General features: G+C 37.2%; 9 protein-coding genes, 1 long non-coding RNA gene and 1 pseudogene across 29 annotated transcripts; 5 read left to right on the forward strand and 6 right to left on the reverse strand.

The window, feature by feature from the left end:
- Nucleotides 1-835: 835 nt before the first annotated feature.
- LOC103957662 (RNA helicase aquarius) lies at nucleotides 836-10,459 on the reverse strand. The gene is made up of 14 exons (XM_009369856.3): nucleotides 9,908-10,459; nucleotides 9,531-9,620; nucleotides 8,322-8,384; nucleotides 7,599-7,685; nucleotides 7,345-7,497; nucleotides 7,089-7,240; nucleotides 6,640-6,874; nucleotides 6,407-6,517; nucleotides 5,028-6,086; nucleotides 4,661-4,912; nucleotides 4,108-4,293; nucleotides 2,859-4,013; nucleotides 2,078-2,416; nucleotides 836-1,592 (listed from the first exon to the last, which is right to left on the reverse strand). Exons 1-14 carry the CDS (start codon nucleotides 10,307-10,309, stop codon nucleotides 1,305-1,307), a joined length of 4,572 nt encoding a protein of 1,523 aa, XP_009368131.2. The 5' UTR covers nucleotides 10,310-10,459; the 3' UTR covers nucleotides 836-1,304.
- A 1,350-nt stretch (nucleotides 10,460-11,809) lies between these two features.
- On the forward strand, nucleotides 11,810-13,893 carry LOC125478258. Its single transcript, XR_007259109.1, has 4 exons — nucleotides 11,810-12,282; nucleotides 13,014-13,077; nucleotides 13,398-13,445; nucleotides 13,707-13,893. It is a non-coding gene; the product is annotated as an uncharacterized LOC125478258 (long non-coding RNA).
- A 3,723-nt stretch (nucleotides 13,894-17,616) lies between these two features.
- On the forward strand, nucleotides 17,617-19,469 carry LOC125478256 (xanthoxin dehydrogenase-like). The gene is made up of 2 exons (XM_048586302.1): nucleotides 17,617-17,773; nucleotides 18,514-19,469. The coding sequence occupies exons 1-2, from the start codon at nucleotides 17,736-17,738 to the stop codon at nucleotides 19,310-19,312; spliced, it is 837 nt and encodes a 278-aa protein (XP_048442259.1). The 5' UTR covers nucleotides 17,617-17,735; the 3' UTR covers nucleotides 19,313-19,469.
- Nucleotides 19,470-22,192: 2,723 nt separating this feature from the next.
- On the forward strand, nucleotides 22,193-24,604 carry LOC125478257 (annotated as a pseudogene).
- A 2,178-nt stretch (nucleotides 24,605-26,782) lies between these two features.
- LOC103957656 (xanthoxin dehydrogenase) lies at nucleotides 26,783-28,780 on the forward strand. The gene is made up of 2 exons (XM_048586303.1): nucleotides 26,783-26,906; nucleotides 27,682-28,780. The coding sequence occupies exons 1-2, from the start codon at nucleotides 26,869-26,871 to the stop codon at nucleotides 28,475-28,477; spliced, it is 834 nt and encodes a 277-aa protein (XP_048442260.1). The 5' UTR covers nucleotides 26,783-26,868; the 3' UTR covers nucleotides 28,478-28,780.
- Nucleotides 28,781-29,136: 356 nt separating this feature from the next.
- LOC103957655 (transcription termination factor MTERF15, mitochondrial-like) lies at nucleotides 29,137-30,932 on the reverse strand. Its single transcript, XM_009369848.3, has one exon. It carries the CDS (start codon nucleotides 30,766-30,768, stop codon nucleotides 29,569-29,571), a length of 1,200 nt encoding a protein of 399 aa, XP_009368123.2. The 5' UTR covers nucleotides 30,769-30,932; the 3' UTR covers nucleotides 29,137-29,568.
- Nucleotides 30,933-31,571: 639 nt separating this feature from the next.
- On the reverse strand, nucleotides 31,572-34,969 carry LOC103957653 (transcription termination factor MTERF15, mitochondrial-like). 16 transcript variants are annotated; one of them, XR_007259107.1, is made up of 5 exons: nucleotides 34,091-34,969; nucleotides 33,761-34,059; nucleotides 33,558-33,674; nucleotides 32,488-32,511; nucleotides 31,572-32,313 (listed from the first exon to the last, which is right to left on the reverse strand). XR_007259107.1 is itself a non-coding variant. In XM_048586298.1 (4 exons), the coding sequence occupies exons 1-2, from the start codon at nucleotides 34,793-34,795 to the stop codon at nucleotides 33,577-33,579; spliced, it is 1,188 nt and encodes a 395-aa protein (XP_048442255.1). In that variant the 5' UTR covers nucleotides 34,796-34,965; the 3' UTR covers nucleotides 31,572-32,106; nucleotides 32,488-32,511; nucleotides 33,558-33,576. The 16 variants fall into 16 exon arrangements, 5 of the variants coding, with proteins under 5 accessions (XP_048442255.1, XP_048442257.1, XP_048442256.1 ...); XR_007259106.1 differs by having other exon boundaries at nucleotides 31,572-32,373; XR_007259105.1 differs by having other exon boundaries at nucleotides 31,572-32,106; nucleotides 34,091-34,968.
- A 481-nt stretch (nucleotides 34,970-35,450) lies between these two features.
- On the reverse strand, nucleotides 35,451-39,166 carry LOC103957652. 3 transcript variants are annotated; one of them, XM_009369839.3, is made up of 5 exons: nucleotides 38,882-39,166; nucleotides 38,076-38,142; nucleotides 37,031-37,286; nucleotides 36,846-36,953; nucleotides 35,451-36,366 (listed from the first exon to the last, which is right to left on the reverse strand). In XM_009369839.3, exons 3-5 carry the CDS (start codon nucleotides 37,203-37,205, stop codon nucleotides 35,624-35,626), a joined length of 1,026 nt encoding a protein of 341 aa, XP_009368114.1. In that variant the 5' UTR covers nucleotides 37,206-37,286; nucleotides 38,076-38,142; nucleotides 38,882-39,166; the 3' UTR covers nucleotides 35,451-35,623. The 3 variants fall into 3 exon arrangements, with proteins under 3 accessions (XP_009368114.1, XP_009368117.1, XP_009368110.1); XM_009369842.3 differs by having other exon boundaries at nucleotides 37,037-37,290; XM_009369835.3 differs by having other exon boundaries at nucleotides 37,031-37,290.
- Nucleotides 39,167-40,607: 1,441 nt separating this feature from the next.
- LOC103957651 (origin of replication complex subunit 3) lies at nucleotides 40,608-48,057 on the reverse strand. Of its 3 annotated transcripts, none has more exons than XM_048586297.1 (17): nucleotides 47,311-47,329; nucleotides 47,113-47,211; nucleotides 46,685-47,018; nucleotides 46,426-46,595; nucleotides 46,206-46,336; nucleotides 45,804-46,077; nucleotides 45,640-45,717; nucleotides 45,094-45,149; nucleotides 44,901-44,988; nucleotides 44,400-44,620; nucleotides 43,934-44,003; nucleotides 43,200-43,282; nucleotides 43,056-43,109; nucleotides 42,390-42,465; nucleotides 42,007-42,134; nucleotides 41,244-41,420; nucleotides 40,608-40,782 (listed from the first exon to the last, which is right to left on the reverse strand). In XM_048586297.1, exons 2-17 carry the CDS (start codon nucleotides 47,185-47,187, stop codon nucleotides 40,677-40,679), a joined length of 2,121 nt encoding a protein of 706 aa, XP_048442254.1. In that variant the 5' UTR covers nucleotides 47,188-47,211; nucleotides 47,311-47,329; the 3' UTR covers nucleotides 40,608-40,676. The 3 variants fall into 3 exon arrangements, with proteins under 3 accessions (XP_048442254.1, XP_009368109.2, XP_018505476.2); XM_009369834.3 differs by lacking the exon at nucleotides 47,311-47,329 and adding an exon at nucleotides 47,922-48,057 and having other exon boundaries at nucleotides 40,609-40,782; XM_018649960.2 differs by adding an exon at nucleotides 47,922-48,057 and having other exon boundaries at nucleotides 40,609-40,782; nucleotides 47,113-47,326.
- A 6,340-nt stretch (nucleotides 48,058-54,397) lies between these two features.
- Nucleotides 54,398-57,610, forward strand: LOC103957650 (calmodulin binding protein PICBP-like). The gene is made up of 2 exons (XM_048586522.1): nucleotides 54,398-57,204; nucleotides 57,306-57,610. The coding sequence occupies exon 1, from the start codon at nucleotides 54,398-54,400 to the stop codon at nucleotides 57,188-57,190; it is 2,793 nt and encodes a 930-aa protein (XP_048442479.1). The 3' UTR covers nucleotides 57,191-57,204; nucleotides 57,306-57,610.
- A 242-nt stretch (nucleotides 57,611-57,852) lies between these two features.
- On the reverse strand, nucleotides 57,853-60,732 carry LOC103957646. The gene is made up of 5 exons (XM_009369829.3): nucleotides 60,562-60,732; nucleotides 59,453-59,558; nucleotides 58,715-58,833; nucleotides 58,481-58,602; nucleotides 57,853-58,341 (listed from the first exon to the last, which is right to left on the reverse strand). The coding sequence occupies exons 2-5, from the start codon at nucleotides 59,556-59,558 to the stop codon at nucleotides 58,038-58,040; spliced, it is 651 nt and encodes a 216-aa protein (XP_009368104.2). The 5' UTR covers nucleotides 60,562-60,732; the 3' UTR covers nucleotides 57,853-58,037.
- Nucleotides 60,733-60,948: the final 216 nt, after the last annotated feature.

The following is a 60,948-nucleotide window of genomic DNA, read 5'->3' on the forward strand; positions in this document are numbered from 1 at the left end:
GTGCTAAAGGGTTTGGAAGCATTGCCAAAAGATTGGTCTCATAAAGAAGAAGAAGACGCTTTAGACCGAGGACATAGTGTAATCACGTTGTCACCATCTAACAAAGTTCTTCATGAGGTGGATGATGAGACTACTGCAGCTGGTTTATGGCTTAAGTTGGAGAGTATATATATGACCAAATTCCTAACCAAACGTTTGTTTTTGAAGCAATGTTTGTACACTCTCCTCTACATATGAAAAACTAAGAGTATATAAGGATTCTTTTGTTATGATTTGTGAAAATTTGCTTGGTATAATCTATGTCTATTACTGTTATGTCAGTTGCCTCTTCGTCAGTTTTTTTGTTTGGGGTATTGGTATGGTTTTGGCTTTTAGTAGAGTTCTTAATGAGGGCAAATTTGTCGAGTTCTAAGAAATTGGGATAGCGAGACACCACACTATTTTGAAGACACCACATGCAATTGCACTTGTGTAAAACTCTGTTGTAGAAGGCAAGTTGCATGCTTTCTAACATTATGAACAGATGATGCCGCGCCTGATATCTAGGAATCTTTCTGTTTACCAAAGCCAAATCACATTTTGTTTTAACACTAAGAAAGATGCACTGTTAATGCCTAAGTACCATGTTAAATATGGTGTTTCTATATTTTCGTCTGTGCTTCGGGTTACGTTCCTGTGTTTGGTTTGTGGTCCAAGTTGTAGCATCATGAATTTCTTGACCATAACGAACATATGGCAATGGCACGACCGGAAATAGCTGCCGGAAAATGCAACGAGTAATCAAGAAACTAAAACGCAACCTGTAATCAAGTAACTAAGCAACTAATGACGTCCATCCCACAACATTACATCTTAATTCATTTGCAAGCTAATATATCGTAAAGATCGTCGAAGATACAGTTGTGTCAATGCTACAGAAGGATTTCACCTACTTTAGAAACAGTCAGCCAAAAACATGTAGAGTTCCTATGGTTTCTGCATACATTTGGGACTCTACAGAAAAACTCTCAAATTAATTTCCAAACCTCAGAATCCACTTCTTCGTCCGACAAGCGCCAACAAACATCCCCACACGGCACAAGTGTGGCCGTTAACGTTTAGAGAGACTAGGCTTCTTTACTACTACTGGCTCACAAGCTAGTCATCACTTGCAGGCTCACTAGCTACCAGAGCAGCATAATCTGAGGTGTATTGGGGCGTTCATGAGTGGCATCCATACAACGAAAGGACTGCACTTGACTCGAGTAGATTAGCAGATTTGAAGATTACACAAAATAAAATCCAAATGGGACCACTGTCGAGCACTACCCTTCCAATTCTGTTTCATCAGAATTGCTTTCGGGTGGCACGCTAGCTTTAGCATCTGTCTCCCCATTTGAATGGTTCTCGAATGATGATTCTGTGTTCTGCCCATTGGCAACGACATCGCCTTTAGTGTCTTCTTCCATATTGCTTCCATGCTGGGCATTATCCTCTGGTGCCTCTTCGGAAGTTTCAGGCATATCTGTATCCATGGGATGGTGCGCATCTGTATCAATCGGAAGGAGTTCACCTACTTGACCTGAATAAGGCATGTACTGATGAAACTTTACCTGAAAAAAAAGAATTAAGAAAATTCCAGTCAATTAGTAAATTTTGAGTCAAATCGCATGGACCTTTCACTCTACTGACCACAAATAAAAAATGGCACGGTCATGGCAAGTCAAATTTGTTGAAATTTAGCAAATACACACAAGTGAAGGCTTAGAAACGTTTAAATAATATATTTTAAAATTTGGAGGGTAGTTAATTTTAAGGGCATCAGATATAGGGAGATGACCCCGATGTTTAAATAATGAATATGTAGGAAAGTGAAGGCTTAGAAACCTTGAGATTGAAATTCATATTAGGAGACCAACTTACAATTTGATTTTAATTGCATGGGATTGAAATTCATAAATACGGATGATACCCTTATGCAGGTCCAAAGGGTACTCCCACTAATCAAGATATTTTTAATATTTACCCGCTCACCATCTGCTCCTCAAATCAAAATATGACGAAAAAGAAAAATTGAATGCACCACAGGAAAGCATACCTCATAAAGCTGCTGGTAGATACCAATCATCTCATCAACACTGCTGACAAGATGAATAGGACCAGTTTCTTCAACGTGACGCTCAGTGTTTGATGTAATCTCATTCAAATTAAGGGCAAGGTGATCAGGTCTCTGAAGTAGACGTTGAAATGTAGGCTGAAGTTCGTAGCATTGTTCAAACAAAGAACGACGGCAAAACACATAAAGACCCAGTCGGGCACGAGACATTGCAACAATCAATCTCCTAACATCACGAAGGTGACCCACAATGCGAGTACGCACAAGAGAGAGCAGTATAAAGTCATTTTGCTGACCTTGAAATTTATCAACTGTTGTAACCTGATAACAGTGCACAATTAAAACATTATTTTACCAATGGGATCACAAAGGTCAACAGAAACAATAGTTTACTAAAGCGATCACACAGCGTAAAATTGCAAAGTTAGCAGAGCTAATGGGTAAGGATGAATGAAACTTATTTCTGACAGAACTGTCAGAAAGCCCAAATGCCTTAACAATACCATATAAGACACTTTACAGGTCCCTGGCCATTTGTTCCGAGGGATCAACGAGAACTAAACTAGCCTACAGAGACACCAACTTGTTGACAGACCTTTAGATTTCACAAATGGACTGTTCAATTCTTATTTCTTTAACATCTACTACGTTTGTATTTCATTAGTGTGCCTGATGTTCAATTTGATACATTCACATTCTAACGCATTTTAAAGGTCAATGAAATCTGCAAATTGCATAGTGAAAGTGTTGATCTTATTCTTACCTTGCTGGGAGGGCCTATGAAGTCATAAGGAGCACAACGTCTGTTGATAACATCGCGGATTAAAAGCTTCTGGCCATTGTAAGTGGTCAATATGGAGATTTTGCTTGCAGGGTACCCAAGTAGACGCATATAAATGTAGACACTGACAATGTATTCTGCTTCCCCCACATTTTGGAAGAAATAAGGTGAAGGTGTAGACTCACCTCTGCCATTGTAATCCGGCACATCCACCAACTGGTATTCATAGGAAAATCCAGAATTTGCTCTATGAAATATGGCACCCTCCTTTACATATGGAAGGTCACCCAGATCTCTGTATCTCCAGTTGTACAGTTTGGCTATACTTGGCCTGGCTCTACCCTGGGCATTAAGTTCAATATAAGGAATGCCCAAACGTACAAACCTAGTAAAGAGACTCTGATCCATGTGGCTGTATTTTTGGAATGCTATATTCTTAACAACAGGAGGCAACTGGTGATGATCACCAATCAGGATACAGCGTTTAAGCCGAGCATAACCATCTTCCTGCCTCTGGAGCAACATTGGTATGAAAGTTTCAATCTCCAAAATTTGAGCACTTTCTTCCATGAGCAAGTTGTCATACTTGAAACCTAACTCAAGGAAATCCTTTCTCTTTAGAGCTGCATGAGTGCATGTCATGGCAACTATCTTTGCCTGCTTGGTCATCAGGTAATTTGCTCGATCAGCAGTAGACTTCAGTAACTCAAATGCCCTACACTCTTCAAGCTCTTGAAACATGGTCTTCAGATGACGAAAGCAACCCTTGGCTGCCCACATATCTTTCTCAAATGACTCACCAGTAAAGACTGGTTTCAGTGTGTTGGAGAAGAAATCCTTGAAGGGAAAACGATCTTTAACGAATGATGTTTTATCTTTATTCTCCTTACAAGCAGCAAGGAATTGCTCCCAATGCGAGTAAACATGAAGCAACCAAAAGTACCCAGCAGTTTCACATGTATAACCTACATCCTCAGGCAACTGGAGTGATCTAGCCAGCCTTTCTACTTCACTTAGCAACTCCAAGCGCCGCACAAGCATGGCATTGACACGACCTTGTCGGCTGAAGTCCAGATCAGTTGCTAGCTCTTGCTCTCCTTGCCCAAGTCGAAGAAGATAGCGTGCAGGCACATCCCTCTAAAACAGCAAACAGGGAAATATTAAAAGCTTGTGACAACATAGAAAATAGCTATAGGCAGGAATTAACACCCTAAAAGATAGAAATATGAACCTGCATAATCTTCTCAAAAAGGTCATTTAGAGCCTGGTTTGAATGAGTAATTATCAATGTTCTCTGAGACGGACAATTATGATAAAGAACGTTCAGAATTTGGACAGCGGTATCAGTTTTTCCTGTACCAGGTGGACCCACGACCATTGTTAGTCCTGGCTGAATACCTGAGATGATTGCTCCAACCTACACAACAAGGATGATTAGAAATTATTAATACAGAGACTAAATGGCAAAAACATTGCTTCCCAATTAAAAGTTTGTTACTTTAACTTCACAACTAAAAGATGGGAAAAATATCTAAAAGTAGAACAACCTACAAATTCATATATCATATTACTAGTATGGTGTTACCATGTGATTTGAACAGAATCATTGAAACTGTAAAAAAGCTTAATTACCTATACCTTAATAATGTAGTTTTTATTAATGGTTTCTTATTCATCCAAGGATTTTACATCAAGTTTACAAGTTGGTATATTGCAATAAAAGAAAACAGACTGTACATGATCATAATATATAGCTGCACAAGGTAAAAAAAAGGAATAACTACCTGAGTGGGTGTAAATTTAACAGAGTTCTTCCTTGGCTGATCTTGGGGATACGGACCTGGGTCAGGAGGTGTGTATGCTTCAACAACAATTTTTTCTTTCTCACTATCGGAATTATCCATGGGGACATCATTAGTAGATTTCTTATTCCCTGGAAGAGCATTGGTGTTGCTTCTCATCGTCTTGGGAAGTGTTATTCGAAAAGGAGGCCTTGGATTCAAGTTTTCTGTGCCATCTGGACTAATAAAACAAACCTAAATAGTGAACATGTAAACAAGAAAGTCATTAGTCAGATCACCCTCCAGGAGAACAGACAGACAAACAAAAAATTCCAGAGACATCAGAAATAAAGACAGTATATAGGCAAACCTGATCATCTGGAAAACATTCTTTCAAATGGTCTGCATCAAGGAAAGTATCTTTAAAATCCACAGTTTCCAAAAGATCTGGCATATTAGTCCATTGTGCAGCAGAAGGATTACCATACCCCAGAAAAATGTTGTGCAACCAGTCCGGAACAATACAATATTCATTCATGAGATCTCTAATGGATTCCAAAATTGCTTTAAAGTTATTTTCCTTGGGCTTTCTCCTCATCAATATATTGAATGTCCCATAAACATCTTCTGCGCCTTTTGCAGCAATGTTGCTGACATCCATGTGGTATTGTGCTGTATCTAAAGCAACGGTCACAGTTCTCAGTTCTCCTTTTGGAGGCTTCCATTCATCCCGTTTAATCCTTCCAGTAAAATCGTTCATTAGAATTCCCTCTTCATCACGAATCTCGATGACTTCACAACCCCGTACATACTGAAGACCAAGCCTCTGGGGCACGCTCGCCTTGCCATCCTCTTCTGCACTTAGAGGCTCAAAGGAAGGACGAATAGAAAGTAAAAAAAGGACATCATGCTCTTTAAGAGCATTCCATTCTGATCTCATCTGTCCTCTATAACTAGAAATGCTAAAAGTAATTTCTGCTGTCACAGCAGCTGGCTTGACTTCTCCAATATTTGGCTGTTTTACCTCACTGATCTTAAAATCTTTGATCGGCACTGCCATCCTTGACCAACCACGAAAAGCAGTTTCTCCTTCATTATTAATGTACGCATGAAGATGCGGAACAACTTCCTGAATATCCTCACGAATCTCATATGTTGATTCGAGACGAAAGAGATTGAAATTTCTGAGGAGATAATCATGTAATGTTAAAAATTGTAAGTTCAGTTTTGGAAGGGCCAGACAACCTTCTCCAGAGTAATTGATGCTTGGCACAAGGCTTTCATCCCACATGATGAGCTCATTTGGGTACAGTGGAAGGGCATTTATTTTTTCCTTTTGAGACTGTTGCTTTTCGAAAAAGGAAACCATGACTTCAATAAGGAAATCAACCCTTTCAGACCATGGATCATCCCTTGAAACCAGCTTCAGCTGCAAAACAGAAAAATATATCAGTAAAACAGAAGTTTACAATATCCATAGTGATGAGTTCATAACTCAGCACACACCCGAAAAGAAAAGAGAGAAAATGGAGAACAGTAAATTGGAAAGCTGACATTCCTCAAGCAAGTAATTAGCTAATTCAGAGACAAAGGAAAATACAGATTGCAACATGTATGTCCTCAAAACAGAAAAGGTATGGACAGACAATCTTCACTTGAGTACTCACTAGCAGAAATAAATACCAATCCAGGGAAAAAAATTTCAAACTATGGAATCTTAACTAGCATGCCTATCAATGTCATACATACCTTTGAACAAACCAAATTCTTCAATTCACCAGGAGAAAGAACAGACAATTTCTTTGAGAGATCATTGCGCTTGTCAATCGAACCAATGTTAGCCAATGCAAGCTCTTGCAACTACAAGCAAAAAGGGGAGAAATATTCAGAACGCTAGCACCAATCTATAGAGGAAAACAGAGAAAAGAATGCAGCAACTCCTTTAAACCAAAGTCTCTTTATTTCTCTGATTATATACAGACCTTAGGAACCTTTTTAAATGCAAGTAGCTGGAAAGATTGCACGCGTTCGTAATGAGATTGAAGCACCTCATCATCTGTCAGTTGTGTCCCAACATGATCATTAATCTCAAATCCTTCATAAAACTGCAGCAAGTCGACCAACTGTGCAAAGAGTTTCCCCTTCTCGTGTCTATACAGAGCACTCAAGTGGCATTTGGCAACTACAGCCACATCAGAAACAAGCGGCCTCAAGTACCTACAATCACAACAAGATAGAAACAATGTACAATCACAACAAGATAGAAACAACGTAATAAATAGAGAAGAAAAACTATAGGGCATGAAGGACTGACAGCTCTAACTCTCATGATCCAAACATATAATGGCAATAGGATAAAACTGACTATCTGTTCAAAAATTGAGCATCAAACAGAGAGGGGGAAGGAAATGAACATATTTGCAAAATATACCTCCTTGTTGGTAGTTGGCTTAAGAGGTCAATAAGAAATTCCATAAACCTCTCACAGTACAAAACACAAGCATCATCGACACGCATAGCATCAGCAAGGTGATAATCTTCATTCATACTAGGATCCGGGGCTAAAACCTTGGAATCAAGTATCTAGAACAGGCACGAAAATAAAATTAAAAATTTCATTAATTCCTCAGTATTGACAATCAAAGACCACAAAGCACTACTCAGAATTTATTAGTGTGAAATACAACCTCAAGGAACTCTTCAATGAGGTTTCTCAAGAACTGAACTTCAAGTGTAGTTGAAGGGTCAAATGCATCTCCGCGTTTTGCAGCCTCTTTGGCCTCCCTCTTGATCATCCTTTTCCATTTCCTGATCAAATCAGGATTAAAACAAAGTTCCATCTGCGAATGAAAATGAAAATCAAGCACGATAAAATACAGGTCACATAAAAATTCGGATGATAACAGAAACATATTTTCAAAATAGACAACATATGTGTTACCTGAAAACGACCGTACGACAGACTGTGCCAAGATTGCAAACTTGCTAACCTAAGGACAGTATCGCTCACGATCTCATCTTCCAAACTCTGTCACAAAAAAAATAAATAAATAAATTCAGTATTGTATAATATTAAGTACTTTGCCGCATCACCCAAATCAATTGAGTACTTCACTACAATATTCATATCCTTAAACGAAATAAGTGCATCAAGACTTAATTGTATGTTTTTAACTACATTCAGTGATTAATCTCATTACACATATGACCAATATACAAAACTGATGCTGTGTCAAGATAACTGAACCATGTGTTCGAGCTAAACTTCTACTAAGGTCAAATCATATACTATTAACAACAGATGATGTGCACAAAAGGTATCTTATCTCTTTATGTAAAAAAGATAAGATGTGTCAGCATTGAAGCCAAAACCAGAACTTGAATAAATTTTTATGCTCAGATAAATTTTATGACGAATAATTTGAAAATATAAAACAAGCAGACAAGAACAGCAACCTACAGTTGACAAAAGCAAATTATGAATGTTTCTGGACTTACGAAACAGACTGTCCAGACTAACAAACTAGAGAAAGGATAAATACACTGATGCTTATGGATGTAAAAACTAATAAACCCCTCTATGGGAAGTAGCCCGCCCACAAATCTTTCTAGAACTAGACATATTGGATAAAGTATAAAACCAAACATTAGGATGCTACCATACCTGAAAGGCATTAATCATGAACACTAAATAATTTGTCTTCTCAGCTATGCTTAACTCTCTTCCCTGCAAACATAAAAGCATCAATTTAAGTCTGAAACATAAAACACCTGAAGAAGTCATTCAAATTAAATGTATCTCCTTAGTAACCTTCCCTCCTCTCCTAAAAAAACACACAAAAAATAAAAAATCTAGCATACATACATTATATTTATGGCCATAAAGCAACTTTGTTGACCTTGAGTCAAATATTAGCATCTATCAGTTTCTGAATCCTCGATGACCAGATGGTTCATCATACATCATGCAAATTTGATACTGTTTATACTTTAAGTAAGCTACCAGTGTATATCTCAAAGCAAGCACGAAACGAAACAGCTACGAAGTGGACCACAATTGATTAAAATGCAATGAGCATGGCAACCATGTCCGTAATCATATACAGAACATATGAATTGTGAACCAGCAGGTAAGCTTACCAAAGGTCAACATATAAAAACCAAACAAGGTGTGATTGCTATGCATGAACGCAACAAACTTATGGAGAGAATCACCAGAGTATTCAGTTAGAAAAACAATAGAGATTTTGTAAACTTCTCCATTCCACTTTTCAAAACTCACCAGGTACAAGTTTTGGGACAAAATCATATGAAAAAATAGACAGGAGAACAGAAAGTGGGACACTACTATGAGAACATGCCAGCACAAGCCAAAATCCAAAAGCACTATTGGGTGAGAAGATGGCTTAATTGTTGGAGAGGGTTTGCTTGTGCGCCTCCCTTTGGGGATCAGTGTCATCAGAGATTCAGAGTTTAAGGAGAGCTCAGTTTATGTTATATTTTCAAATGCATGATGTTATTTCTTAATATGTCTTCAAAGCGTTTTGTAGTATTTCTGATGTAGGTAAATGATAGTTTGTTTTGGTTTTTCCTCTCGAGGATATATTGTCCTTGATAATGTTTCATCATCATGAAGAAGGAATCACACAAACCACTCCAACTATATTAATATACCAATACTATAATGCACAAACTATGATTGTTACTTAAGTTTCATAGCACCAAATACACGTCACTAATACTGATTTTCTTGATAATGAAATTAGGATTAAAGTAGAATCCTTTTCACCATTATTCATACATGAGGAAGCAATCCTATTGACCATTATTCATGCATGAGGAAATATGGCAATCAGATAAAACGAGCACAAACCGATTTAAGCCGAAGAACCCTCTCAAGGAATCCTTTGAACACATCTTTCCGGTCATAAAAGCACGCCCAAGCTGCGACATTCTCTCGAAACTGCAATTCCAAAGTTGAGATACACAAGTTCAATCATAATTGTTAGTTGCAATATTACCAAGAAATGCATAACCATTAAAACAGTTTATAAATGCTACATATCAATAATTTCAACGTTCAGGACCAAATTTTGGGGAGCAACTACCAGAAAAATGAAAGAATCGTTCCACTATCTAACCCGAAAAATAACTACTTGGATTAGTTTTCTAGCCAACAGCTTCTTAGCAACCAGCGATACCCTAATCTCAGTACAGAAACATAAAAATTACAATTACAAAACACAGTACCTTCTCATTGACAATGAGAATCATGGACATAACGTGCTCGAAGGTCGCGGTTTCGGGGTCAAAATTTGGCCACAGATAGTTCTCCAAGTACTGACTGACCTCCAGAATCATCACCCTCTGTGACGGGACGGCCCTTCTCTGACCCTCTTCAACTGACAACTCCGTCCGATAAATCACCTTCACTAGCTCCGGTTCGAAGGGCTTCTTGGGCTTCGACGCGTCTAGGGTTTTGGACCAATTATCGGCGGCAATCATCGTGAGCCGGTCCCGCTGAATCTCCGACAGCGTTATCGAGCTAGGAAGCGCCGAACCGGGCTTGGCCTCGACCGGGTACTCGAGCGGGTACTCGGCGACATGGTGGCGCTTGAAATCGTACGGCCCTGTTCCATACACCTTCGTCATTGCCACTCGCTCGCTGATCTAAAACCCAAGTTAGGTTTTTGGGGTTTTAAAAGAGCTGAGGTTTTTGGGAAAATTAGGGCTTAGATATTCGGGTTTTTGAATCTTGGCTCTGTTTGTGTTGGGGAGTGCTAACTTCTCAATGAGTGTTACGAAATACAATTTATATAGCCAAAACTTATCCTTTAATGTGGAAGCCATATTTGTGTGCTCACACTAAAATGCTGAGTTTTCTCGACTCTTAAAATAAAGGTTGGTTTGGTATTGCTTGATTGGAAAAAAAGTTACTTCTGCTGTATTTGTAAAATAAATTAGTATAGTGTTTGATAAATTTTTTTGTAAAAATGCTTTTGATAAAAAAAAAAAAAAAAAAAGCAGATGATAATGTTTAGTAAACTTTTATGTAAAACAGTTATGACTATTTGAAATGACCAAAAAAGTATAATACTAAATGTGTTATGACAAACCATGACGTTATTCGTTGGTAAAAATCCTTGAAGTTCCCATACTCTTTGGTTGTCATCGAAAAACACTAACTTGACTACTGGAAAGTTCCAACACCATGGAAATATAACTAAATCCTTTGAATCCTAAAGAAACTTTTAAGTAAATATTTTTAATCAATACAAGTTAACCGTAATATGGGAGTTTGATTGGAGCTCTTTGGCTTGTTTTACTGGTGATTTCATTTAATTATTCTATTGTTATATGAGTTATCATTGATGTGGGTTTTCTTAATTTTCTTTCCCACCAAAACCGAATCAACTTCGTGGATCCAGTTGCCGTCGATTTTTCCGGTGACAAGTCATAAAATTCAGTTGCTCTGTGTGTGGTATGGGTGGGTATTGCATCAAAGGGAGGTTTATTTCTTCGCTAGATTTTTTTTTTTTTTTAAAGAACTATGACCATAATTAATAGGTTCATATATACCGATTTTAATTTTTACCCAGTGAATCCAGATCCATTCATTAGCTTGCAAAAGTTGCATACTTTGTTGTTGGTGAATGAATCGCCAAAACAAAAGTAGCATACTTTTGTCCAAGAGGGTTTAGGCTTTAAAGTTTATATTGTTTTTTATTTTGGGGTATTTGAGTCTTTTTAAGTGTAATTTTGGCTAAATTTGAAATTATATAGAAAAACTGGTATTTATGAAATTGAGGATTAAATTTTAGCCATTTATGATAAATACTCGTCACAAAATTAAAGATTGTTGAAGGTAAGATCTCTCACTTATAAACTTATAAATAAAAATGAATACTACTAAACTGTAGTAATAACTAGCGAAATTCATATCATTTGATTTATAAAATTTGATTTAAAAATTTAGTCTCTTTAGCATTACTCTACATTTAATATCTCTTAAATGCCAATTTTTTTCCTAAGAGCATCTCTGTGAAACCCCGTCCCAAATTTAGTGTATTTTCATATTAACGGATTTATGAAATTACTAAATTACCCTTGGGTTGACTTGTTTGACCGTCTCATCAAAACGCGTAGTTTTAATTTTATTAAATTATTCTTATTGTACTTATTGCCACAAATGCATAGGCGTGAATGGATTTGAATTCAGAACTATAACGAAGATTTTATGTTCGAAACATCAAACGTTTTCGGATATTTTTGTGTTTCGTCTTTAGTGACCTTGTTTTGTGAGTCACTAAGGGCCATATGTCCCCTCCTTTCTTTTCCATCCGTGACCCCCTCCCCTCTTTTTTCTTTTTCTAATTTTTTTTTTTTTGCAAGGACTCTCTCTCCTTACTTTCTCTTCTTCTCTCTAGCTCTCCCCAAGATCTTTCTCTCACTCTCTCTGCGATCTCACTCTCCTCTCTCTGAACTCACTCTCACCACTACAACAATCCCAAGATTTGGACGTTGAACCTCGAAACCTAGCAAAAAACATGGCACCTTAACCATGACAGCCATGGTGCACCCTCACCCGACGAACTTCGGCAATTTTTGTGAATTTTTCGACGAAGGTAAACTTCTAGAAACTCTTAGGATTTGTTTTAAGGATAGATCGAAGCTTGTTTTAAGTAGTATATGCGTGTTAATCGTAGAAAATAGCTTGGAGTAGCTTTTCCTAGTTTTCCGGCGAGCACCTGCCACTTTCGAGGCATTTTCCTAGCCAAACCAGGATGAGTTAGCCATCATGTAAGTTACCATTCTCTTCATCTTGTTGAGTACTACAACTTTGGTTTTTGAATCACTCAATTTGGTTGAATAATGAAAAAGTTATAGGTGTTTGAATTTGTGCCCAGAAATCGGCCAAACCTTGGCTTGAAAACAGGTCGAACCCGTCCCACCACCTTTGTCCAACCTAATTGGCTAGCCCAACCCATTAAACCTGAGACCCAAACTAGGCCTTTGGGCCATGCAAATCGGGCCTTCGGCCCAATGAACCCCAGGCTCAAACCTTAGGGAACCCAAGCCCAAGCCGCACGTGAGTGACGCGTGGGCATGCGTGTGGGCGTGCGTGAAGGGCCGCTTATGCCGGCGCGTGGAGCATAGGCGCCTTCGCTGAAGGTACTGTGCTCCATCGCCGTCCACAGTGGCGCCAGAGACTTTTTCGGCGACCCATCTCAGCGCGTGGTCGTACTCGAGGTCCCTCATTATGTTTTTCGACGTCCTAATTCCATTTATGACGTCCGTTTTCAGAAACTCAATTGTTATGATAGAGTTTTATTAATTGGACCCTTTATGTGCTTAGGTGCGATTATTAGCAGCGTTTCCGTCCCTCTTATTTCGCACGGCTTTTCAACAAAGGAGTATCTGTGAGTAGACCCCTTCCAAAATGCATGATTTACTATTAGAAATGCATACATGAAAAACATGATTTAATGGTTACGTTTTATGAAACGTTTATGAGTAAATTAGATTTACACTTTATGGTTTTACTAAAAATATTTTGGAATACCATACTTTATTGATTTTTACGTTCTTTGTAGTATATATGATTGATGACTATATACTATGAAGATATTTTAAGATATGATGTTTGAGCTACTAAGCTCCTTAAGATATATGTACTTATGTTGGAAATATTGTATTCAATGTTTTTGTGCTTATCTAGTGGTCATTATTCTGCCTATAGGCGATGATACTTATGTTGGCTTTGACCGGGTGATGTAGTGGCCTACAGGTAAGAAGATATTCATATATTTAGCTTCAGTCGGGTGATGTAGTGGCTTCGGTCGATTATGATACAACTATTTAGCACATTATATACGATATATGTTTTATGAAATAATTTATGGCATGCTAAGGTTTTCAAAAAACCTATTACATATTATACTACTGAGTTTTCATAAACTTTGGGGGTTAATACGTTGATGAATAACTGTTTCAGTATTACTTATATATCAACTTGGTCCACTCATATTTTGTTTTGCGCCCCCTCAAGGCCTAGGAACGAGGCATACTGTCCGAGCTACGAGACATTCTCATACCAGTGACTTTGTGTCCTTCTTTCTGCTTGGACATTCTTGTAATAGCACTTTTTATTACACTTTCCGCTTGTATTTTGAATTAGTAGTATGCTCTGAACATGTCATTCATTATCATTTTTATTTTATTGACAATTGAACTTATTATATTATTTTGGAAAGGTTTGTATTTGAATATTAGATGTAGTTCGCGCGAAATTTATGTGCATGTTTAGGTGTCGGCCAGCACATGGCCATCCCTCTGTCCCCTGGACATCGGGATTGGGGCGTGTCAATCTCCAATAAAGATGTTAAAAAAATGTCAAATGCAAATTTGTAGGCTTATGCAGCAATGTCAAATTTTCTTTTACTCCAACCCATATGTTTTTTTTATTCAATTAATATTTGTTGAACCCGCTCTTCAAAATAAATAAATAAAAACTGAACTTTCATGATTCATGATTAGTGCATTATTATGATCCACACAACAAAACATTTAAATATAATAATTCTACATCAAGTTTTCTCATATCTCAAATTTGGCAGCACACAATAAAATTGTCAATCTACATAGAATGAGCATATCTGTTGGAGTTTGTATATGCATTCAAATTTTATTACGTGGCATTCCACTTAGGAGATGGCAAACTACCTTAGCTTAAAAAATCCAATCAAGTTTGTAAATTTATCTTCACGTCTAAACTTATCAACTAGAGGGACACTTAGCAACAAACTTGTACGAAGGGAAGAACGAAGTTAAGAAAAATAGGTGAATGTTGAAATGGAACTGAACTTAAATATCTCATTGCTACGATTAGTTGTATTTCTATCCAAAGGTTCTAGATCTTATATTCAAATATCTTATGCTAGATATATTTTAGGATTCTTCCGGTTTAATATGAATTCTATATAAATAAATAAAATAAAATAAACTCTCTTACAACTAGTATAATGCTTTCATAGTGCATTCTCTGCTCTCTAGTATTGAATTCTAAAATATTTATACTAACATATCCGTCGAAGAGCTTTAATCAATATCACACTGGTAATTTAAATTAATTACGGTTGCTTCTTCTTGTTTGTAGATGGTCAATTTACACAATTCAACTATAGGAAAACTAAACTTTGAGTTTTAATGATAAGAACAAAATAAATAGTAAAGTGAATAGTACCAAGATTGACTTTTTAGTGTAAAAATGTGGTTTTTCGTTCAAGTCAATAGTACCGTGAACTTTTCGTTAAAACTCCCTTCAACTATTCACGGTGATGCTGAATTTTTATTCCAACACTTGCCTAGGAAAGGGAATTGGATCCCATAGGATTCTCACATTTAATCATTCATCATTAATCGTACGGTCATAAATCATTTGATTTTTTTTTTATTTAAAATTAAACACAAATAGTATCTGACGAAAACTGATCATACGATGTACGATGAATAGTTACATTTGAGAAGAAATAGAAAAGAAATGAGCTGAATGCGTTGTGACTTATAAATAGGAAGATGAGGAGATAACGGGCGCTGGATGTTCATGGTTGCTTTTACAGTATCTATAGAATGAGCACTGTGAACTATCTGCTTCAAAAAGATAGTTGTAAGAATGAAAGTTCAACCTTGATAAGAATACAGATAAGATCAAAAAGGCCAACGACTGGAAGCGAGAGTCCAGCTCAACGGACTATTGAGCAACGTGGTTCCCACATTTAATCATTCATCATGTATCGTACGGTCAAAAATCATTTGATTTTTTTATTTAAAATTAAATACAAATAGTATCTGACGAAAACTGATTATACGATGTACAATGAACAATTACATTTGAGAAGAAATAGAAAAGAAATGAGCCGAATGCACTGTGACTTATAAATAGGAAGATGAGGAGATAACGGGCGCTGGATGTTCATGGTTGGCTTTTACAGTATCTATAGAATGAGCACTGTGAACTATCTGCTTTAAAAAGATAGTTGTAAGAATGAAAGTTAAACCTCAATCGGAATACATATGAGATCAAAAAGGCCAACGAAAGCGGGAGTCCAGCTCAACGGACTATTAAGCAACGTGGTTCCCACATTTAATCATTCATCATGTATCGTACGATCAGAAATCATTTGATTTTTTTTATTTAAAATTAAACACAAATAGTATCTGACGAAAACTGATCATATGATGTATGATAAACAATTAGAATATACAGATCGCTAGAATTTTGACGTATGTACACCCTCAGATAGTTGGCATAATCACTTTCAAATTGATGTATATCTAATATCATTTTTTTTCCATCCCCCAATCACATCGCATCTCATCAAAACCCAAGTGTTGAGGGCTGTGTGGTTTGCCAACACAAGATCATTTGTCTCTTTAACTTTATTACAACGGATGTTTTTGCTCGATGACTTGTATATTCTAATGATAGGACATGTCAAATGAACCCAATTCATTAACTTCGTCATGAAATATAATATCATATGATGTCACCATTTTAAATACATTGAATAATCTCTTCATGTCATGTCGGGGCCATCACAGTTGAAAATATCAGCTACCCTTGCTGCCGATCATATTAATCCCCCGACTGTTTCGGAACAGTCTTCTTCCATCACCTCTCCTCCTCGACCGTCTCTTTCCAACGCTGACTGCACTAGAGCTGATGGCTCCGCTTGCCTAATACAGTTGCCCACTAGTGGTCGATTGTCCTGGTCCACCTTCATCATGCAACCATCTCCACTGGAAGATGATGCACATGCTCTTGTCGTCTTCGCTCTGCCTACTCTAAACCCTAAACTAATTGTTTTTCATTTGAAGAAAGGATGATCATAAACAACCATTGGAGATACCAATCCCAACCGGTTTCAACACTTATAGTTGCTTAAAGTCTTGAATTTATCTTAAGCGCTATAAAAAGATAAGCAAGCGCTATAAAAAGATAAGCACTAATACAAATTCAAGTTTCGCAAGAGATCCTTGAAAAGTGATTATATTATGGATAATGACTTTGATTTTGTCACGACGTTTCATTTTTGTATACATTCTACCACACATCAATATTCTAAACTCTTAATAATACAGTGGATCGATGAGAAAAATTATAACTATACATCATCAAGAACGTGAAATTAGAAATGCACATATATCTAGATCAAAGATCTTGGAAATGAGATTTAAAGTTTGAAAATAATTTTATTCCATGTGAAGTATTGCTCTCAAACAAACCCACGTTGATTTGGGTGAAATTTTTTAAATCGCAATCATATGTCTGTCTACTCTGATGTTGAATTATTTTTAAATAGTTATAGGATGTCTTTAAGGGAGGGACTCTCATTTTTAATAAATAGGAATTAATTGTAAGGCTCATATATCGAATTTTAAAGATTCGAATTATCTATTTTTTAAGTTGAACTTTATAAATCATGCTTACAAAATATTAGCCAAATCGAAAATATTTGAGGCATCAAATTGAGTTCATAAAAATTGACGAACATTTTATTCTAAGAAAAATATTGAAATTTCATCATGATAATTGAATAGAAAATAATTTCGAATTAAATTAATTTTTTGCAAAAATAATTTATAAATTGAGACTTACAAAATAAACAATTTGAATCGTTGAAGTTAAATATGAAAAAGGTTCCACAACTGGACCTGACTTCTTTGCCCTCCCACTTCCTATACACTCAAATTTTTTTCTATTTTATGCGGTCATGATTAAGTCACGTTAATGTTTTATAAAATAATATTAATATAAAATATTGACATAATTTAACTGTAACCGTACAAATAGGAGGAGACGATGGAAGTGTACGAAGAGTGGGAGGGCAGAGTAGCGAGGTCCTCCGCAACTAATCTCAATTTTTTTAATAAAATGGGGATCACCCAAGAAAGGAAATGACAAACTCGACAAAGGTTTAGGAAAGCGTGGTAGGTAGAAAAGCAGAGAGGAGAGAAAGGAATATATTCAAACAAACAAGAGAGAGAAAAAGAGAGAGGTCAGGATTTGTCCATCACCATGACTGAACAAGCGGGTTCACTTCCAAGCTTCCAGAGGTAATAAACTCTTACCTCTCTTTCTCCTATACGTTTCTCACCACCCACTTCTGCGTTTTCTGCTTTGTTGTTCATTGCTTTTTCTGGATGTTAAATCTGCAACTATAAATACAGCTTTGCTTATATTGTTCATGTGAATCTGTGATCTGGGGTTTGAATCCAACGGCGGAAAATCATTTGTGTTAGTTTCCCTTTGTGGTTTTTACAGTTTGCTTCACTCTTGGCATACCTTCAGATTATGTAGTAGTGAATGTGTTTTTTGGTTCGAAAAGCGAAGCATCACGCTTATTCCAGGAAGTATTTAAGTGATTTTTCCAAATTTACTTGCATTTTTATTAAGAATTTGTTTCAAAAATATTTTCATCTAAAGCACTTTCAGTCATTTTAAAAGCACATCCAAACGATTTATACACCTGGATTTTTGCCGTTAGATCTTGGTCATCGGATACCCGATTAAAGATTTAACGACCGAACATTCTGGTGTATATCATATACATGAAAATCCCCTGAAAATGATCAAGGTTTCTTGGTCAACTGAAATCTCGAAATTTTTATTCATCTGAATCTGAAACCGGTTGCTAAATTTTTTGAACGTGGCTTTCTCATATTGTCACAAATTCACAATACTAAAATTTTATCTCAATTTCGTGTGAGAAATAAATAAAATATGTACAATTTTAAGGCCATGTTATGTGGATAGGTTTCCCTAATGGATGCTCAGTTCTTTCCCTTCTCCTCAGGTTAGTAGGGAAAGTGGCACTGGTGACCGGCGGAGCCACTGGCATTGGAGAAAGCATTGTGCGCCTGTTCCACAAACATGGCGCAAAAGTTTGTTTAGTTGATGTGCAGGACAACCTCGGCTTACAAGTGTGCGAATCCCTCAACGGAGATCCAAACATTTGTTATCTCCATTGTGATGTCACGGTAGAGGATGATGTTAGCCGCGCAGTTGATTTCACTGTTGATAAATATGGCAAGCTGGATATCATAGTCAACAACGCTGGGGTGACAGGTTCGCCTTGTCCAGACATCCGCAATGCAGACTTATCTGAGTTTCAGAAAGTGTTTGATATTAACGTGAAGGGAGTGTTCCTCGGAATGAAGCACGCAGCTAGGGCAATGATCCCGCAGAAAAAGGGCAGCATAGTTTCTCTTTCCAGTGTTTCAAGTGTTCAAGGAGGCATTGGACCACATGCATACACAGGGTCCAAGCATGCTGTGTTGGGGCTGACCAAGAACGTTGCAGCTGAGCTTGGGAATCATGGGATACGCGTTAACTGCGTTTCTCCTTATGCAGTTGCGACGAATTTGGCTTTGGCTCACCTGCCTGAGGATGAGAGAACCGAAGATGCCTGGACAGGTTTCCGATCTTTTATATCGAAAAATGCCAACTTGCAAGGAGTGGAACTGACAGTTGATGATGTAGCTAATGCTGTGCTCTTTTTGGCAAGTGACGAATCCAAGTATATAAGTGGGGATAATCTCATGATTGACGGGGGCTTCACTTGTGTGAATCACTCACTGAGAGTCTTTAGATGATGAGAAGAGTTAAATGGATTGGTCCTTATATTTCCGCTAGCATCTTTGGAGCGTTTGTCGTGGAAAATGATTTCCGCACTTCCGATTCCTCCTGATGCACTTATCTGTTTCATAGAAGTCCAATTTCAGATAATGAAATGCCGAATATGTTTCCATCTCTCTTTACAGTTAACTGTCTACCAGGCTTCTTACAAGTACTTTTTCACATTTCCAAGTTGACCATTTCGTGTGCATATTGCTGGATTGTTGCATTCTTTTCCATCATACGTTATATGGAACTTATGCATCTGCCAGGCCATGGAAATGTCAAAGCTTATGAAGAAACCCACCTTCGGAGAAGACTGGCTTCCGGAATCATTTTGAAGCTTTCATTCAAAACAAATCCGAGCAATAAGAAAACACCTTCACCGTAAATATGACTCCAGAGCCTTAACAACAAATAGGGTAAACAGTGTAAACAAGACGGTTTGGATACAAGAATATTGAGCATAACGAGATCCAATCGAGTTTGTAAATTTATCTTCACGTCTAACTTATCGACTACAGGGACACTTAGCAACAAAATTGTACGAAGGGAAGAAAAATAGGTGAATGTTGAAACGGAACTGAACTTAAATATCTCGATTAGTTGTATTTATATCCAAGGATGCTAGATCTTATATTCCAATATCTTATGCTCGATATATTTTCGGATTCTTCTCGTTTAATTTGAATTATATATATATATATATATATATATATATATATAACTCTCTTGGGACTAGTATAATGCTTTCATAATGCACACTCTGCTTTCTAGTCTTGAATTCTAAAATATTTCTACTAACATACTCGTCGAAAAGCTTAAACCAGTATCAGACCGTTACTTTAAATTAATTACGGCTGCTTGTTCTTGTTTGTAGATGGTCAATTCGCTCAATTCAACTATTCATGATGATGCTGAATTTTTGTTCCAACGCTTGCCTAGGAAAGGGAATTGGATCCAATAGGATTCGTACATTTTAATAATTTATCGTGTATTATGCAGTCAGAAATTATTTGATTTTTTTATTTAAAATTAAATACAAATAGTATTTGACAAAAACTATTTACATAATGTACGATGAACAGCTTGAATATAGAAATCCCTAAAATTCCCACAATAGGAATGACCATCCTCATCCCTAGGAAAGGGCCCTAGTTATGACTCCCCTTCCTTCTTTTGACGTATGTACACCCTCAGATTGTTGGCATAATCACTTCAAATTGATGTCTATCTAATATCACTTTTTTCCATCCTCCAATCACATCGCACCTCATCAAAACCCACCGAGTGTTGGGGGCCGTGTGGTTTGCCAACACAAGATTATTTGTCTCTTGAACTTTTATTACAACATATGTTTTTGCTCGATGACTTGTATATTTTGATGATAGGACATGTCGAATGAACCCCATTCATTAACTTCATTATGAAATATAATAGTATATGATCTATCGTCCTTTCATTTTAGATACATTAAATAACCTCTTCTTGACATGTCGGGGCCATCACAGTTGAAAATATCAGCTACCCTTGCTGGCAACCATATTAATCCCCTGACTATTTCAAAACAGTCTTCTTCCATCACCTCTCCTCCTCGACCATCTCTTTCGAACGCTGATTGCATTGGAGTTGATGGCTCCACTTGCCTAATGCAGTTGCCCACTAGTGGTCGATTGTCCTGGTCCACCTTCATCACGCAACCCTCACCACTAGAAGATGATGCACCTGCTCCTGTAGTCTTCATTCCGACTACTCTAAACCCTAAACCCTAAACTAATTGTTTCTTCATTTGAAGAGAGGATGATCATAAACAACCATTGGAGATACCAATCCCAACTAGTTTCAACACGTATAGTTGCTTAAATTCTTGAAATTTGTCTTAAGCGCTATAAAAAAATAAGCACTTAACACAAATTCAGGTTTCGCAAAATATCCTTGAAAAGTGATTATATTGTGGATAAGGGCTTTGATTTTGTCACGTTGTAAACATTCTATCACATTGTAATGTTCTAAACCCTCAATAATACAGTGGATCGATGAGAAAAAATTATAGGAACCCACCATACAACATCAAGAACGTGAAATTAGAAATGCACATATCTCGAAATCAAAAATCTTGGAAATGAGATTTAAAGTTTGAAAATAATTTTATTTCATGCTTCACCTATGAAAAATCGACTTTCATGTGAAGTATCGCTCTCAAACAAACCCATGTGTGATTTGGGTGAAAATTTTTAAATAACAATCATATGTCCTTCTAGTCTGATGTATTTTTAAATAGTTATAGGAGGCTTTTAAGGGAGGGTTCCCATTTTTCATAAGGTAATTTTAACGAAAAACTTATGATACTGTTCACTTTAACGAAAAATCATACTTTTATACTAAAAAGTCAATCATGGTACTATTCACTTTACCCTTTATTTTATCCTAATTGTTAAACCTTAAAGTTTTCAAACTCTTTTCATTAGTTGTTTATTTTATTTTATTTATTTTTAGTATTTATAAATGAGCATTAATTGTAAGGTCCATATATCGAATTTTTACGATCCGAATCGTCTATTTTTCAAGTTGAACCTCATAAATCATGCTTACAAAATATTAACCAAATCAAAAATATTTGAGGCATCAAATTGAGTTCAAATAAATTGACGAACACTTTGCTCTAAGAAAAACATTGAAATTTCATCGTGATAATGAAATAGACAAATGATTTCGAATTAAACTAATTTTTTGCAAAAATAATCTATAAATCAAAATTTATAAAATAAACAATTTGAATTGTTAAAGTTGGATACGAAATAGATTCTACGGCTGATCACTATTTTTTTTTAATAAAATGGGGATCAGCCAAGAAAAAGTAAACTTGACAAAGGTTTAGGAAGAAGTGAAGTAGGTAGAAAAGCAGAGAGGAGAGAAAGGAATATATTCAGACAAAAAGAGAGAGAAGAAGAGAGAGGTGGGGCTCTGTCCACCACCATGACTGAACAAGCGGGTTCGCTTCCAAGCTTCCAGAGGTAACAAACTCTTACCTCTCTTTCTCCTGTACGTTTCTCACCACCCACTTCTGCGTTTTCTGCTTTGTTGTTCATTGCTTTTTCTGGGTGTTAAATCTGCAACTTCAAATACAGCTTTGCTTATATTGTTCATGTGAATCCGTGATCTGGGGTTTGAATCTAACGGCGGAAAATCATTTTTGTTAGTTTCCTTTGTGGTTTTTACAGTTTGCTTCACTCTTGGCATAACTTCAGATTATGTGGTAGTAAATTAGAGCTTGTTTAGATGAGCTTTTCAAATGAATGAAAGTTTTTTTTGTGAAAATGTTATTGGAATAAATCCTTAATAAAAATGCACGTAAATTTGGAAAAAGTACTTAAATGCTTCCTAAGTGCTTTTTGAATCAAAATGTTTTTTTCTAAAATCATTTTCAGTCATTTTAAAAGCACATCTAAATGATTTATACACCCGAGGTTTTGCCGTTAGATCTTGGTCATCGGATACCGGACTAAAGATTTAACGACCGAACATTCTGGTGTATATCATATACTTCAAAATCCCCTGAAAATGATCAAGGTTTCTTGGTCAACTGAAATCTCGAAATTTTTATTCATCTGAATCTGAAACGGGTTGCAAAATTTTTTGAACTTGGCTTTCTCATATCGTCACAAATTCACAATACTGAAATTTTATCTTAATTTCGTGTGAGAAATAAATGAAATATGTACAATTTTAAGGCCATGTTATGTGGATAGGTTTCCCTAATGGCTGCTCGGTTCTTTCCCTACTCCTCAGGTTAGTAGGGAAAGTGGCACTGGTGACCGGCGGAGCCACTGGCATTGGAGAAAGCATTGTGCGCCTGCTCCACAAGCATGGCGCAAAAGTTTGTTTAGTTGATGTGCAGGACAACCTCGGCTTACAAGTGTGCGAATCCCTCAACGGAGATCCAAACATTTGTTATCTCCATTGTGATGTCACGGTAGAGGATGATGTTAGCCGCGCAGTTGATTTCACTGTTGATAAATATGGCAAGCTGGATATCATAGTCAACAACGCTGGGGTGACAGGTTCGCCTTGTCCAGACATCCGCAATGCAGACTTATCTGAGTTTCAGAAAGTGTTTGATATTAACGTGAAGGGAGTTTTCCTCGGAATGAAGCACGCAGCTAGGGCAATGATCCCGCAGAAAAAGGGCAGCATAGTTTCTCTTTCCAGTGTTTCAAGTGTTCAAGGAGGCATTGGACCACATGCATACACAGGGTCCAAGCATGCTGTGTTGGGGCTGACCAAGAACGTTGCAGCTGAGCTTGGGAATCATGGGATACGCGTTAACTGCGTTTCTCCTTATGCAGTTGCGACGAATTTGGCTTTGGCTCACCTGCCTGAGGATGAGAGAACCGAAGATGCCTGGACAGGTTTCCGATCTTTTATATCGAAAAATGCCAACTTGCAAGGAGTGGAACTGACAGTTGATGATGTAGCTAATGCTGTGCTCTTTTTGGCAAGTGACGAGTCCAAGTATATAAGTGGGGATAATACGGGGGCTTCACTTGTGTGAATCACTCACTGAGAGTCTTTAGATGATGAGAAGAGTTAAATGGATTGGTCCTTATATTTCCGCTAGCATCTTTGGAGCGTTTGTCGTGGAAAATGATTTCCGCACTTCCGATTCCTCCTGATGCACTTATCTGTTTCATAGAAGTCCAATTTCAGATAATGAAATGCCGAATTTGTTTCCATCTCTCTTTACAGTTAACTGTCTACCAGGCTTCTTACAAGTATTTTTTCACATTTCCAAGTTAACCATTTCGTGTGCATATTGCTGGATTGTTGCATTCTTTTCCATCATAAGTTATATGGAACTTATGCATCTGCCAGGCCATGGAAATGTCAAAGCTTATGAAGAAACCCACCTTCGGAGAAGACTGGCTTCCGGAATCATTTTGAAGCTTTCATTCAAAACAAATCCGAGCAATAAGAAAACACCTTCACCGTAAATATGACTCCAGAGCCTTAACAACAAATAGGGTAAACAGTGCAAACAAGACGGTTTGGACACGAGAAATATTGAGCATAACGAGATCCAATCGAGTTTGTAAGTTTATCTTCACGTCTAAACTTATCGACTACAGGGACACTTAGCAACAAAATTGTACGAAGGGAAGAAAAATAGGTGAATGTTGAAACGGAACTGAACTTAAATATCTCGATTAGTTGTATTTATATCCAAGGATGCTAGATCTTATATTCCAATATCTTATGCTGGATATATTTTAGGATTCTTCTAGTTTAATTTGAATTATATATATATATATATATATAACTCTCTTGGGACTAGTATAATGCTTTGCATACTCTGCTTTCTAGTCTTGAATTCTAAAATATTTATACTAACATAATCGTCGAAAGCTTAAACCAGTAACACACCAGTACTTTAAATTAATTACGGTTGCTTGTTCTTGTTTGTAGATGGTTAATTCGCACAATTCAACTATTCACGGTGATGCTGAATTTTTGTTCCAACGCTTGCCTAGGAAAGGGAATTGGATCGAATAGGATTCCTACATTTTAGTAATTTATCGTGTATCATGCGGTCAGAAATTATTTGATTTTTTTATTTAAAATTAAACACAAATAGTATTTAACGAAAACTATTTACACAATATACGATAAACGGCTTGAATATAAGAATCTTTAAAATCCTCACAATGCGAATGACCATCCTCATCCCTAGGAAAGGCCCCTAGTTGTGACTCCCCTTCCTTCTTTTGACGTATGTACACCCTTAGATTGTAGGCATAATCACTTCAAATTGATGTATATCTAATATCACTTTTTTCCATCCCCCAATCACATCACATCTCATCAAAACCCACTGCCAACACAAGATTATTCGTCTCTTGAACTTTTATTACAACAGATGTTTTTGCTCGATGACTTGTATATTTTGATGATAGGACATGTCGAATGAACCCAATTCATTAACTTCATTATGAAATATAATAGTATATGATGTATCGCTTTTCATTTTAGATACATTAAATAATCTCTCCTCGACATGTCGGGGCCATCACGGTTGAAAATATTAGCTACCCTTGCTGGCAACCATATTAATCCCCTGACTATTTCAAAACAGTCTTCTTCCATCACCTCTCCTCCTCGACCATCTCTTTCGAACGCTGATTGCATTGGAGTTGATGGCTCCACTTGCCTAATGCAGTTGCCCACTATTGGTCGATTGTCCTGGTCCACCTTCATCACGCAACCCTCACCACTAGAAGATGATGCACCAGCTCCTGTAGTCTTCATTCCGCCTACTCTCAACCCTAAACCCTAAACTAATTGTTTCTTCATTTGAAGAGAGGATGATCATAAACAACCATTGGAGATACCAATCCCAACTAGTTTCAACACGTATAGTTGCTTAAATTCTTGAAATTTGTCTTAAGCGCTATAAAAAAATAAGCACTTAACACAAATTCAGGTTTCGCAAAATATCCTTGAAAAGTGATTATATTGTGGATAAGGGCTTTGATTTGGTCACGTTGTAAACATTCTATCACATTGTAATGTTCTAAACCCTCAATAATACAGTGGATCGATGAGAAAAAATTATAGGAACCCACCATACAACATCAAGAACGTGAAATTAGAAATGCACATATCTCGAAATCAAAGATCTTGGAAATAAGATTTAAAGTTTGAAAATAATTTTATTTCATGCTTCAGCTATGAAAAATCGACTTTCATGTGAAGTATTGCTCTCAAACAAACCCATGTGTGATTTGGGTGAAAATTTTTAAATATCAATCATATGTCCTTCTAGTCTGATGTATTTTTAAATAGTTATAGGAGGCTTTTAAGGGAGGGTTCCCATCTTTCATAAGGTAATTTTAACGAAAAACTTATGATACTGTTCACTTTAACGAAAAATCATACTTTTATACTAAAAAGTCAATCATGGTACTATTCACTTTACCCTTTATTTTATCCTAATTGTTAAACCTTAAAGTTTTCAAACTCTTTTCATTAGTTGTTTATTTTATTTTATTTATTTTTAGTATTTATAAATGAGAATTAATTGTAAGGTCCATATATCGAATTTTTACGATCCGAATCGTCTATTTTTCAAGTTGAACCTCATAAATCATGCTTACAAAATATTAACCAAATCAAAAATATTTGAGGCATCAAATTGAGTTCAAATAAATTGACGAACACTTTGCTCTAAGAAAAATATTGAAATTTCATCGTGATAATTAAATAGACAAATGATTTCGAATTAAACTAATTTTTTGCAAAAATGATCTATAAATCAAAATTTACAAAATAAACAATTTGAATCGTTAAAGTTCGATATGAAATAGATTCTACGGCTGATCACTATTTTTTTTTAATAAAATGGGAATCAGCCAAGAAAAAGTAAACTTGACAAAGGTTTAGGAAGAAGTGAAGTAGGTAGAAAAGCAGAGAGGAGAGAAAGGAATATATTCAGACAAAAGAGAGAGAAGAAGAGAGAGGTGGGGCTCTGTCCACCACCATGACTGAACAAGCGGGTTCGCTTCCAAACTTCCAGAGGTAACAAACTCTTACCTCTCTTTCTCCTATACGTTTCTCACCACCCACTTCTGCGTTTTCTGCTTTGTTGTTCATTGCTTTTTCTGGGTGTTAAATCTGCAACTTCAAATACAGCTTTGCTTATATTGTTCATGTGAATCCGTGATCTGGGGTTTGAATCTAACGGCGGAAAATCATTTTTGTTAGTTTCCTTTGTGGTTTTTACAGTTTGCTTCACTCTTGGCATAACTTCAGATTATGTGGTAGTAAATTAGAGCTTGTTTAGATGAGCTTTTCAAATGAATGAAAGTTTTTTGGTGAAAATGTTATTGGAATAAATCCTTAATAAAAATGTAAGTAAATTTGGAAAAAGTACTTAAATGCTTCCTAAGTGCTTTTTGAATCAAAAAGCTTTTTTTCTAAATTCATTTTCAGTCATTTTAAAAGCACATCTAAACGATTTATACACCCGAGGTTTTGCCGTTAGATCTTGGTCATCGGATACCGGACTAAAGATTTAACGACCGAACATTCTGGTGTATATCATATACTTCAAAATCCCCTGAAAATGATCAAGGTTTCTTGGTCAACTGAAATCTCGAAATTTTTATTCATCTGAATCTGAAACCGGTTGCAAAATTTTTTGAACTTGGCTTTCTCATATCGTCACAAATTCACAATACTGAAATTTTATCTTAATTTCGTGTGAGAAATAAATGAAATATGTACAATTTTAAGGCCATGTTATGTGGATAGGTTTCCCTAATGGCTGCTCGGTTCTTTCCCTTCTCCTCAGGTTAGTAGGGAAAGTGGCACTGGTGACCGGCGGAGCCACTGGCATTGGAGAAAGCATTGTGCGCCTGCTCCACAAGCATGGCGCAAAAGTTTGTTTAGTTGATGTGCAGGACAACCTCGGCTTACAAGTGTGCGAATCCCTCAACGGAGATCCAAACATTTGTTATCTCCATTGTGATGTCACGGTAGAGGATGATGTTAGCCGTGCAGTTGATTTCACTGTCGATAAATATGGCACGCTGGATATCATAGTCAACAACGCTGGGGTGACAGGTTCGCCTTGTCCAGACATCCGCAATGCAGACTTATCTGAGTTTCAGAAAGTGTTTGATATTAACGTGAAGGGAGTGTTCCTCGGAATGAAGCACGCAGCTAGGGCAATGATCCCACAGAAAAAGGGCAGCATAGTTTCTCTTTCCAGTGTTTCAAGTGTTCAAGGAGGCATTGGACCACATGCATACACAGGGTCTAAGCATGCTGTGTTGGGGCTGACCAAGAACGTTGCAGCTGAGCTTGGGAATCATGGGATACGCGTTAACTGCGTTTCTCCATATGCAGTTGCAACGAATTTGGCTTTGGCTCACCTGCAGGAGGATGCGAGAATCGAAGATGGGACAGGTTTCCGATCTTTTGTATCAAAAAATGCCAACTTGCAAGGAGTGGAACTGAAAGTTGATGATGTAGCTAATGCTGTGCTCTTTTTGGCAAGTGACGAGTCCAAGTATATAAGTGGGGATAATCTCATGATCGACGGGGGCTTCACTTGTGTGAATCACTCACTGAGAGTCTTTAGATGATGAGAAGAGTTAAATGGATTGGTCCTTATATTTCCGCTAGCATCTTTGGAGCGTTTGTCGTGGAAAATGATTTCCGCACTTCCGATTCCTCCTGATAATGAAATGCCGAATATGTTTCCATCTCTCTTTACAGTTAACTGTCTACCAGGCTTCTTACAAGTACTTTTTCACATTTCCAAGTTGACCATTTCGTGTGCATATTGCTGGATTGTTGCATTCTTTTCCATCATACGTTATATGGAACTTATGCATCTGCCAGGCCATGGAAATGTCAAAGCTTATGAAGAACTCACCTTCGGAGAAGACTGGCTTCCGGAATCATTTTGAAGCTTTCATTCAAAACAAATCCGAGCAATAAGAAAACACCTTCACCGTAAATATGACTCCAGAGCCTTCAAAACAAATAGGGTAAACAGTGCAAACAAGATGGTTTGGATACGAGAAATATTGAGCATAACGAGATCCCATAGGGTAAAGTGCGAACGAGACAGTTTAAATACTAGAAATATTCAGCATAACAAGATCCTAATGGTCTCGCAAAGTAGGCTAACACAAGGGAGTCACAATGCAGAATGGTATTAACCACCCAACCATTGTCACTGCAAACAAGACTAGCTATTTGTGGATAACAAGTATTAGCAGAGCAGAACAAGGACAGAGACACAGACAAGCACAGATATCTTACACGTCTTAAAATTTGAAACATCAGACAAAAGCTTTTTCATTCCTTCATATCTATAAATAGATTAAATTGAAACTGAATAGAAGCAACATATCTACCGAAGGCAATTCCAAGATGAACAAAGTCAAGGACCATCGATCCTATAGTTGAAGGCGCCACAACCACAGAGCAGAGCAGGTCAATCTCAAGTTAATTTCAAATAAGAGAGTATACGTATAACGAAATCAGCTAGGCAGTGTAAGGGGAAGACGAAAAATGATTTTTCATCTTTCTTCATCCATGACAACCAATTGAATTCATATCTAGAAAAATACACCGAGCTAAAAGCTAGCTGCTACCAATGACAATGAGCAGCGCTGCATCTACGATACTACATCAACAATATCTAACCTCTTTTGACCTACGAACATCATACATCCTCGACTTTAACTCTCCCTTGATACACACTCAATAATTGAGGTACTTCATCTGTGTATCTGGCCACAAACCTCTTCAAGAAGTATTTCTCCACAGGGTTCAACAGAGAATACAAATTCACATTTTGAATTTCCTTTATCAATCCTTTCGAGATCAAAACTTCAACAACCGAACACCTTGGGATTATTCGCTTCTCCAAACTGAGAGCCACAATGACTGGGTATTTGTTAATCACTCCTGCCTGCCATCCCATTTTGTTCACTAGGAATTCCATTACCTGCATTATTTTCTTTTCCGACTTAGTCATACATTGAGGGAACCGCTTAAACGCAGAGAGAACATCATCCTCCGACCAACCCCACCTCTTATAAGCTTCACAATTACGTCTCCATATGGACTTACTATTACTACTACACAACGCTTTTATTGCAGAAACAGACACTGATTTTTCCATATCAAAGCCCATTTGCTTAACCTCATCCACAACCGTGCCGAAATTCTCAGGATTTCGTGTTAAAGAGCTAGGAAAATGAGCTAACAACAGAGAAATACATGATTGGGGCATACCTAGTTCTCCCAAAATCTCAATATTTGGCGCCACATTCTTCGAATGGCCTTCCAATAAAATCCTCGTGCCGCCGTTCTTCAAAAAGACAACGAAGTTCTTCTTAGGAAGCAGATTCATAAGGAAATGGCAGGTGGGTTTGATCCGTTTCTGCAAGCTCACACTCAAAACAGCAGGAGAGGAAGCGATAATTTTTGCAAGGTCATCTTTTGAAGCTCCAAGAGAAGTGAAAAACTCAAGCTTTGGCAAAAGGGTTTTCTCCGGATTGGTTACGAGAAGTTGTGGGCACAACCTCACAAGCTTGGAGATCTGGGTTGCAGAGAATCCACGGTTTCTGAGAAGGGCCAAGATGGAGTCTGATCTTTCCAGGGATCGCAACTTGACCCGCTCAGATGCTGAAACTGCACCTTCCGGAGACAACCCACATGAGTTTACGAGGTAATTGGCTGTGCAATTGGTTTGGGGTTTTGAGATTTCTGAGGCCAGGAGTCTGCAGAGTATCAGGCTTTGAAGAGAAGAATCAAAATGCGAAGGATTTAGATCCACAAACCCAACAGCATATCTTTTAGTTTTGGGAAATAGGGAATAACCCAATCTGCCGGCCTTCAAGTTGAAGAGGCTTACCATGTTAGGTTCCCGGCGATGTCCAATTTCAGGTGGAAAGTCCGAAACCTCGGCGGCTCATCCGTTCAGAGGGTTTTAGCATTTCGCCCGGCAGAAAGCCGAGCTTTTCATGGGCTTCGAATTGAGAACTTTGTGACTAAACCGTTAAGGTAGCTTCTGGTGCCAATTAAGGTTACGGTCACTGTTCTAAAAATTTCCGCTTATCACCGATAAGCCTTGTCTAGACGTAAGCTAGCTGATCATTGTTCCGATTAATGTCTAGACGTTTGAAAATTAAGAAATGACGCCTAGACTTGCTGGGGTATGCCTAAACCGCCTAGCTGGTTCAGACTCGCCTAGGTATTTAGGTCGTGGTTCACTTCGATAAAAAATAGATAACTTTAATTTTGCATTTTATTTATTTTTCAATAAATTATAAAAGACTTGTTGAATACTTAAATAAACACATATTATATGCTTATTCCCTATATTTTCATTATCTTTCAATACTTCATAATATATATGTCATTCTATTTTACGGGTTATGATGAGGTTATATATACTCAAGTATAAGTAAACACATTAATACGAAATATAATAAATTTACTTAAATTTGTCTGGTCTGCCTAGGTGCCCGCCTAATTGCCTAGGCGCAAAACCCCAACACGCGACCCGATTACGGTAACCTTTTAGGTTAATAAAATAAAGATGTGTATATTTTTATTTATATGTTCTTATTTTAACGGTATGAGATGCTACATGTTAGTGTATCTGTGCCATGTAACTTAATCTTTGCATCACTTGAGAGATTGACGTGAACAACAATATAATAATCAAACATTAATGCCATCTTAACAACATTATATTGACGTATTGATATAAAATATCGACACATATCACAGAAATTTCTATTGAGCACTAACGTCGCTACCATGGCATTGATATTAAGTTGCAGTATCATCGCCCTCGTTAATGTCTGGGTCAGGCGCAGCCATGCACACGACTCATGTGCACGTGGGAGAAAAACTAAAGCCAGCACAAGGTAAAAACAACCCATCCAGCGCAAGACAAAGAAATTACAATGAAACAGGCTTAAAATAGACCGCCCGTCCAGTAACACTCTCCCGATGTAAAACTTAAATGTACAAGCTACAAGTACTCAGTAAGAACAGATGGACCTCCGATGGAAATCCAAGGTGAAGAGTTCCTCGCCTGCCGAACTTACGGACAAAAAGATTTGCATCAAGACATGTCAGCCGTTATATGCGTTCACCAATCCATGTCGACAGTGGCTCACATATTTTAAACCACGGAACAACGTACGCAAGCAAGATTTCCAGACACCAACAATTCTTCTTCAAACTAATAAACACAAGTAAAAACTGCTGAGTAAATATTTATAAGCAGACAATGGAAGTGATGCACAAGCATTTCAATGGAATAGTTGACGAATATGAGAATCTTCTGTAGAAATCGACAACATATTCTTGAATCAGACTCGTAGCTTAAACATGGATTTATTACATACTTGCTTGGGAGGAGTGTCACATTTTCTCAATAAGGCAACAGCTGATATGAAACAAAAGGGGAAACAGTGATTGTTTTTCTTTTCATTTTTCCACTCAGTTTCTACGAAAACAAACACAATTACCGTGACTAATATAAATTAAAGATATAAAAGAAGAAGAAAGTTTCATCTGGGCAATTTGAGCTGTTTTGTGACTGTTTTGGGTTTTTGATTACCTTTGAAGAATTGCACCAGTGAATCTGTGGAAGAGATTATAACCGTTAGTACCAATTTATTGATTGCAAACAAGGCAGGCATAGGGTACCAAGCAATAGAACGAAAAATAAGATCAAGCACTATGTAAGACCTATATAAACAGTAAGAAGAGTAGGCTGCCTTTCCTATAACCAGATCGAAACTTACCAAATACTCTCTCCACCCGATCTCCCTTATGACACTCTCGCTTCTCACCATCACTCTAGAAAGGGAGAGAGAAGCTCTAAATCACCTCATCTGTCTGGCATAGGAAACTAGGCCATAAATGAGCAACATTTATACCTAGGATGGCTAGCAACCATATCTCAACCTAAATAGCCATTTAATTACTTGCAACAAAATCCCACTTTCATTCCATCACCAAACAATTCGGGTGCACTGGGATGGGTACTCGCTGTAAAGAAGACATAACTTCACAGCATGAATAAAATGCTAAGAATACAACGATTCCGGAATCACATTCTCCTTCACATAACTAAGAATACAAGCCAAATGACTCATGATAACAAATCCCACCAAAGCTGGCATTTTGTGTCCCGGAAGAACCCAATTAACACTCACAACCCACTGCAATTTATTTTTTGATAAAAGGCAAATGCTAAGAAACAAGCACAAGTGAATCAAAATGACACAATGATACTGATCTAGGCCATGACCACTAAAAAAAAGGCTAGCTTCTAGAGGGTAGTTAGTAACAGAGTAAACTAAACTATATAGTAAAACGAACCCATAAGAAGCATGTAAATTTATGTTTTCTAACAAAAGAAATCATGAAGACAATCCAAATTTAAGAACCAACAATGCACCTCGGAGTGCAGGTCAACCTGAAGCTGGTTTTCAGATAAGAATGTATATAAAACTAATGTGATTAGTCAGAGGAGTTGAAGATGAACAAATGTTATTTCTCTTTGGCCATGACTGACAACTGAATTTACTTCCATAGAATATCAACAGCATATTAGGTATAAGGAAGGCAAAAGCGATATGTTAGCTTCTACCAATTGAGAGGCTAAAATTATTACAATCTCACCTCTCCTGACCAACCAATGTCATGCATCCTGGACTTCAACTTTGCCTTGATACACACTCAATAATGCAGGTACTTCATCTATATATCTGGCCACAAACTTCGCCAAGAAGCATTTCTCTGCAGGGCACATTACAGAACACAAACTCACATTTTCAATTTCCTTTATAAATCCTTTCACCATCAAAACTTTAACAACCAAACACCTTGGGATTATTCGCTTCTCCAAACCGAAAGCCACTATGATTGGGTATTTGTTAATCACTCCTGCCGGCCATTCCATTTTGTTCACTAGAAATTCCATTACCTGCATTACTTTCTTCTCCGACATAGTCATACATTGTGGGAACCGCTTGAAAGCAGAGAGAACATCATTCTCCGACCAACCCCACCTTTTATAAACTTCAGAATTACGATTCCATATGGATTTACTGTTACTACTGCACAATGCTTTTATTGCTGCAACAGATACAATTTTTTCCATATCAAATCCCATTTGCTTAACCTTTTTCCATATCAAATCCCATTTGCTTAACCTCATCCACAACTTTGCCAAAATTCTCAGGCTTCCGCATTAAAGAGCTAGGATAATGAACCAGCAACAGTGAAATACATGATTGGGGCATACCTGATTCTCTCAAAATCTCAATATTTGGCGCCACATTCTTCGAATGGCCTTCCAAGAAAATCCGCGGGCCGCCTCTCTTCAAAAAAACAACGAGCTTCTTCTCAGAAAGCTGTTTCCTAAGGAAATGGCAAGTGGGTTTTATCCGTTCCTGCAAGCTCATACCCAAAACAGCAGGAGAGAAAGCGAGAAATTTTGCGAGGTCATCTTTTGAAGCTCCAAGAGAAGTGAAAAACTCAAGCTTTGGCAAAAGGGTTTTCTCCGGTTTGGTTACGAGAAGCTGTGGGCACGACCTCACAAGCTTGGAGATCTGGGTTGCAGAGAATCCACGGTCTCTGAGAAGGGCCAAGACGGAGTCTGCTCTTTCCAGGGATCGCAACTTGACCCGCTTAGATGTTGAAATTGCACCCTTCGGAGACAACCCACATGAGTTTATGAGGTAACTGACTGTGAAATTGGATTGGGTTTCTGAGATTTCTGAGGCCAAGTGTCTGCAGAGTATCAGACATTGAAGAGTACAATGTGGGGGTTTTACATCTCCAAGAACAAATCTTTTAGTTTTGGAAAATAGTGAACGACCCAATCTGCCGGCCTTCAGGTTAAAGAGGGCTGCCATGTTAGACGGCGCCGGCACTGATCACTTTCAGGTGGAAAATCCAAAACCTCGGCGGCTCTCTAGTAAGATGTATGTTTTTCATTTCCTGTTTTCTGGCCCACTGGACTTTAATAAGCTGAGAACTTACTAGTCGCCAGTTTTTGGGTGCCTGCTCATCCAAGGCACCTCAAAAGTGGGAGCCAAATGTATCCCTCTGTACTTCTTCTCCTCCTCGTCGCACTTCCGCAACAAAAAAATATATTGGTCGCGCAAAAATGGCAGGATAAGAGGAAAAATAAAACTTCATGCGACGAAAATATTCGTCACATAAGAATACTTCGCACGACGATCACAAGTGTTCGTCGCGCAAGAAAAAGCGAGAAAAAAAAATTTTCCTCCAGATGTTTACGCGACAAAAATTTCCACATATTCGTCGCTCAAAGTTTCATTGAAACGGACAAATACCCTTTATCCGCTCCCATTTAGTGTGCATTTATAACACATTTTGCACAACGAACCACGCATTTTGAGTGATGAAGTTCTTCAGCGTGCAAAATGTTACAGTTTATATATAGACACAATTTCAAAAACCTAGTTTTGAAAGGTTTTGTTTCAAAGGCAATGGCCAATTCGGTTCCTGATTCAATGAAAAGTTGCGAGGGAAAAGGCTCTCACGAAAGGAAAAGTGTGTTGTGAGTAGAGCGGTACCGTCGTAAGCGAGTGCCCTACTTTGAAGACAAAAGTAAGGCTGATGCGTACAAGCAAAAGAATACACAAAAACAAGCACAACAAAAGAATACACAAAAACAAGCAGAACAAGCAAAAGAATACACAAAAGCAAAATGTTTCCTACAAAATATTAGGGAGTTGAGAATCCAGTCTCTGCTGTAACTCTTTGATTTTCAGTGAGAACTCTGCTTTTTGCTCCTTGTAGCTTTGTAGCAAGTATTCCTTTCCTTCTATCACCTCCTTCAATTCTCCTACTTCCCTCTTGAGCATCTCAACCCTCTCTCCATCCCCTCTTCCTCTTTCGGTTGCATCAAAGTTGCTTTCCCCATCAGGAAATCCATTCACATGACCATTTCTTTCTTCAGGTTGCCAAATAGTGACCTTGGGTGATCTGTCAATGGGGCTCACATGTCCCACACAGTGATCAGCGATTGCCTTCCTAAGCCTTTGGATTTCTCTCTCCGAATCAAAAAAGTCCCTGTTTGCTGAATCAAGTTGTGACTGTAGATTGGTAGAATGTGCCAGCTGCGTGTTCAGTGAACTCTGCAGCTCTACAATCTGATCCTGCATCTCTAATATCATGTCATCTCTTCTCTTCAGTTGTTGCCTCAGTTTTTGTATGACTTCCCGCTTACTGAAGATGTCAGACCCAGATTCTGAAACACAAGGAGAATCTGAGGAGTTTGAATACTGGAGGAATGGCTTTGGAGGCAACTCAAGGCAATCCGGAGAAGATGCCCAGACAATGCCATTGTCCTTGTTAAATCCAGGGGCTGGAACCATGACTAAAGGCAAGGCACCATCAGATTCAGTCAGCATCTGGTCATTGGGCAGGCACTTCATCTCCATCATGCCCTCAGTTCCTATTTCAAACCCATTACATATATGAAACACCCAGATTATTATAATGGGCTGTCAAATAATATATCACGCTACTGCTCATCAAGCAATATGGGAGAACTGCAAATAAATTGCAACAAACATAACACAATTCAAATGAAACTCAACTAGCATCAATCCAAATACGGATTGCTGTTTAACAACAAAACTTTCCATACAGTTCTTCAACCTCACTCTTCAGAAAGAGTCCAATTGTTGTTACTCTCAACAAAGCCCAGTTAGATTAAGGTGTAGCATTAAAAACTGACCACCGAGTTTCTCATTCTCTTCTTTTTCAATATGGTTGTATCTCACAATATATCAGACAAGCTTTCACACCCAAAGGAGAACCATGCAAATGAATGTGTAATCAACCACTGGCCAAAACTAATTTAGAATCCTGAACAGAAACTACTTGTTTAAACCTCAGAAATTCCAAAGCCAAGAATTTACTACTCCATACCTGACATGCAATTAAAGCAACCTCCATCATTTTGTTGTGTAAAGGAATAAACGTTTGAGTGCACACGGCAACCTGCAGACTTTCTTTGGTCAGAGGATTTTCCACTTCCTGAAATTGACAACAATGTTACAAGGTAGAAGGAGCCACTGTAAGGAAAAAGCTATGCACATTAGAAATATTCGAACCATTACTAGCATTCTCCTGGGGCTTTGTGTCAAGTGCTTGCTTCAGCTTGTAACCAAGACGAATTGACAATGTACTTAACAAGGCACCACCAGCAATAAGAACCCAATTAGGTCCATCCCCCTGAAAAGATTTGGATCTCTGAGCTCTAGGCACAGCAGTTGTTTTTGGTTTCATTTTAAAAGCTAGTGGTGTCGAAGGAAAAAATTCTGAATCATCCAAGAATGACCTATGTCAAGAAAATACCAAATTTCCATGCTATCTGTATGAAAGACATCATCTTAGGTAAATTGAATCAGGAAAGAGAAGTTAATCAATCTTGACAAGAAAATTGCAATCACTGATGCATGAATACTAACCAAGACAAATGAAACAGAGAACTGACAATAAGCCCACAGATTTTCACATGAACAACTTAGAATTACTAAAACGACGGGATGTAGAAATCAACAAATAAGTGGTTAATTTCACTGCTCGTGAGTAGGGCTGGGCACGGGCCAGGCCGGGCCCAATTTTGAAGGGACCGGACCCGGGTTTAAAAGAAACGGCCGGGCCAGGTGGGTATAACATATTTTAATGCAGGAACTGGACCTAACCGAAACAGGCCGGTCCGGGCCAGGTCCACGGGTCCTTTTTTTGGAAAAAAACTAAATTTTTACTGCAGCACAGCCGCACAGATTCACTCACAGTACAGATTTTATAGTTTGCACAACACATCCAAACATTACAAAGTCCAACATCCAAGTCCATAGATTAACATTACATCCAAAATAACAACATTACATCGTCCAACATCGTTCGATACATTAAATCCGAGACATTCAAAATAACATCCGAGACATCTAAAGATCAGATCAACATACAAAATATCCGAGAGCTATAAGTACCGGACTTGCTTCATACTCAATGTTGCTAATGTGTTATGAGAAAACATGCTTCGCAAATGGGACATCACTAGGGAAAATCCATCAAATACAAATAGAAATAGAACAAGTATAGTATTACACATACTGCAAAGGGTGGAGAATCACAAAAAAGGAACCTCACCAGTACCCTTCTTGGCTTGCAAAGTGGCAACAATGTCTAAGGACTTCTCAATATCAGGGATCTTTGCCTAATAATCAAAATGAAGGAATCCAATATTAATACATGGGAAAAAAAAACATTGGAGAAAAGGGTACAAGTTCATATAAAACACAGCAATCCGATTTTCATATACTGAAGTCACAGGTCAGGTACAATCATGTGTGAAGCAATTCCATAACATGTATTTATATAAACAGAATATGAAAAATCACTACAATCATTTTCTCTCACACCTAGAATTTACCCCAAGGGTGATGAAATGGGGTCAAGTTAACTACGAAAACTTGGTTTTTATTTTTAATATTTTATTTTTTATTACGGGCAGAGTCCAAAATAGCTGCAGATTAGACTCAAGGTCTAAAGGCAAACTCCAACGTGCCACTGGGCCAAGTAGTATCAAATTTCATAAGAACCGGCGAAAGCTATAAATGGGGTAAAAATTACGTCAGATGCAATGGTGTTGAGTCTGTTCACACACTGTCTAATAATCACTTGTAGTTGGGTGCTTTTCGAAACAACACCCGGGCCATGTAGACTAATCGAATAATAAAGAACACAATGCTATGATCTAAAGAAAAGGACTTTGCCGAGAAAACCTGAAGATCTCTCTGCTGAGCTTAGTTTGTGTTCATGTATTTTCCCAAAGTTTCAGAAATACATTAATGGTGGCAACAGATCAATCATCAATCTATAAATTCTAATTTAAAACCCCTGAAATCCCTACACCAGAAATTCACATTAATAACAAAAGCCTAATTCAAAATTACCTAAATTTTGGAGGGATGATGGCTGGTAGCAGTATCCTCGACGGCGGTGACGGGGTGATGGTGGTCGCGACGGCGGTGGTGTTGTCGAAGAGGAGAGAATCGAGCCGTCGTGGTTCTGGGAGCTGGGTTCTCTGGGATGTCGTCGAGGAGGATGGGTTTATGGGTGGTGCCGTTGTGGTGCCGTTGTGTTGGTCGCGACGGCGGTAATAGGCTGGGTGATTTCTGTGAAGTGAGGCTGGTGAGCACTGTCGTCGAGGAGGAGAAGACGATTGAGAGTTGGAGTCGAGGGAGCCGAGGAACGGATGGTGGAGAGGTGGAGTGACCGTCTGAAAATTGGAAGCATACAATTATGGCTTCTAAAGGCAAAAGATGGCCTCTAGAATTTTCCTTCTGTTTTTCCTCTACAATATGAATAATCTGTTTGAAATTTGGAAACACATAAATTAATGACAGACTTTCCAATGATACCGTTATACGAGATGATACATCACATGTTTTTATATAAATAGTAATATACGTGTATTTAAAAATTAAAATTTTCATCATTTACATAAAAATACGTGATATACCATTTGTGTTTTTGTCACAACTAAAACTAATTTCTCCGAATATAGAAGGTAACACGGCAGGCAGGAATGTGGGATTGAGCGGAATGCCCTAGAAAAATGCAACAGCTATTGGCAGAAGTAGCCACGTCATATCATATCTAGTTAACTTGAATTTTGCAAGAATTACAAAGCGTCTTCTTGGATTGTCAGTTATACAATGAAAATTGAAAATTATCCGTTACATTCATACGATTACAAAATACCAAACCAAGTAAAAGTGCAATTACAAATTGCCCGTCTAAATTTCAGCTCGGAAGAGAATAAAAATCTTTCCTTTGAATAAGAATGCAGAAGGAATTTTGCAGTCTGGGTCTAATAATATAACTAAACCTCATTTGTTTAAGATGTCAAGTTAAAATAATGCCCAAAAACCATCCATGGAAGCTGGGACGCAACCTATAACTCCAATTGAAAAATCCACCAACATAAATTATTCTAAAGATTCTTACATCCTATTCGATCATCGTACGGTCATAAATTATTTTTAATTATTTTATTTAAAATTAAACACAAACAGTATTTAATAATTTTTTACAGCACGATGTACGATGAACGGATAGAATTTCAGAATCCTTAGGATCCTTATCTTGAATGATGCCCACTTTGAGGGCCAAAGCTTGAGCCATGAGAGTGCTCAAGTTGTTAGTTGTTTTGTACCCGCAACAACAAGATGAGAATCATCATGATTTGTGATAATGAAACCACCAACAATATTTAAAAGTACATTCCCATTTCACCCTTGATTATATTTGTGTGATCCAAGCAACTTCAAGGCAAAATGCATGATTTTAAGCTTCCTACTATCCTTTGAAACCCAACATGCGAACCCCAACAAATGTGGTTTTATCTCAACTTCTTAAATCTGAAATTATTTAAGTTTTTTTTTTTTTTGGAGTTTTAACTAAATACTCCCGGCACTGTTCACTTTTTAACGAAAAACTACATTTTTACATTTCTTGATACCATTCACTTGTCATTTTTCATTAAAAAAAAAAAAAAAAATTAAACTTTTCGTTCATTTTTTTTTTTTCCCGTGTCAAATGTTAAACTCACTATGAATCTTATTTATTTAATACTAGTTTAAAACACAGTACTTCCAAGCCGATGCAAGTGAGGAGAGAGAGAGAAAGAGGGGGGGGGGGGGGGGGGTTTGGGAATTAAGAGCCAAACTGAACTTGTACAACTTGTCAGAGACCAAAGGCCACCCTCTGCACACAGTCACGACGTTTTTTGCTGGGCATCCGAATGAGGCCTGTAATCTGTAGTTCTGTAATTGCCCTGCAAAATCGTGCTCTGTGAAAAGCAAGGTTAAGGACCATGATACACATCCAACTCAAATTTTTGGCAGTCATTCAATATGGGGAAAAAACACAACAGAACATAATCCTTGATGCAGGAACAAGTAATGCATGCTATGCTATGCATCTATAAAAACAAAGCAGATATGTGATCGACAACCCCTGGGAACTGTTGCATCTCACAACGCGTGACAAGGTCAGAAAACGATAATCAAGAGAAGTTGGGATTTGGTTTCGTGACTGGTATTTCTATCCTTCCATAGCTGTAAAAAAGGGTCAACAGAAACAGTAAAATTATGTCTAGCACCGTAAACATCTTTGATTAGGTCAGTTCTTTAGTCTAAAGTCAGGCCGTTGAATGCATAATTCATCTATATATAAGCCAAACGAGACTGCATCAACTCACTACAAGTGAAGATAATCTGCACTCGGAAGAATGAAAATCGAAAAGGATACTGAATAGATGCTTCACTCTTGTTTTCAGAGTCATTGCTTTCCTTTCTTTTTTTGGGTAGTGGGGACTGCTTTAACTTGCATTTCGCTTTCCTCTTGGGCTGAATTGCAATTGTCTTGAAAGACTGGAACCAGTCATGAAGGTTGATAAGATCCCCATGCTCCTGAGCCAGGGTATACCTACGAGATAAAATGAACATCTAATAACAACCAAGTTAAAGAAACACATGTCCAGTGTTTTAAGTCACATTGGTATATTCCCGCTTACTCTCGAATTGAGTAACCATGATTCAAAAACGCATCACATGTACACTTATCAGCCATAGATCTTATGATTCAAACATTTGTCTTGTATTCCCTTACTCATAATGTATGATTTGACCTATTGGTCATCCAATACCAAAAGGCAATGCAAACAAATTATTACCTAGAGATAATAAGTTATTCATTGTCAGAAAAGAAAATTCCCTAAAAAAATATATTTTCAGTCCTAGACGAAAGACGAAAAAAAAAAAATTCAAGATTTACCAAATATGCATAATGATATGAAACCAGTAGAAATTTGATTTTGCCTTTGACAATGATCACAAAGTGACCCTACATGTCTAGACTACAAGTAGTTGGATATAAACATAACGAATCTGAAAATTAGCATCACTTTTCAGTAAGTACAGTGCAAACTTGAGCTATGGCTTCCATAGCTTGCATCAATGTTTCTCATAGCTTTTCAAACAGTTTTAAGGTGACAGGCTATGATTATACTCACACAATTGAGGTATCAGGCATGGGAGACAATGGAATGTTGCCAATCTTACTGCAGCAACTGCATCTTAGGATTTTATGGAACTCCAAAAGATCCACTTGAATCCTCTTCCTTGAGTCGCCTATTAAAGCCTGAAATAAGTAAGAAGTTAAGAAATTAATTTATAGAGTTCCAAAATTAGGTTTAAAATGTTTCATAAGTGGCAGGCATGCTAATCAGCTAAATAACCTGTCAAAACATTACATATCAAACTTCCAAGAATTTCAATGCTTAAATCACAACAATATCTGAAAATATGATAGTATGAAAATCCTATACGAATTTCATCATAAGTAGCAAGTTGCAGCTATAGGTATATTAATCAGAGCAGCCATTGTGATGCTTACCGATTGAAGTTTTTCAACATTTCTAAAACAGAAAATCTCATGAAGATGCATGCACTCAATTGGCATCATGAAATACCTGTCATGAAGACATTAAAAAATAAAATAGAAGGGACGATATTAGCCCAGAATGCTTTTCAATAACCGGAAAGTAAGGTATAAAACCAATCCAGATAACAGGTATTAAGAAAGCACATTTCAGTTGCTTTATTATGATATTACACAAAGGAGTCATATGTGTTTGCCTAAACCTTATCACTGCCAAGAGAGAAGTCAATAGACTCAATGCTTCATGTTTAATAATTCACATCTGGAATCAAAATATAAGTGAGGCCCACACAGAATAAGGAATAACTCGTGATTTTGAAGAATTGGACTCTTTGGGGTGAAATATTTTTATTCCTGGAAACACAAGGAATCAAAATTTATTATTTTTACACACTGTTTTTTAAATTTCAAGTTTACCCATTCACATTAACCCGACAGCTCTCCGCGCATTTTAGTAATCAAACTGGTTTTCATTCCAATTCTGGCGTATTAGTAATTCAGTACCATTCGCCCCATTCGCCCATTCCTACTCCAATTCCGATTCAAAATTAATTAGGTCAGTTCATTGGGGCTTAGGGTAATAGTTTTAGAAAAAGACAATTGCAAAGTAATAAGAATTACCTAACCATGCAATCAATTAATATAGCAGCTTTTCCACTGTGAGATATATGCCTCCTGTCACATGAATAGAGGTTTAAAATAAAAATAAGATAGGGCAGTTCACATGCTAGTTTAAAAGGAACGGAAGTGGGAAAGAGATGATACTTGGATATGTCAGTCAAATCTGGTTTGCAACCTCCTTCCTCAAATTTCAATAAGGACTGCAGTTCCTTTATCATGCCATGAATCTATTTCAAGCACATAACTGATGGTCACTCAATTAACTTAGTAATCTACCACTATCACTGCTTGAATCATGTAATAGTAATAGCTAGGTGAGACTCGTGAGGTAAGGAGACTATGATGACAAAATTACAACAAAGCATAGCATTTGTAAGAAACTCAGAGTACTTTACATGTTTAGCATCTCTAAGGCACACATAGACCATTGAGTACTTTTAAAGCTATTAAGGAATATATATTCTCATTAACAGATTTCATAATTGTTCAGGCACAACATAAAGTTATGGAAAAGATAAATGAAATGATGTGTGTCAAAATTCCAAATTATCTTTTGTGGACATTCAATTGTTTGACTAGTATTTGACTAATAAACAAAAGTAGATCGAGATTGCCTTGAGTTATGTGCAAACGAAGAGATGAATTCCAAATCATCTTCTGTGCATATATTCACTACTATGATATTCAAGAGTTAAAAGAAGAAGAGGAAGAAAGAAAGGCCACAACAAAGCATGCAGAATGAGATCACAAAACACAAGCGCTGAGTTATGTGACAATTTCAGTTCAGAAAACTAGTCTTCTTTTCTCCAAAAGGCACAGCATCACAATACACAAATATATCAAAAGCTACTAAAAAGACAAAGAAACTAATGTCATACCTCAAGAACATTGACAGTGAGAACTTCCCAACTTTTGAGCAACTGACAGAGCAATGCTGCGGGAAGATCCCTGGTCAATTCCAAAGTTTAGACAGTTCAGAAACTAGAGACTACTGATGAAGAAAAAAATGAAACTTAACTGATAAAAACTTCCAATTTCAGTATAATGATGAACATAAATGACATATATATGTAATATATAATAAAATATACAAAAATTAAAAATTGGAATGACATCTAGCAAAACATAGAACAGATAAAGTGATACTCATCTAATCTGAGTCTAAGTAGCATGGTGCTTAAATAAGAATAAAACAGAAAAGCATAAATATTAATAAATAAATAAAATAATTAAAAAACCTATGCTTCTCAGCAATTTCAGGCAAAGTAAATATAAGAACTAAACCATGCGTGCAATGTGAGACCTACTTCAGTAAATTTGAATTTTTTAGTCCACATTACTTACCTCACTTTGCGAACTACCTGACAAATAAGGCGTCCCTTTCGGGAGCTCAAATGTTGTTCAAGCATATAGTGATCATTTGACAAAGATGTAACAAATTTTTTTCCCAATCCAGTGCGATTATCATTATCAGAAGCGAATGAGTTGTAAACATCTGGATCAAGTGCCTCGCAAAATAAATCTAGCAATTGAACTTTGTCGCACTTCCCAGCTTCATATAAGCACTGCAAAACACTTGTGTGTCAAAATACAGAAAAGCCAATTTGATGATATGAAACAAGAAACGTATAAGGCCTTAAGAATATAAAAAGAAGAAATAAACACTAAACTGTGTTATTTCACTCATCAGACATTAACTACAAAAATTCAGGTTCAGGTATCAAAACCCATGAAAACATATCAAAATTTGCATTTAAGCTTATAAGCCGGAAAATGTTAAGCTTAGGAATGTTGAACCACTAATAATAATATCTGTAAAAAAATATAATACAAAAAAGGAGTCACCAGAACAACAGTGCTCCAGAGCATCTGCAATCTCTTCAACTCTGTTAAACCAGCTATATTGATATCAGTTTGTTCAGCCATTTGATCCCTGGTGACAGAATTTCCAACAGCTGTCAGCAAGTTATCGTTTTTATTCACATTTTGAACTCATCCTCACTAAAAATGTTTAAATATGTTTAAATCTTATGATTACCTTCCATGACATAAAACTTGGGAAGCACACTTGATCACTTTCTCATTCTGAGATCCCTTCAATGGCCAAATTACATCGTAGTAAAAATATGCAAAACATTGATTGGCATTGGGTTGAGGGAGGTAGGAGAAACTTATCATGAATGCATAGTATTAAAATAAATATAATAAAGAATGCAAGCAGGGAGCAATAATCACCAAGTTGATTATTGTTGCTTTCATGGATATTCCAACATGTGCATATTTGATTGCACAAACTACATCTACACATAAACCAAATGTTCTGTGTCTCCTTCCAGAATCCAAATCCAAAACAGGATTATGACGGGATCTATTACCAATTGACCACTTTGTTACAGTTCAGTAGAGTACAAAAAGGAAAATCCTTCCCTTTCGTCTATCAAATGAAAAATCTAAATAAGAGATGGCAGAAAAGGAATATGAATAAAATGGGTATGAGTTATGCACCTTGCTTGAATGCTATCTATCAATGTATAACATTGTAAATGGTAGACACAGAGGAAAGTGATACTCCATAGATGCTAACCTTGGTGTCTTCTTTAACAAGCAACCCACCAAGTATGAGTCTTACAGGCTCTGAGGAGAAATGTTGGACACAGGCTATCTGAAATATACTTTTTGACATCAGCAGCGGCCTTAGTCATGATGACAAGAGAACATGAGAGGAAATGTAACAACTTAATTACCAACCTTCAAAGCCCTAAGAAAAGATGTCAATGTACCGTCCTGATTTAAGAAATAGTTTCGCAGAAACATAGCCACCTTGTGACCAACAGCGAAACTAGAACACTGCCTCACAAGAGCAGCCTCAACAACTGCATCCATCCTCTCAGCTGGTGATCCCAACGTGAACTTGCAAGGGCACAACTTCTTCAGCACATTAGAAGGAAGTATGTTGCTTGGGGCATCCAATGTTGTTGCAACTCCCATTATTAAAATGACTGGGATCTTGACAACCCATTCGCTGATACAAACAGTGGAGCAAGTTACAAGGCCAGGTAAGCAAAATCCTGTCCTCACAGAGAGAGATGGAGGGAGAGTATCTGTGTTATTTAGTGTTTAAGCAAAAAGCAGGGGTTGGGGCAAGAATACCTCAACATAAGAATGAAATCAGACAAGACAGGAATAGAACATCTTTCCATGTCGTCTATAATGACAACCACCGGAGAACCATAGTTTCCATGCTGGCTGTACCATGATGCCAATATGGACATATCAGCTGCCTGAGTAAATAAAATAAAATAAATTGAATAAGGATCTACTTGTTGTATAATTGAATAAATGGAAGGCACAAAGAAAGGTAAATACTTACATCGAAAGACTGCATCAAAAACTGTCTCAATAAACTTGAAAGAGAACCAGCAATCCCATTTTTTGGTGAAAAGTCGAGTGAGGAAAGGCTAGCAACATGGCATCCATGAGATTTCAGGCAGAGGCCAAGCTCTTGAAATGTCGAGAAATCGTCAACAAACTCCATATTCTCTGCCAGTAATGATTCAATCGATCAACTCCATCAACTCAAATTGGAATTAGGATAAATAAAAGGGAAGAGATGCAGAACAAAAACATACTGGTGAGAAGGAGCGCAGTGAAGAGCTGTGCGCAACAAGTAGCGTGGGTAACAATCGGAAACGGGCCGAGAGGAGAAGAGAAGGGAGCAATTGGCTTGATAGCACCGAAGGAATCACATACCCAGCTGTGTATCTGGTTGAAAACATGAGCATTCATATTCCTCATAACGTCCTTGATGGAGGCCTCGATTCCTGACCAAACTAACTGAAAAGCTTCCATTCTCAAGCAGCCCTCATCGCCTTCCTTAAGCTTTGTTGGGCATAGGTCAAGCCTTTTTCGGGGTTTCCCACTCGAAGTAGATTTTTCAGATGCTTTGTGAAGGATGAAGAAATGCTGCTCAATTAGAAAATTAGACAAAATTCGTAAGAAAAAGAAATTAAAAAAAAAAAAGCATAAATAATCGCAACGGAAAAGGAACGCAAGGGACCTGGAGGTTGTTTTGGGCGGCATCGGGGCTTGATGGAGGCGGTGAATCATCCGCACTTGCAGATGAAGCCGCCATTGATGCTCTTTTCTCTTCTACTGTCTACACGATTAGCCAAATTTAGGGTTTCATTTTAAAAGCTAGCGGTGTCGGAGGAAAAAATTATGAATCATCCAAGAATGACCCATGTCAAGAAAATACCAAATTTCCTTGCTATCTATATGAAAGATATCATCTTTGGTAAATTGAATCAGGAAAGAGAAGTTACTCAATCTTGCATGAAAATTGCAATCACAGATGCATAAAAACTAACCAAGACAAATGAAACGGAGAACTGACAGTAAGCCCACAGATTTTCACATGAACGACTTAGAATTACTAAAACGACGGGATGTAGAAATCAACAAATAAGTGGTTAATTTCACTGCTCGTGAGTTCCACCCAAGGTACATCTCCTAACCACCCTATATATGCTAACATTCTGATTCTTCACCTGGAGACTGGAGGACGCGATTGTCCAAATGCACAAGGATTGCCACTTCAATGAAGGTCAAAACGCAGTCTAAACTGATTACCCAATTCACAGAAAAATGAGATGCAGCAAGTTGATAAATTGATTACGTAATTTGAATTAATGCTGGTTTTCTGCTAATAAATGAATGAGATTGAGTGCTCAAAACTTAGCATTTTTGCTTTTACATCATTCATCGCAGTTAAAATCCAAAATACCCCAAATGAAATCAGGGACAGCAAACAGAAAATTCCAACAGAAAAAGGGAAAGAAGAAAAGAGAAGAGATGGAGGAAGCTCACCTGGAGAATCAGAGAGGCTGGCGGTTGAGGAAGAGCGAGAGAGCAGAGCTTGTGAAGGTTTTAAACTCCCTGTTTGCTTTACTATAACTCGTCCGAACACTAATTTGTATCAAAGGACAAAACGGCGTCGTCGTAGTGTTTCTCAAACTCTTGTGATACCAATTAGGAGACCAAACCCCTAGTTGAGATTGGATGATAGGTTATCATTCAATCTTGGTTGTTCATTATAATTAGAAATGGGTAGGTCTGGGGTCTCGTTTCTCTAAGTATATGGACTCGGCTCGTCCCGTAATTGACATCACTCCGCCCCGTCCCGCTACGTTTATTCTTTAAAATATTGGAACCAGCTCGTACCCGCTCTGAACTTAAACTACCCGTCTCGACCCACGGTTTCTCTACCCGTTTGCCCACCCCTAGACTCTAAAGCTTAGAGTTAAGAATTTAAGTTTATCTAGGAATTTGGGCATTAAAACCTAGGGTTTAAGCCTTCAATGGTTTCTAAGGCAAAATATGGCCTCAAGAATTTTACTTTTTTTTTTTTTTTCCTTGATTAATCTGTTTGAAAATTGGAAACACACAAATATAGAAGGTAACACCCGACTAACACCCATGTTTTTTTGACAAGAATACAAATTTTCTATTTTCATTGATGCATGCGTTGAACCCGACTAACACTCATGTTTTTTTTTGACAAAAATACAAATTTTCTATTTTTACAAAAAAAAAAAAAAAAAAAAAATCCCAAGCATCAAGTTAAACTTTTTAAGTAATTTGGATGTAGTTTTACGGTTTATTGAGCAACTAATGTACATTTAGTAGAATATTTAAGCTGAAAACTATAAAATAAGTGAAAAATATAGTAGGAAGGCCCATAACAGTGTCAACAGAGGCGGATGCATTGAGGGTTAGGGGGGTCAGCTGACCCTCGAACTTCAATGTCCAAGGATAACTTGAGTGTTGACTCTTCAAACTTCGGTAAATGTTCATAGATAACTTGGGCGATGCCCCTTTAAAGATTGGAGTTGGCTTCATACATGTTCTCCAACTATAAGAGCGGCTCATCTTATTATTTTTTTCAGTAAATATTACTTTGTCAAAATGACATAGTTTCGGACCCTTAGTTTAATAAAAAAAATAAACACCAAGAGCCAAAAAAATAAACGCATGTATGATGGATATGTTACTTGAGGGAGATCATGGCGTAGAGCTCAAAGAATCACAAATTTCCATCATTATCATGTGGAGCTCTTTGTTGCTATCGTCGATAAGCAACTTGTGGAATTAAATAGTCGCTTGATGAGGTAAATACAGAGTTGCATCTTTGTTTAGCAAGTTTGAGCTCGAATGATTCATTCTCAGCTTTTGATGAACAAAAGCTAATTTGTTTTGCTCATTTTATCCGAATGAGTTTACTACCTGTCAACTCTTGGCACTTGAAGATCAACTTGGGCATTATATTCTTGATATGCGTTCAAGTAGTGACTTTTCTCAATTGAAAGGAATTGGTAACCTTGCAAAATAAAAATAAAAAAAATGGTGGAGATAGGAGTAATAGAGTATATAATCATGTGTATTTGCTAATTACATTGGCTTTGGTTCTACCAGTTGATATTGCTTCAGTGGAGAGAGCTTTTTCCACTATAAATATTGTAAAGATTCCATTGCGTAACCGAATGGGAGATCAATGGTTGAGTGATAGTATGGTGGTTTATATTGTGAGCAATATGTTTTCTTCCATTGACAATGGAGCTATAATGCAACGTTTTCAAAATATGAAAAAACGTTGGGGACTATTGTAACTTTTATTGTTATTTGTTCTATAAGTTTGAATGATGGAACTATGGTTTAATTTTTAAGGTTGTTATTGTCTAAAAAATGTTTGTAAACTTTAACATGTGACCCCCTGAAATATTTTTCCTATATCCGAAAATGGTTGTCAAATGGGGTTCTACACTCAAGAATCTCAACGGAAAATCTCACCATAGTTTTCAAATCTTCGCAGTAAGGCCTAGGTGAAAATAAATAGATTGAACAGTGATTTATGTACGAATATGCAAAACCGACTAAAAAACGTGAGTGTTAATCCACGTTTTTTTGGAAAGAATGCAAAGTTTTTATATCCTCGAAATATTCTCCATGAGCATTAAGAAAATCTTTAGAGCATCTCTAGTGAGAGGCTCTATATGGGGCTGGAAAAATGGTGGATATGGCCCATTTTAGAGTTCCGAGGAATCTTTGAGGTTTTATAAAAGAATCTCTCTCAATGAGGGGCTATATATTTCAGACTCTATATGAGGCTATATATATATATATATATTCATTTATGTAGTAATTTGATTAAGCGATGATTTTTTTTTAGCTTTTCTTAAGTTGATTTTTGGATGTGCTATCTTAATTTTTTTTGCATGGACATTTCAACCTAAAAAGTTCAAAATGTGATAAAGTTAGATTTAATCACTTATGAATTGTTCATTGGATTAGATTCTCTTATCTCAATCTCATCCGTTGAAAGAAACAAACCCCCACTTCGCCTTTTGAAATAATTTAATTTTTCACGTATAACACAACAATTTATCTAGCACCAATTGGTAAATTAGTATCATACAATTTTGAAAAAAATTACTTGACAATTTCATCCACCAATACCCATGTACGTTAAATCAATTTGAAATTTAAATTCTTGTGGAATTTTAAACAATCATTAATTAGCCAAATTGCAAGAAAATAAGTAAGAAAAAAGAATTAAAAAATAATAATAAAAGAAGAGTACAAGTGTATTCGCAAGTGGAGGGAGAGTGATAGAATTTTGCTCATATGGGTTGCTACTTTTTTTGTGGGACTCATTACTTTTTGGGGTTAGATGTAGCATGATTTTATGCTACTCAATAAAAGAAGTTGCTAGCCCTGGTAGTGGATCTAGCCCAATTTTCCGGCTCATTGGGGACGCAATTTCTCTCTAAGGCTTGAAATGTAGTAGTCTCATGGAGTATAGAACCCCCATTGGGGATGCTTTTATAATGTATTTAGGAACGAATTTACAATTTATAAAGCAACAAATATATATTTAGTAGAATAATTAAATTGAAAATACTATTTGGTATCCACGGCATTATTACTGAATCGTGCGGGGGTTAAGAGAGAGAGAGAGAGAGAGAGATGCAATCCATGCACGATTGCCCAAAATATCTTTTAGTGGAAGCTGTCGATCATGTGTAGTGTACTTGATTAATCCATCATCCTCATTGGATCTTTCTTTTTATGGTGCAGAAGATGCATGATTGCATGGTAGGGTAAACCTTTTGATTATTTCATATTCAAAGTTAATTGTAGTATATATAAATATATATTTTTTCTTCTTCAATTTTTTAGTATATGTAATTATTTCAACGAAGAAATAATCGAGTTCAAACTGAAGCCATTAGATTTTAAAAGAGAGTATCTCTGGATCCTTTCTTCCTAATTCATCAAGTTCGGAGATCAGGATTATTGAAATTTGATCCAATTGCTAAAATTATTATAACTTTTACAGTGAGCCCCTGTTTGTAACTATTGGATTAAATTTCAACAGCCCCAAACTCCGAACTTGGTGGATTAGGAGGAAGGGATCCGGAGAGGATCCATTTTCGTTAGATTTTACGCATATTCATCCATTTTACGAAAGGAGGTAAGAGGTCTTAAGTTCGAATTTCGTGGATAACGAATTCGATATCAAATTAGGCCGCCCATTGTGTGGCTTTACTGAACTCCCTCTCCTCTTAGTGTAAAAAATATCGAGGTACTTAAAAAAAAAAAAAAAAGAGTGAAATAATACAAATGTTGTCCGGATTCGATGCTTTGAGCTGGTGAATCTGTTTGACTGTTGCCACGAGCAGGTGAAATTCTTCATAACCTCTCCAAACCCGGAAGGAATGGAAAACCGTGACTTATCACAAATTGTCTTATTTTAAAAAATAAAAATAATACAAGTTATGAGATTTTGTCAACTAGAAAAAAAAGTGAACTACAAATGTCGTGTAAATGTTATGCCACTAAATAATGTCTAGACAAGTACTTTGATGTACAATTAAGAACCCTAACTCAAGAAAAAGATACTTTATATAAAATCTTTTAATAAGCAGAAGTCATGTCTAACTATCTTAATTTCTTAAAACAAATTTATTTCAAAATATTATTTTTTTAAACTAATTACTTAAAATTGCAGAAATAAGATGCAGAATATATAAAGTCGATAACGTTACTTCCTAATGGGCACAAAATGATTTTCCCCTTTGCCTTCTATTCACGTCACCATTCCAATCACAATGGTAAATAGCCTTGTTCCATCACAATTAAGTGGAAGGAAGAAAAGTCACATTCAAGGCTTCTGAAAAATCAACAAAAATTGCCTTCGAGGGATAACTGAGTTAGTAAGTTTCGTTCTTTCGCTAGATCAAGTATTTAATTCGAATTCTGCTGCCAATAATCTCTCTCAATTGGCAATTTGAGAAAAAAAAAAACAAAAGATTAAAACCCCCTCTATATGTCTTCATAGAGATTTGTGGTATGCCTAGCCTTGAAATGCAGTAGTATTCCCTCTTCTAAACGTTTTCTGAAACAAGAGTGAAAAGTTGTTGAGCCTTTGTATGACAATGTATATTTAAGTCAGTTAATCTAACAAAATTTATTATTTGACAAAAAAAAAAATCAACAAAAATTATTAAATGCCCACTAAAGTGGGCCCATTTCACATTCTTGATGTCACAACGCTTTTCTCATTGGGAATTCAGACGGAGGAGCGTCTTTTTGCAAACGGGCAATTTTAGGCTCCTACTAGAGCCCACGAGCAGCCCATTAACGCCGACCAGTTGGCAATGCCCCTTTTCTTTTTGCAAGCGGACAGTCCAAAATAATATACAAGAAAATTGTGCTCCTTGTGAAATTACGATTATACCCTTTTCAACCTTTCATTCCCCCCCTTCCGCCCAAAAAAAAAAATTTCTCGAATGTCTTTCTCTTCGATAATAGAAGCAAGCGATGTAATTATTTTAATTTGGTCCAAGGAGAAAAAGAAAGGGTTTGAATTGAGAGCGAGTGCGTTAAAACACAATAATCATAACCATTAAAACAGTTAATCACTTTTAAGTTAACAAATATTTTTCTTGTATCACAACATTGACACTATTACGCTTCACATAAACATTGATTTGTTTAATTGGTAGGTGGCTTTTCTACCTCATTATATAATTGGAAGGGTACAACAAATATTCGAGCCTACTAAGTAGTTCAACTAATCCTCTCTTCAATTTAATATTATTTTAATAAACAATATTATCTGTACTAAGGGATTGAGAATTGGGTTAAGCCTCACAATGGTTATGAATAATGTAGTTCAAATTCATCTCTGACGAGAATCTAACTTAAGACTTCTTACTTACAAATGAAGATGAATACTACTAGACCGTAATAGTAAGTGACATCTCTCCAATTTAATTGAACATACAGTATAGTAAGTATATAGCATGTCTATAATTATAAATGTTCTCCTAATCAACGGGTGATCAATGAATATATGGTCCTCAATCCTGAATCTAATATCAAGAGTGGAGAATAAATAAATAGATGTGTTTTTTATGCCTTAATCTCAACTGTTGATGCCTTATTAAGAAATAACAAACAAGAATGGAGGGTATTTAGGTCAGAAAAGCAAAAGATATGATTCTTGTCTAACCTCTACTCCTATAATCTATCCATTCTATTAAGAGGATCCATTGTCAACTTTTTCTCCCCACTTTTTTCAATTTTACCCTCATTTTTTAATACACAATATTTACATGAGGGCAAAATAATAATTTTGTATCTTTTGGTAAAATGATAATTATATCCATATTTTTCCTATTTTATCTTTTTTTTTTTTTTACAAAATGATAATCATATCCCTATTTTTCCTATCTTAATAACACTTTTGATACACAATATTTACATAAAAAGGACAAAATGGAAAAAAAAAAAAAAGGAAAAAAAGTTGACGAGAAGGAATAATAGTATAGAAAAAAAATGCACTTAATAAGAAAAATTGTTCACACGTACAAAGTGTGTGCTCTCTGCTAGTACATTATTAAGAAATAACAAATAAGTGAGTGCCATATGTAGACATCCCATGTCACAAACTTCATAATTCATTTTTTTTATTTTATTTTAAAGAAGATAATTCATAAAAATTAAAAAGCCAGAAAAAAAGGGGACCCAAAACGTACCTGTCAGTGCATGTCAGCATCAGACTCTTGTCTCAGCCTTATTCGAAACACCCATCATCTGCCGAGCAAGCAGGAAACCAAAGCTAAGAACTCCCATGGAATCTCTGCTCCGTTGGCTTCCAAGAATCCCTTTCCTGCCTTCCCAATGCAATCTCCCCATGCAAAAACAAAGCATGGGACAAGAGGGAAGTGGCTTTCCTCTGTGACCCTTGAATTGTCTTCGCTTCTGGTTTTCCTTTCAATATGGTCCAAAGAAAGGTGCCAAACAAGCTTGGAATCCAAGCTGATCATGATAAATTCGAGAAGCAGTTTTCGAGCCTGAAGACGTCTTCTCAGTTCCAAGATGGGAAACACAGAGGAGCTGATTTGAAGAAGAAGAAGATGAAGAAAGCTAGATCAATCAAGCTTTCAGATGTTCAGAGCTTGAGATCATCACCTTTGAGGAAGAACTTATCTCAGCCAGGAAGGCCGCCACCGCAGCCTCTCAATGTTCCAAGCACTGCGGCTTCCCCTCAGAAGCAGCCTCTGACCAAGGCAACTTACGGCTCGCCAAGCTACATGAAGCCCACCAGCTGTTCTCATGCAAAGAAGGAGCAGTCACAGGTTAGTCTTCGAAGTTCTCCGCCTATATTTTCGGATAGTAAGAACCAGAACCGAAAAAATTCAGGCAGTTCAAAGCTTAGCTCTGCTTCTAGTAAACCTGAAAGAAGTTTAGCAAGGACATCTGGTTTGAAGCTTGTGAGAACTTTAATGAAGTCCCCTAGTTTTAAGCCGGCAAGAGCTTCGGCGAAAAAAACTTCCAGGGTTGCTCTTTGTGCAGATGTGAATGTTCAGAGAGCAACTTGTTCTTCAACACTGAAGGATACAAAGTTTCCTGACTATCTGACGATTAGTCCTGGGGGAACCGAAGCTGAGGGAACTTCAATCATGAAGGTTTGCCCGTATACGTACTGTTCTCTTAATGGCCATCATCATTCGCCTATGCCACCATTGAAGAGTTTCTTGTCTGCAAGAAGACGTTCGTTGAAGACCCAGAAGATGATGAAATTGCAAGCTCTGAGTCCACGCGGAGCAAAGCGATGTAATGATGGAACAAAAGAAATTGATTTGCAGAAAATGTTGTTTGATGAGAATGAAAAAATTGCAGAGAAAGAAGCTGCTTTGGATTTCTTTGTTGAAATTTATGCTACAAACGAGGAAGATGGCACCGAGGCATTTGGAAGGAAAGCAGGAGCTGATTTTGTAGGACAACAAGAAGTTTACGAGGGTCCTGCGTTTCCAAATGATGCAAGTGATGAAGCAGAAACAGAAAATTATGCCAACAGCCTAGTTGTGGAGAACCTGTTGGATAGATCACCGCATTCTGAGAGTGAATCTGTGGCAGAAAGCTTCGAAGAATTTCCTGAAGAAGACCAAAAAGAAGATGCAGATGAAGACTACGGACCACAGTCAGATCAAGAAGACAATTCCACTGGAAGCTGCTTGAAAGAGAGTGACTCTGAAGACCTTTCAAGCACTGAAATGGATTATTCCAGTTCTGAAAGTATTGACATGGAGTGGGAGGAAGGGCAATTTGCCACTACAGTGCTTGGTGATTATGAATCTGTCCCAAATGCCGGTTGTTCAATAAAAATTCAAGACACTGATAAGCAAGAAGAATCGCTGATCAACTCTGACGCAATGAAAGGTAACAGCGATAATATGATTCAGGATTATTATGTAGTACTGCAGAATGATGGTGATGTCAGTGAACAGGATGTCATTAAACAGAATTTTGAGATTCAAGAGTCTGAGCAAGAGTATGAAAGATGGAGTTACGACCAACTTTCTTACACTGAGGATGCATTTGAAGGAGGCAGTGAACTATCGGAGACAGATTGCATAGAAATATCTTCAAAAGAGGAGCCAACTGAGGAACTAACAGGAACTGGTGAGGAAATTCAAGAACAAAATGAATGTTTTGAAGCAGAGGATCATGAGATCGGCTCTCACCTTGGACATGTTGAAAGCAACTACACCATTGTGGAGACAGATGAAGCTTCAGAGAACCAAACAAATAATACATTTCATGAAGATGAAACTAGTACGCTGACAGGAGACCGAATTTCTATTCCTTCTCAGGATAGCTGCGACACAGATGATGCTGAAACAGATGAAGGATGCAACGGGAACCATGATAAAGAGAATTCAGAAACAAATCAAAATGTTGCACCTGGTGACTTTGGCTTGGAACCCGAACTCCCTACAGGGGTTCCTGAAAATCAAATGGAAGCAACAGAGCAAATTGGTGATGTCAAACCATCACCGGAGATTCAGCTTTCTGATTCGGTGCACGATGCTTCTGAAGCTGATGAAGATGCTGTCAAGGTTGACGATTATGATAATGGCAAGAAGACTGAGCCCTTCCAGCATAATGACATTGCTGAAGATGGTAACCTGTCCAAAGGGAAGCACACGAAGCCCAAAATTTCAAGTTCCAATGAATCTGAGGATCCAAGCGTTTTAAGGCTGAAAAAATCAGATATCTTCGGTAACAACACAGGAGAACCTGATAACATGGAAGTGGAAAACAATTCAGAGCCAGATGCCACAAAAAATTTCAACGCGGCCAATAATAGCATTAGCCCTGGGATGAAGAGAAAATTTACTGAAGCAGCAAGCAACTTCGACCAAGAACTGCCCAACACCTACAACTACTGGAAAAGAATCAAATGCAAGAAACTTAACATGGATGGGGAGGAGCAAAGGAAGTTCAATCCAAGAGAACCGAATTACCTGCCTTTGGTTCCTGACCCTGAACCAGAAAAGGTTGACCTCAGGCATCAGATTATCGACGACAAGAAAAATACAGATGAATGGATGCTTGACTATGCACTCCAGCAAGCTGTCACAAAACTGGCCCCTGCAAGGAAGAAGAAGGTGGCACTGCTTGTTGCAGCTTTCGAAACGGTCATGCCAGCGCCCAAAGTTGAAAAACATCTTCGGCATACATCAACAGGCTTCAGTCACGCAAGACCTATGCAAGCTTGTAGCTGATGACAGTTACTGAGGTGAACATATAATCACTATCTCCAAGCCTTCAGATAATTAATTCTAATAGGTGCTCATGAGATCAAATAACAAATTGAACCATTCTCATATTGTTGTGCAGGTGAAAAGAATGCAACATCTATAAGCTACTGAAGCGAAGGCACAAGAATATATGAGAACTACAGTTCCAGCAGAACACAACTCCCCGTTTCTCGGCTCCTTTCAGAATTTCTGGAGAGGAAGGAGACAGCTTCATGCAGTGACGATTCGAGAGTGGTTCTCCTACAGCTCCATGCTAGTGTACTTTGATTAACAATATATATAATGACAGTTTAATGTTTTATGGTGTGATTTGCTACCATTTCATCCCCTACCGTTGCAGGAGGCACTGGCCTCCAAAACAATATTATATGGTTGTTTGCTTAATATGCATGTCAAGTGTCAACTGACTTGTATTATATGGTTGTTTGCTTAATATGCATGTCAAGTGTCAACTGACTTGTTGCTCAAGCAGTTAGGAGCGTTTAGCCCCACTCTCGAGTTCCTGTATTCAATTCCCGACTCTCCCAATATCACTTGTATCGCGGAAAAGAACAGTTGCTCATGCATGCTACAATAACTTTCAGTTGTTCATATGTTGCTTATATCCACAAGGTCTTACTATCGCATTGTAGCAAAAGAAAACAATTATAATTAGATTTCCCGCAAGATCACATATAAACAGAATGAATCCAATTGGAAACGCTACTCAAAATTTATGAATCCTATCACATGGAACTCTAGCAAATAACTCTCAGAACTTAAATTCACAAATGTCAAATAAATACTCACAAAATTACAACAATAATCTCGTCTACGGTAGATGTACGTTAATTGCAGGACACTTGACAAGAAGTGACTGGAGTTCTGCAAATTGACTGCCTAGGCCGCTAACATGTGCTATTTTCTCTGGCGAGCCAACTTCAAGAGAACCGGTAGTATCAGAAATTTCACTCTGTTCTCTATCTTTTTTGGCTATCATATCATCGTACAAATACCCGAGGGCATCTTTTGTTGAAATAGAATGCACAGATTCAAACAATCTTTGAAATCCATTTCGTTGTTCTTCTGTTTCAATCAACTTCTCCTTTAAACCATCTGGAAGGCAAGCCAGCGCACTGTGGATGGAAGATATGCCAGAATGGATAGAGAAGAAAACAAAACTAAAGTAAGATAATATAGAAACTCCGAACAGTACAAAGATTTACAGAAGTGAGAAATTACTACAGCAAAAAAATATTTGCTTCTTTATATTACCTAGTTACACCTCTGACAAGACCCCAGTTGTACCCAACAAGGACTGATTTCTTAAAGCCAATATTAAATCCCTCTTGTGAAGAAGCTTCTTTTCCTGCTATTACACCATCACGGTAACCAGTCTACATATTTATCAATAAATAAGGCATACATTAGAGAACTAACTAAATTATGCATGTAAAACAACTAACTAAACCCAGATAATGACCAAAGTATGTGCGAACTGTCAACAACCGTATGGTATTGGTTATGTCTCCGCTGCCATTCCCGGCGCAAAGCAGATTGTTCATGCAATTCATCGTCAGAAGCATACCAAGATCCATCTTCATCACACGATTCAACCCTATCATGGTCTGCAAGAAAACATTAAACCCAGGAATCTTACTAGAGAGAACAGCTATATGCTAGAAGAATTAACTGGTGGGCAAGAAGATATAAAATTAATACAAAAGCAGAAACCTTGAAAGAGCAATACTCAAAGGAAAATAAAAGCTTCATTTACATACTACAAGTGTGACAGTTTAGACCATTTATCCTTTAAGATTACCTTTCTCACTCCAGTGATATCGGACAGCATACTCACTCAACGGAGTGCATATGGATGACTGTGTTTTGATTAATTGGAGTATTTGTTTCACATTTACTACATCATACGTTGAATTCAAATTTTACGTGCATTAATATGAAAACACTCCAGTGTATGATAAGCTCCAAGGAAAACAAAGATTTAATGCAGCTCATTGGGTATCCTTTGCAACCTAGGAATCAACAAAGAATGAAGGAACTTACGGGTCCAATTACACAATTTTATTTAGGCTCTAATACACAATTTGATTTTTCTGAAATTAAATGCATTCACCAGTTAAAACCTATGCATTTACTTATCTATGGCTGACTATATGATGAAATCAACGAATATCATAGGTGGACCATGTTATACGGACAAAAGAGTGCTTTAAACCATTAAAATACCTTGTCGATCACTTTCTATACTGTTTGCACTGGGTTCACCATCCAATTGTATTTTTGATAGGCTTAAACTTTCTGAGTAGAGCTCATGAGCAAAACTTCCCTCCATCTGTTACAGCATAAATCAAACACCAAAATTACAATTACAATTAGAGCAAAGACTGATGTAACATTAAGCTTTTGAACACTAACTTTAATGGAAAACGTAAAAAAAAATTAGAAAAGGAATGTGTTTTAATGATAAGATGCTAGACCATAAAATCCACAAGAAGTAACGACCATGACTATCTTCCTGAGACCTCGAGAAAAAACCAAGGCAAATTGCATAGCCTCTAGCACAAAGCTAATAAGAACATAGTATATTCACCAAAAGCTCCAGAAAATTACCGGTTCAACCAATACATTTATGTCCCGCCCGAAACCTAGGACATGACTTAGGCAGTGGATTATGTTATGGGAATATGGCCTCTATTAATACTTTTAGTGTGTCCTGTCATCTTAGTTTTTCCTTTGATTCCTAAATTTACAAAACTGGTAAAACACTTCAAATATCCATTTTCATATCCTCAACCACAATATAATCTGACCCTCCCTTCCCTCGAAATGCATCCCCCGTCAAAGATACTTAAATCCATCATTCCGAAGGGTTAAATTCCGTATACTCAACCACAAAGGAACAAATGCCACTCTGTTGGAGTGAAACACGGTGCACTCTCATTGCCATACTCGTATACAACTTGATCAAAATTCATATGATCAATCCACATACCAAGCAAGCACAAAAAGTAACAGAAATTCAACATTCCATTCAAAATTCCATTGAGATAAAACTTTAATTTTCCAAAGTCTTGTAGAAATATTTCCTAATCCAAGCAACTAAAATAACAACTCAACGACAGCTTCAATTCTAAACTTTTGATTAATTATCAAAATTAAGATTAATCTTAAAACAACTCAAAGGGTTCAAACGATCAATTACATCACATCAGAATTGAGTTTACTACGTGCATAGTATGGTATCCGACAACCCCCAAAAATTAGAATATGCAAATGCAACAGAAAAATCCAAACGAAATAAACCAACGAGATGGGAAAAGGAAGATGAAACTGACCCAGAGAAAGTTGCAGGTTTTGGGACGAAGCTTTTTCGGCTCGTGGAAGAAGATGGCTTGCGAAACGGCACCGTTCAACTCTCTTTGTTATCTTTCCTCTTCCTCTCTCGCTCACTCTCTTCTGAGTTTCTGAGTTCCGACCGACTCTGACGAGTTGGAGAAGATTGCTCATTTCTGTAATGGTGTAATTGGGCCTTTTTGGGCTTATGATGGGCTATTTATTGGTGCCAGGCTGCCAGCTGTTATTGGTGCATCCCAGTTTGCTTTCAAAACAAGGAGAAATGTTTAAACGTATTGGAAATGCGATCTGATATATAAAGTGTTATAATATAATTGGTTAGATTTTTTTTTTTCAAGTATCGAACCATTTGTAATATGACACTTTGT

The sequence above is a fragment of a genome, unplaced genomic scaffold (assembly GCF_019419815.1).
Source record: "Pyrus x bretschneideri cultivar Hongxiangsu unplaced genomic scaffold, Pyrus_bretschneideri_v1 Contig24, whole genome shotgun sequence".
Classification (NCBI taxonomy): Eukaryota; Viridiplantae; Streptophyta; class Magnoliopsida; order Rosales; family Rosaceae; genus Pyrus; species Pyrus x bretschneideri.

Excerpts from the sequence above, each read along its gene's own strand:
- LOC103957653 (XM_048586301.1), bottom strand. The coding sequence starts at position 34,795 with ATGGCAGCCCTCTTTAACCTGAAGGCCGGCAGATTGGGTCGTTCACTA. Across the intron at positions 34,060-34,090 it reads TTGGCAAAGTTGTGGATGAG|GTTAAGCAAATGGGATTTGA; the intron begins GTTAAGCAAATG and ends ATATGGAAAAAG.
- LOC103957656 (XM_048586303.1), top strand. The coding sequence starts at position 26,869 with ATGACTGAACAAGCGGGTTCGCTTCCAAACTTCCAGAG. Across the intron at positions 26,907-27,681 it reads TCGCTTCCAAACTTCCAGAG|GTTAGTAGGGAAAGTGGCAC; the intron begins GTAACAAACTCT and ends CCTTCTCCTCAG.
- LOC103957652 (XM_009369839.3), bottom strand. The coding sequence starts at position 37,205 with ATGAAACCAAAAACAACTGCTGTGCCTAGAGCTCAGAGATCCAAATCT. Across the intron at positions 36,954-37,030 it reads CCAGGAGAATGCTAGTAATG|GAAGTGGAAAATCCTCTGAC; the intron begins GTTCGAATATTT and ends TGTCAATTTCAG. Across the intron at positions 36,367-36,845 it reads TTGCTTTAATTGCATGTCAG|GAACTGAGGGCATGATGGAG; the intron begins GTATGGAGTAGT and ends GGTTTGAAATAG.
- LOC125478256 (XM_048586302.1), top strand. The coding sequence starts at position 17,736 with ATGACTGAACAAGCGGGTTCACTTCCAAGCTTCCAGAG. Across the intron at positions 17,774-18,513 it reads TCACTTCCAAGCTTCCAGAG|GTTAGTAGGGAAAGTGGCAC; the intron begins GTAATAAACTCT and ends CCTTCTCCTCAG.
- LOC103957650 (XM_048586522.1), top strand. The coding sequence starts at position 54,398 with ATGGTCCAAAGAAAGGTGCCAAACAAGCTTGGAATCCAAGCTGATCAT.
- LOC103957651 (XM_048586297.1), bottom strand. The coding sequence starts at position 47,187 with ATGGCGGCTTCATCTGCAAGTGCGGATGATTCACCGCCTCCATCAAGC. Across the intron at positions 44,621-44,900 it reads TCTGGAGCACTGTTGTTCTG|TGCTTATATGAAGCTGGGAA; the intron begins GTGACTCCTTTT and ends AGTGTTTTGCAG. Across the intron at positions 43,110-43,199 it reads GATTTGACTGACATATCCAA|GAGGCATATATCTCACAGTG; the intron begins GTATCATCTCTT and ends TTCATGTGACAG.
- LOC103957662 (XM_009369856.3), bottom strand. The coding sequence starts at position 10,309 with ATGACGAAGGTGTATGGAACAGGGCCGTACGATTTCAAGCGCCACCAT. Across the intron at positions 7,498-7,598 it reads TGTCGTACGGTCGTTTTCAG|ATGGAACTTTGTTTTAATCC; the intron begins GTAACACATATG and ends TTTCATTCGCAG. Across the intron at positions 4,294-4,660 it reads TTAAATTTACACCCACTCAG|GTTGGAGCAATCATCTCAGG; the intron begins GTAGTTATTCCT and ends CTTGTTGTGTAG.
- LOC103957646 (XM_009369829.3), bottom strand. The coding sequence starts at position 59,558 with ATGGAGGGAAGTTTTGCTCATGAGCTCTACTCAGAAAGTTTAAGCCTA. Across the intron at positions 58,834-59,452 it reads TATAGAAAGTGATCGACAAG|ACCATGATAGGGTTGAATCG; the intron begins GTATTTTAATGG and ends GTTTTCTTGCAG. Across the intron at positions 58,342-58,480 it reads CTTGTCAGAGGTGTAACTAG|TGCGCTGGCTTGCCTTCCAG; the intron begins GTAATATAAAGA and ends TTCCATCCACAG.
- LOC103957655 (XM_009369848.3), bottom strand. The coding sequence starts at position 30,768 with ATGGTAAGCCTCTTCAACTTGAAGGCCGGCAGATTGGGTTATTCCCTA.